Source organism: Arvicanthis niloticus, chromosome 3 (genome assembly GCF_011762505.2).
Source record: "Arvicanthis niloticus isolate mArvNil1 chromosome 3, mArvNil1.pat.X, whole genome shotgun sequence".
Taxonomy (NCBI): domain Eukaryota; kingdom Metazoa; phylum Chordata; class Mammalia; order Rodentia; family Muridae; genus Arvicanthis; species Arvicanthis niloticus.
The window spans coordinates 70,764,114-70,836,202 of record NC_047660.1 but is presented as its reverse complement, the minus strand read 5'-3'; the positions used below and the strand labels follow the sequence as shown (position 1 = coordinate 70,836,202).

The 72,089-nt window shown below is 42.3% G+C and overlaps 3 protein-coding genes across 5 annotated transcripts in view; 1 reads left to right on the top strand and 2 right to left on the bottom strand.

Annotated features, from left to right (window-relative positions):
* Positions 1-8,671, bottom strand: part of Cnih1 (cornichon family member 1) — a 13,297-nt gene extending 4,626 nt beyond the window's left edge. The window contains exons 1-3 of the mRNA XM_034498495.2: positions 8,472-8,671; positions 4,608-4,676; positions 518-630 (exon numbers count right to left, since the gene is read on the bottom strand). Of these exons, the coding sequence (XP_034354386.1) occupies positions 518-630; positions 4,608-4,676; positions 8,472-8,552 (263 nt within the window). The 5' untranslated portion in view covers positions 8,553-8,671. The remainder of the gene's footprint in view (positions 1-517; positions 631-4,607; positions 4,677-8,471) is intronic.
* Positions 8,672-23,275: 14,604 nt separating this feature from the next.
* Positions 23,276-37,168, bottom strand: Gmfb (glia maturation factor beta). Its single transcript, XM_034497415.2, is given in 8 exon segments — positions 23,276-26,876; positions 26,878-26,943; positions 29,178-29,251; positions 29,803-29,885; positions 30,487-30,536; positions 31,057-31,106; positions 32,307-32,403; positions 37,030-37,168. Coding segments are annotated over 8 exon segments (465 nt in total). The 5' UTR covers positions 37,033-37,168; the 3' UTR covers positions 23,276-26,834.
* Positions 37,169-37,242: 74 nt separating this feature from the next.
* Cgrrf1 (cell growth regulator with ring finger domain 1) lies at positions 37,243-64,572 on the top strand. 3 transcript variants are annotated; one of them, XM_076931172.1, is made up of 7 exons: positions 37,243-37,392; positions 43,264-43,496; positions 50,586-50,725; positions 56,085-56,259; positions 56,392-56,539; positions 63,755-63,862; positions 64,076-64,572. In XM_076931172.1, the coding sequence occupies exons 2-7, from the start codon at positions 43,393-43,395 to the stop codon at positions 64,394-64,396; spliced, it is 996 nt and encodes a 331-aa protein (XP_076787287.1). In that variant the 5' UTR covers positions 37,243-37,392; positions 43,264-43,392; the 3' UTR covers positions 64,397-64,572. The 3 variants fall into 3 exon arrangements, with proteins under 3 accessions (XP_076787287.1, XP_034353304.1, XP_076787288.1); XM_034497413.2 differs by having other exon boundaries at positions 56,082-56,259; XM_076931173.1 differs by lacking the exon at positions 37,243-37,392 and adding an exon at positions 46,534-46,599 and having other exon boundaries at positions 56,082-56,259.
* The last annotated feature ends 7,517 nt before the right edge of the window (positions 64,573-72,089 follow it).

Here is a 72,089-nt window from a genome sequence, read left to right as displayed (position 1 = left end):
TTATGGGGAGGGAGAGAAAAACTCTATGTGGGTCAGACATTAACTATATAAACCTATGTAATCTAGTTCTCTCTATGAAATAGTTAAATGCTTTAGAGTATAAAGTAAGCATGAAAAAGATATACATTGTACATCTTGATCTATATTAAGTTTAAAATGGGCATAAGGCCTGGGGGTAATAACTTGATACTTGGCTCAGGAAGTGTTCTGAGGGCTAGAAGTGCTATATCTTAATCTGTGTGAATTTATATGTACATGTGTGCATGAAAATTCACTTAGATGTAAATTCACTTGGCTGTACACATCAGACTTGTGTGTGGAACCATGACTAAGGTCCTTTGAGGAATAACGAAGTCCTGCAAGGGTACTGAGAGCTCCCTGCTTACTGACCTGGGCTGAGTCAGTGCTAAATAACTTTCAACCTTCATGTAGACACACAGTATCAATGATGACTATATCAATCACAGCAAAATTAAAATTTAATTAAGGATATATTTTAAATGTATTTAAATATTACCTCCAAATATGGTATGCCAAAAGGGGCATATTGAGGCCCAGGGTAAGCCACTCTGCTGCACAGAGAAACATGACACAGAAGAAAGCATGGATGAGGTACTCTGGAAGCACAAGCTGGAAGGAAACACAGGCCATTATCACAGTGCTCAGCCTGACAGCTGCTCATCTGCAAAGCAAGTGGCAACCAAGTTTCCACTTAAAAACATCACTATTTTCTTAGAATCAGAAATCAACGATGCTACTGAGTGTTATCTCCATATCTGGCTTTTTACCAAAGTATGATTATAAGCAAACTGGCCAGAGGATAAGAAGCTTTCACTAGAAAAGTAAGATGAGAAATTTAAAACTCAAATTCTTAGAGCAGCAAATTAAATTGCGATTACCATCCAGATTGTTTAATTACTTGTAGGTAAAGTAGAATGCTTTTATTTCCATCACTCAGTAATAATAATTCAAAAATGAAATAACCTGAGCACATGCAACATGATAAAAAAAATCTACAAAACAATCTCCCATTTTTAAGTTTATGTGTTTTTAAGCCTTTAACAAAACCAAGAATGCTACATGTACAATATTTAGCAAGTCATATCACTTTCCCCCAAGTTATTCAATGGAAAGCCAACCGCCAACATCTCAGCACAGCTGGGGAGGACACTGAGGCACACAATGCGAGAGACACACTTTCTGCAATGCAGGAGGGAAAAGTCACAACTCGTAACCATGAAAGGGATTGCCAGGTTCCAGAGTTCCCATTGTCACTCTGCCTTTGGGTTCCCCTCTACTTGCCTATCTACAAAACGCTTCATGGTAAAAGACCATGAACTCAAAACACAAAAGAAAACAAGCCTTTTGATAAGTAGTGAGGAAAAATTCATTCAAATGGCATACATGCATTTATAAAATGATGAAGACTTAATGACTTGTTTAAACATTTTTTATCCTAAATGGCTCAATCTAATCTAACGCATTATTAAATAAAACATCAAAACTGTTTGATGACAATTCTAGCCAAAATCCCTAAGTCACAGATGCAAAACCCTACTTATCAACTGGCTTCACAGCAAGTTAAAACAGTGTAAATCAGGTCCTTCCTGAGAGTAGGCCACACACAGATCCAGAAGTAGTCAAATCACCCTGCATGCTCAAGCCTCTTCTAAAAGTTCCCAAACTACTTTTCCAGTACAAAGCCATATGGCCAACTAATTTTCCCCGGCTCTGGAAATCAAACCCACAATCACATTCTAGCCAATCACTCTTCCACTGAGCTTATCCCCAACCCAGTATCAACATTTTAATGAACATTATTTTAAATAAAATCCTAGAAGAGCCAACTAAGTCACTAACCTGGTATTTTCTACAAATTTAAGCAATATGATAAATAATTAAGATAAGCTCCACATATGCATATGTAAGTATATATGATATAGACCTTTAATTTAAGGTCAAATGTTTATCTAAGACATCTTTAAAACTCTAAGTCCAACCACAATAGACAAGAAAACACACCCCACAACCTTCACGGGAACCACTTCCACAGGGTCAGCTTAAATGACAGTCCGCTGCTTTAAACTCCTACAAGCCTACCTCAGCTCTAAAGCCTGAGACCCAACAAAACTGACTGCTTTGCCATCAACTTAGACTGAGGTGAAGGGGGAAACTTGAGAATCACACTGCCAATGCTCCTAACTCGTCCTCAGGGAGCGCTACCACAGGCCCTGCAGCTTCTACCTGTCCGCTTCTCAAAAATGTCCAGAAACTTTCTTTATGTGCTTCTCACCAAAATCAGAACTTTTCTTTCTTTCTTTCCTTCTGTCTGTCTGTCTTTCCTCTCTCTCTCTCCTCTCTCTCTCTCTCTCTCTCTCTCTCTCTCTCTCTCTTTTTCTTTTTTTTTTGGGGGGGGTTGCAGATACAGGGTCCTTCAGAGTCTTGGCTGTTGGTTTTCCTAGAACTTTGCTTTGTGGACAAAACTGGCCTTGAACTCATAGCTGTCTCTGCCTCCCAAGTGCTAAGATTAAATAAAGGCATGCACCACCACCACCTGGCTAAAATCAGAGATTTTCAATCATTCAGTTACCACAAAACTCATTCTATTTACAACCCAAAGGTCATATAAAGCCTAGTATCCAGAAAAAAATAATTCATGCAAAACATGGCTGAAATAATGAGTACTGAACCATGAAAAACTATATTCCCTTCTTAAGTTTTCAGTTTTAAAAATACTTGTCTTCCCCCATACTTTGGCAGAACTGTAAAACAAATTTCAATAGGGAAAACTGTCAGATGCACTGCTCTTCAGCCAATCATCGGCACCCTATCCAAATCCAACTCACTGGGCTGGAACAATGGCCTCCCCTCCTGGAGCTCAAGCACTTGTCTTTTCTCAGTATGAATTGCTTTCCATTAAGAAAAGCCAGAAAACACACACTATCTGCTACAATAAAATGTCTCCCTTAAAGTTAAATAAATTAGGAAAACATCAGGCTGTGTAGTTTATAACTATGGTCTCTGCCTTAACCTCTCTGACATTATTAGCCATGGTCAGAGTACCTAGACCTCACAGAGAAACTCAACCTAGTGTCCCACTCATGAGAACTATTCAGGTACCTGAACCAAATGCTCCAGGGAAAACACTTCTGTGCAGAGCCTGGCGCCCAGAGAGGTGCTCACTTGACTTAGCTCTGACCTCATCACTTCAGTATTTGACATGACAAACTGCCAGAGAACACAGAATATTACTAACAACTTAAAATCCCAGTTTCCTGACTTCTTGACAACTGGTTTTAATGACCGGGGCAAAGATGTTCTAGAGTGCACACCTGCTACTTTCCAACCAAAAAGCATCTTCTCAGTTTTTCTTCCTACAAGCAGGGAAGCCAGTATATTGAAACTTGTAGATGTTCCTACATAGTCTTACTGTAAAAGGTCTCCATTTACCTGGAAAACAAAGATAAAGTAGCAAGCTAGCTTTGGGGGCTTGTCCAAGCCAGAGCCTTGGGATGCCAGGGCCATGGTCTCCTCACTGTCTTGCAGTAGCTTTCAGGGTCAGCTGCTGCTTCCTAATCTGTTGCTTTATCACAAGCAACTCTTTAGCTTCTGGCCAATCAGGCAAAATCAAACCTACGGACCAGAGAAGAATCTTCCTTCAGATACCAAAAATGAGTTTAAAAATCAACCCAAAACACAGTGGAGCCACATTATCAATAAATCTATCACAGGCCAACAACAAACCTGTTTTAGAAATTGAGGTAGATACAATATACTAGAAATAACCACATAGACACTTGTATACAAACTTCTAGCTACAAAATTCTGGCATCTTGAGACCAAAAGATACCAAAAGATAGCATCCCCACAAACAAGATTCTGAGATCCAAGCACAGAGCTGAAACGAAGGCTAAGCGAGCAGCTGCAAGCACAAACCAGTTTCCACTAAACATAACCAAAGCTGAAACTAGATATGGCAGGTAAGTCCACACTACAGTCCACGTGTCTAAGTCACAGGCTGAGAATAATTTCCCCACTATTAATGTCATTTTATATTGACCAACTTTTAAACATTGTGCTAAGTAATTTAATATAGATGTGCCTATGGCTGTAACATAAAAATGCATAAGCATTTAACAGCTTTCCCTACTTGACTGGGCCAGCAAGCAAACATTTGCATAAAATGTGAAGTTTCATGAAATCATAAACCTCAACAGGCATGTGAACAAGCACACTGAGCAGAACAATACAGAGACGAATGCCCTAGCCCTCCCCACCAGATGATGTGGCATTAAAACATTCAACTAAAAAGCAGTACACACCTTTAGTGCAATTTTGACTCTTTTAATCTTTTTGACCTTTTCAACTGTCTTTGGCCGACAATGTAAAAAGCAGATTGGAAGAATGTTAGTATGACAGCTGACAAGATCTCTGGCAGATTAATAACACAACAGTCAAGTGTAACACGAAAGAGAACTTTATTCTGCCTACTTCAAAACATTGAGATATATCATGCTACCAAGACTAATGGCCTTTTTAAAGTTATAACAAGTTAAAAGCAAGTAAGTTTTTAAAATCTAAAGATAAAAGCGGTATCATTAACTTACAGGGTTCAGGGTATTACACTGGTCTATAGGGTTCTTGTAATCAGTCTTCAGCTCATCAAATGCTATGATCTAAAACAGAATTACAACAGTTAGGACCACTCACTTTAATAGAAAGCAGCAACAAGCCTGGCCCAACCATAGAAACATCACTGAATAAACCAAAGTGTAACATTTCAGTACTGATCTACACAGTTACTCGAATGTGCTAAAAAGAATGAGAATCAAATTCAAGACCTGAAGACATGTCATCATGACCACACCATTGCCTACATCATGGCTACATCATGACCACACCAAGCATGACTACATGATCTGCACACACTGTGACCTTAACTGCTGTTTACCCAATGCTTCTAGGCAAGTTGCTTTCTCTATGTGACATGAGCTTTTCCTACTCATACAGCTATCTATGCAAAGTTTTCCTCATCCTGACCCCCGCTTCTGTAGCTGTTCCCCGTTTTCTTTGGGCAGAGATTACTGTATACTTGTCTGCATCTCTTCTCTTGTAACCCAGCAGCATGGCATCTTCCACTCTGAACACTATATGCGCATGCATGCCTGTCTGCCCCAGTGAAGTGTGTGGCTTCAGGGAGAAAGACCACTTGTCTGTGCAGCCTTCTCCCATGGCTCAGTACCCTGGGACTCTAGAGTGGACACAAACAATTCAATTTATGACCAACTGCACACACTGATGAAGCTGAGTTTGCCCATGCTTCTAGGAGAACATAATTGTAAGCCTGTGTCTCAATACCCTTACACAGACCTTCAAGGTTAAGATGACTTCAGACTCAAAGGTGGAGATCCGTACCACCTGCAGCATTAACTCAGGTGTCAGGAGTCAAGGCAGAGGGTTCGTGGGGACCCTTCCGTTGGTGCCGCCAGCCACACTGCCTCTCTTGTCTTTAGATGTGCACTGCTATTTCACTCCTAGCTTTCCTTGTGCTCACTTCTCAGTCCTTGGTTTCAGAAGAGCACAGGTCTCTCTTACTCTCTAGAAGTGTGTAAGATGCACATCTTCTACCCTTCTGTACTAAATCTCTAAACAGGAATAGGAGATAAAAATAGCTGAATATTAAAATATAACATCCAAGGAGACCAGGAAGTTGAGAGGGGGTGGCATGGGAGGAGACGGAGGAAGAAAAAGAAATGGAGGGAAATGATACAATTACATTTTAATTTTTAAAATGTAAATAAATAAATAAATAAATAAATAGATAAATAGTTACTTGAAAAACTAATATTTTAAAAATCAAAGCCCTCTTGCTCAACCAGAGGCTATGCTGGCTGTCAGCACTCGAGTGTCTGGTACCTGTAGAACTGAAGCTCTGAGGAAATCCCCAGGGATTCCACAACAGCACAAATGGGGCCTTAAACCAGGTGTGGAGTCAGCTAGACAATTTACACCATATCTTTTCACTTGCCTGAAAGTGATCTTTTACAGATGCCAGAGCTCACACATAGAGGAGGGGGAAGAGCAAGGAGTGCAGTAAGCACAGGAAAGCCCCAGTTTCCATGTGACTTTTAAGCATATCAGTCTATTATTTCTAGGATTGCAAAAATAAAATCATTTCAAGTTAAAAAAAAAAGATTAAAAAATCTAATATTCACAGCAGCAAAGACTTTATTCTGTACATTACTATGGCTCAGGGTCTAAAATATTAATTAATGTACAGCACATTACTGAACAAAAGGAAGCTTTTAAAAATAGAAAAAAACACTAGTCTAAAAAATTTTAATGTACAGAACTCAACAAAAAGGATTTTCTTTGTTACTGATTTCTAACACAAAAAAATGTTAAAAGTATAAATGTGTAGTTTGAAGGACATAAGCTTGATCAGTTATGAATATTAACAGGCAGCTACATCACACTGTACAGAATACTAAGTCTACTTTAGTAACAGAAATTCAAGACAAGAATCATAACTGCAATACTTGTATTTAGCAGGTAATTTCAAATACACAACAAATTAACACACAGCCATCTTTGAAGGCAGGACTTCATGTAACTCAGAATCAAATACAGAAGGAATTCAGGACTTCCAGAGATCCTGTCACCATGCCCCCCATGCTGGGCTTACATTTATACCCCATGCCCAGTTTATGTGGTGGGATTTATTCAGTACTAGGAAGTGTAGGTGTCTGTGCATGTTAGGCAGGTACTTTGCCAAGAGAGCACATCCCTAGTCAAAACTAACTTTTAAGATTGAACAGTTTCTTTCAATTGGTTTCTAGGGATCTTTTGAGTAAAAAGGTTGCTGAACAGGTTTCTAATAATGTACAACAGGTGTATCTTTAAAATTATTTCCCCAAAAGCATAGTAGTTCTCTGAACTAAGGAATCCCTAAACCTAAAAGTGCTCCACTCACCTGTGCTACAACTTTCTCTAACCCTGTAACAGGACTGAAAATTATCTATTTCATCTAGACACACTCCTTTCTAATAAAATTACCCATTTTTTTTTATTTGCAGGTGTTTCTTAAACCAAACCCAGAATGTGGAAAATGTGGGAAAGTGCCCAGCTCTCTCCCATTAATCTTCACCATCCCAGAGGACATTTATAAAAAGAGCAAATGACTTAAAGTTACATTTGCAGATGGAAAGGAGCCAGACACTTTAGCTTCATCTGAAACAACGGTGGGGCCGGCTCACATTCCTAAGCTACCCTAAGCTTCCTGTTCCACAAAGAGCAGAAGATGCTCTTCAATCTTTGGTTACAACTAATGAGCTTCCTGAAGTAGCAGCTATTTCTGCCACAGTGAACATCGGACCTCAGCATTCCCCAGCCACAGGCAGACAGGCTCTAAATACAATCACACTGCTTAGCAAAAGGGGCCCGTGGTGTCTATCACTCTACTTCTGAGACTTCTGCAACAGTTTAATCTGCTGCTGTTAAATCACGCACAGGATGATGATGAAACCTGACTTAGTATTCACAGGAGGTTGAACCCGCCCCATCATTCAAATTACGCTATTATTCCAGAAAGTACTGGGAGGGCACTAACAAATGAGTTCAACTTTTGAGGACTGCTGATCTCCAGAGCGCTCTCTCAGTGGTGCTAAGCGGTAGAGACACTCAAATTCTCTGTCTCAAATAGAACTGTCACCAGGGACAGAGCACAGTAAGAATGTATGTCCACCCTGCAAGGACATAGGAGGAGCCGAAGGTTTCTGAGTTTTTTCAAAATCAAATTAAAACTCCCTCTACTAAGTCAAGCAGCCCAGACCACAGAGGTGGCTTGGGAGGCTGTCTCCTGAAAAGCTCTCGCGATCCAAGTATGACTTAAAGGGAAAACTCGGAGATCTGGCCAACGAAGTAATCAATCCAAGCTGCCTCAAAGTTCACCAGGAACTCGTCTCCGAACCACGGTGTTCTACTAGAAATTTGCCCACTGAGTGCTGCAAAGCAGAGTTGGAAATGCAGCTAAAGTAGCTTATAACTATCCGATTTTGGCCGTGCTCCGAGGAAGCCTTAAAAGGCAATCGGTAATTCAGGGATAAAAATTAGGAAAACTTCACGCCGAGAGTCGCCGCTCGGTGCGCACTGGGCATCCTCCCCGATGGGGGACGCGGACAACCAGACTCCGCGGGCCCGGGGTCGACAGGGTGCCGCCCGCCCCGCCCAGCCCTGCTCCCGAATAGCGGAGCGCGGCCTGTTCCCGCACGCGGCGGCGTGGACACCGGGACCCCGCACGCCAGGCCCTCCGGTCACCTAGCCCGGGAGCGCGCAGCCCGGCGTCCACGGCCCTAGCAGCCCGGCCACGTCCTGGCGCGCGCCGGCAGCCAGGGCCCCGCGCAGACGCCGGCCCGGAGCTGCAAGAGGCTGCGCTGCCGCTCGCCCTCTTTCCCCCTGCCCCGGCTACTCACGTGCCAGATGGCGAAGAAGATGAGCGCGGCGGTGAGCAGCAGCGCCAGCATATAGCAGAAGGCCGCGAAAGTGAACGCCATGGCCGGGGAGGAGCTGCCGGGCGCGCCGGGGCCAGCGGAGAAAGGCGGCGCACGGCCCTCTGGGTAAAACCATTCACTTCCCCCGGCCTCAGCCTCCACCGCTGCCGCGGCCTCCGCCCGGCGCGCCTGCGCAGAGAGCCGCCTGCGCGAGCGCCTCCTGGTGGTCGGAGTTTGCGTGGCCCTTCTGTTGTCCGCACAGTTGATTTGTCCTTCATTCTGTAGTTTTACTCTTTGAATAGCCATTAAATGAATGTCTAGTTTGTTCCAGAGACTAGACTTCTGTTTGAAATGCAAAAGTAGATTTTAAAAGTGCCTGTATTGAAAGGATTTAATCTACTGCCAGAAACGAGCGACTAACTAATGCTGTTATAACCCTGTAAACTGGGACCTGTTCATGCTATGGTCAAAGGCACCCAGCCCAGGAAAAGAGAAGGGAGTGCTGGTAATACAGGAAATGGCTTGAATGAGCAAAGGCCAGAGGTGGAAAAGGGAAAAAGAAAAGGAAAACCATGTGTCTTAGATGCAACCAGCAACGGATCTGTTAGTGGAACTTTTGTGACCGAGCACTAAGACCTACATTCACAGACAGCAAAATACGCTCAGTTCAGGAGCTCAGGTTCACACCCAGACCCCTCCCCCAGCTTTTCAAACATTTGTGCTTATCACAAGATTTCAAAGATTTTGTTTTTCCCATTGCAACCCTGTAACATCATAAAGACCACAAATTAGAAAGGCAGTGGTGGGAAAAAAAAAAAAGAAAGAAAGAAAGAAAGAAAGAAACAAAATCAAAATAAAATTTCTACAAAACAGCACTTGTTTCATTTTTAATGCTGGCTGCAATCTACAAGACCAGGTCATCACCTACTAGCTGACAATAATGGAAGGAAAACTCTTCAAGGCTTTTAAGCAAAAAAGACACGATAAATTGGCATTGAAATGTGTTCACATGCGCAAACTGTGTAGAATGGTTTAGAGGGTTATGTCCAGTCTGTCTGAGACTTTCTGCAGTGGTAGACATCTGCTGTACTGGAATACATCCAACATAGCAGCCACTGGCTACTTGTGAATACAAAGTAGTTAAGATGGGTAAGGAATTGAACTTTAAATTCTGCATCACTTTAATGGTTTAACATTTATTTTAAAGTTGACATTCACTGTGTGAGCACACACCCACTGGTTTGTGGTGAGTAGAAGAAGCCCTGAGTCAATGAGATTCTGGGAGAATGTGTGCTTCTGGCATGGGCACTAAAGGCTCAGATCCCTGGGGAAATGGCAAATGCTGTTACACCCCAGGCTCAAAGAAATGGTGAAAACCTTTCTCTGGTCTGTGTGGATTTTAATTTCCACCATAGCCCCATCCCACCTCACCCTATTCACAGCCTGAAGAGACTACGCCTACTAAGATTTATTAAATCTGCCTCCTGGTTCAGCTATATGCAGTAACCCCTTCTCCCTGTTTCTGTACATAATACACACACCAAGCTTCCTGGATGCTGTACTTTCTCCATACAAAGCCCAGCCTACCTGACCCCAACTGTATGTGTATCTGTCTTTTATCCATTCAGTGGACACCCCAGCCATTCCTGGAGGCTGTGCAACCACAAGGCATAGGTCAGTGAACAAATTACAGGAATCAGTTCTACTGTTCCAGGGATGGAACTCAGAGGGCGGGGCTTAGCCCAGTGCCTCTGCCCACTGATCCGTCTCACCAGTCCTTAGCTGAACTTCAAATAGCTACATGTTACTAAGGTACTGGAGCGTGACATTCTGTATCACCAGGATCATATGGCATGTGAAAATTGTATTTTTCTGATAGGCAAGAGGACCACTTCAGGTCTGGGGAAATCTGGTGCCCTCTTCTGGCCCCCACGGGTACTGCACACATACAGTACAGGGAGGCAAAACACTCACACACATAAAATAAAAACTAGTCATATTCCTAGCACTCAATGTCCTCCTGTGATTCATATAACTGAGTTACTGTGCATACAAGATACTTCTACCATCACAAAAAGTTCTACTGGATAAACTGTGGAGAATACCATGAGGGCCAAGAGCAAATTAAATCAATCTACCATAAACAAGGCAGTAAAAAAAAACAATCAGTCTACTTGACGTTTTGGGGGCCATTACAAACAGTGAACAGTCTATGCCTCGTGTCCAAACAGCTCCCAGTATTATCTGGGCTTCACATTAACTCTCTCAAAACACAGGAGTGTTTGTAGTACACACCAGGTTCCTGCTTCTCCTTGTATGTAGAGATGAAGCTGAATGCTATGGGGAAAGGACTGACCAACGCACTCTCTTTTGATCTTGTCTCTCCATTCTCTATTCCTCCTTGGCTCAAAGGAGGAATCCATCATTTTGCCTCTATATCACCTATTGCTTCGCCCCCCCCCCCACCCCACCCCCAACCCATATAGCTACACACTACCAGCTAGGCACTGAGGACCTAGGAGGTAAACCCTACAAAGCCCCTAGTCTCAGAAAAAGTCCAAAAGCAGTTCACATACACACCAGAGAAATGTCTCTGCCCAGACTAGGTAATGCCAGTGTTAACGGATGAAGGGAAGGTTGTCCTAAGCAGTTTTAAAGGGCTGTACAAGACCTCGGCTGGAACTAGCCATCTCGCCAAAATCTAGGGAGTCTCTTAGTAGCCTGACTTGGTTTTTCTTTTGCTTTTTTTCTTCCTTGCCTGTCTGCAGCTACCACCGACCGACCAACAGGATACACTTCACTGTTCATCCAGGTGGGAGACTAGCTTGCCATTCTGGTCGGCACAAGTTCAGGCCATACCAAGAAGACAATCTGTATTTGGCCCAGAAGGCTCATAAGTCATTCCTCCACTGTCTGGAGAAGCAGGAGTAGGATGTTTAAAGATTGGGAGGTAACAGAAAAGGGCAAGTCTTGGACTGATATGAATCTACCCTCACTGAGCTCCAGGATGCCCATGGGGTAGAACAATAGTGGGGGCACGTCATCCCAATTACACAATGCTTTGGGAGGATGGGGAACTGCCCTTGAATAAGCATCCTCCTAACACAAAGAATATTGTAGGACAACAGTCCCCAATCTCTCATAAGAGCTTTGTGTATTTGGGGTAGTGATCTTACCTGGAAATTACAAGTGACTGTGGGTAACACAGGAATCTACACATATGCCCAAGTCATAAAATAGAATTGGAAAGAATAGCTATGAAACTGGGGGGACCAGGAAGGGTAACGGGTAGGGTGGGGTTGTCCCTAATCTCCTAGTTACAGTTTGGATATTAAATGTCCCCTAAAAGATTTCTGTGTTAAAGGCTTAGCTCCTGATCCAGCAGTGTTCAGAGGTAGGGCTTTGGGGAAAATAATTGTATCGGTGGATTCCCTTACTAGTGCAGTGGCCTTATTGGGAGGTGGCAAAAGGCAATATTCGTGGCTTAGTTAGATGAAGTAGGTCACACGTGGTGTATGGTGGTTTGAATGAGAATGGCCTGCACAGGCGCATGCGTTTGAATGCTTGGTTCCCTAGAGTGGAACTGTTTGGTAATGATTAGAAGCTGTAGCTTTGTCTGAGGATGTGTGTCACTGGGGTGGGTTCTGAGGTTTCAAAAACCTAGTCTCTCTCTCTGCCTGCCTACAACTTGCATATCTGATGTGAGCTCTTGGCTACTGCTCCAACGCCATGCCTACCTGCTGCCACACTCCAAGCCATGATGCTAAGAGACTAACCCTTTGAAACTGTAAATAAGACCCCCAACTAGATGTTTTCTTTTATAAGCTGCCTTCAGCTGCTGCTCCAGTGCCATGGCTGGGCCTGCCATGATGGTCACAGACTCACCCTCTGAAAGTGTGAGCTCAAATAAACTCTTCTGTTTGTCATTTGGTCATGGTGTCTCATCACAGCTATTTAAATGCAACCACAGGTTGTTTGTGCTGTTTTCTTGTGCTTTTTTTTTTTTTTTTTTTAACTTGACACAAGCTAGAGTCACCTGGGAAGAAGAAGCTCAATTGAGAATATATCCACATCAGATTGGCCTGTAGGCTGGGGCACTTTTTTGATTGATGACTGGTGTGAAAGAGCCACCCTTGAACAGGTAGATGGTCAGTTCCCAGGGTGTTTAAAAAAGCAAACTGAATAAGAGAGGTGAAGTGAGCCAGTACACAGGGCTCCTCTGTGGTCTCTGTAGAAGTTTCTGCTTCTAGGTTTCTGCTCTGGTTGAGTTCTCATCCTAACTTTCCTCAGTGCTAGACTAACTAGACCATGTAAGTCAAACAAACCCTTTCTTCCTCAGGTTGCTTTCAGTTTTATAACAGCAATGAAACCTAATACATTTCTATCCACTATTCACCCCTCTAAAACATAAGGCCAAGGGATCTACCCAGCAGGCTGTGATTTCTCAACATCAGATAGCCCTGCCATCTGCCTTGGCCTTTGCTCTAGGGCTGTCTGTTACACAACCATTATGAAAGCAATCAGTGTACAAACAGACAAATGTGACTCAGCCAACAATCTCATATGTGAAAAACTCGTATCTACCTGGTCCTTGTCTTAATTAGGGTTTCTATTGCTTCACTGAAACACCTGTTGACCTAAGGTAGAGGCTTCTTTCAAGCATACCTAAAAAAATGAGTCAAGTCAAGGCAGTCTAAAGGGCTGGCCTCTTTCCAGGTAGAAGGAGAGGGGAATTAGAAAGAAAGCATCAATAATCGGTTTGAGAATGATTTAGTCGTATTTTATTTAGCCTTCCTTCATGGAAGGAAGGAGACTAAACAGCTGTTAGAGAAGGTTCTGAGCTTTTTGCTTGGTTGGTTTTGCTTTTGTTTTTAACCAGTATACAAGTTAGGGTTTCTCTTGCTGTGATAAAACACCATGACCAAAAGTGAGTGTTTGTGAGCCAGACTGAGCCAAGACTTCAGAGGCCTGGATGAAAGCATAAAGGAACATTAGCTTTGGGTTCGTGTCCAGCAGCAGACATGGCAAGGTCCAGTCTAGGGCTGGAGCCAGGGTGTGCTGGTTAGTTTTATGTCAACTTAACATAAGCCGGAGTCACTGCAGAGGAGAGAGCCTCATTTGAGAAAATATCTCAATAAGTTTGGGCTACAACAGGCAGAACTGTAGGCTATTTTCTTAATTAGTAGTGTTTGCTGTGGGAGGATCCGGCTCATTGTGGGTGGAGCCACCCCTGAGGCAGCTGATGGTCCTGGGTTCTAAAAGAAAGCAGGCTGAGCAAGCCATGGAAAACGAGCCAGGAAGCAGCACCCCTCTGTGACCTCTGCATCAGCGCCTAACTCCAGGTTCTTGCTCTGACTTCCTTTGATGATGAACAGGGATATAGAAGTATAAGAAACTCTTTCCTCCTCAACTAGTTTTTTGATCATGGTGTTCCTTCACAGCAATAGGAACCCTAAGACATAGATCTTTAAAGGCATTAAGGTTGCAGTTCCTAGGAAACTGGCTTTGTCCCTGAAGGGCTATGGTTACTAGTCCTAAGGCAACTGTGTCTAAGGTACCCTGCATTCTCTGCCAACACTGTCTGATTTAGCTCGCTGCTGACACTGGCCCATTTTCCTTCTGCATATCGTATATAAAATGTTATACAACTTATTGGACTTGCTTGGCAGAAGCCATCAGCTTACAAATGTCCCCCGGCCCCAGCTCTTGTTTTTGCCCTCTGTGTTTCTCATCCTGGGCACTTCCACTCACAGCTCACCATTCAGGACCCTTACTCCTGCAGGGTAAGACAGTATTTATTTCAGCTTTCAATTCTCAGGTTGCAATCATATGCGCCATTGAGGACAGTCAAGTGCAGGGACCTAGAGGCAAGAACAGAAGTAGAGGGTAGTCTTGCTTGCTCTTCATGAGCTTGCTCAACCTACATTCTTATACGACTCAGGACCACTTGCCCAGGAACGGCACCACCCACTGTGGGCTGTGAGCTGGACCCAGTCACATCAACCATCAATTAAAAAAAAAAAAAAGACCCACAGACTTGCCTACAGGCAATCTGGCAGACATCATTTTCTCAACTGAGGTTCCTCATCCTAAATATGCCCAGGTTTGTATCACATTGACAAAAACCAAGCATCACAACCAGTACGATCTATGAGGGGGTTAGTCAGGCTCACTGGGGTTGTAAGAAGCCGAGTCCTGACCAGGTACCACAGTCCCATTGTGTACCAAAAGGATACACTGGGACACAGACTCAAAAGAAGGACTCTCGGTCTTTGCACAATTGTCCTCAAGGGCCTTTAAGAGATTATATGACAGCTCTATGGTAGTGGCACATTTAACCCCAGCAGAGGCAGGCAGATCTCTGTGAGTTCAAGGCCAGCCTAGTCTACAAAATGAGTTACAGGACAGCCAAGGTTACACAGAGAAACCCTGTGTCAAAAAACCAAACCAAAAGGGGGAGGGGAGGGATTCTATGACTTGAAGCATGTGGGTCCTCACCAGTGTCACAGCTTTATCTAACCGCATCATCTCCAGCCCAAGGTCACCTCTTAAGGGCCACATGAACCCTTCATCCCAACAAGCATCTAGACACACAATGGAAGACTCAAGGCCATACACCGCACTAAATCCCTGCACTTAACCACTTTACTGGCAGCTGGTAGCATACACAGGAGAGATGAAAAGATTTCTATAGCTTTGACTAACGAGTCTGAATTTTAACTAAGTAAAACCTTTAAAATACCAACTAATGAGTAAGAGAGACTCCTAATACCTAGGGAAGTTGCAGTAAGGGAGACTACATAAGACACTGGTAGATATCCAGTTGCTAGGAGTAGAAAAAAAAGTGAGCCACACCCTAAACCGTTGCCTTAGTTACACAGGCCGAGTTTCCACCAGTACCTGGCATCCATCTTGGGATCTAGTGTGACGGACCCTGGCCAAGTGGCTCAGAGGCTAACACTGGAATGTGAAGCTGTTCTGATGGTTCTGGCTCTGGTGTGGCCTTAGAAAAGCAACTGTGCCTCTCAAAGTTTTGTCATCTAAAAGAAATGTGGATGCTAACAAATGGCACCCACCCCATGAAGTTGTAAGGATTCAGCGCCGTGTGAGGCGTGGAATCATTATTTATGGTTTCAACTTCCTCTGGAGTTGTGCTTGAACCTAGGTTGTACTGCATGTTCTGAGTGTCCTTTGCCTTGTTCTCAGTTGCTGAATGTCCTTGTATGTCTCACATTTATGCACCTGGGGGACATAAAATCCATGTAATCTACTGGGGAATATTGTCATGGGGAGGGAGGCAGAAGCATCATCCAGTTAGACTCTACCATTGCTCCACTCCTTGGTAAATAGTTCCTGCCAGGTAAAGTCCCAGCACCGAGGAGGGTGGTGGGCATGAAGCCCCGCCCCTAGCCAGAGGCTATGTACAAGTGACAGCTGCTGGCAGAAAACAAATCAGTCTTCTTCAAAGGAGTGACTCTGAGTTTATGAACCGTGCTCCTGGGCAGCCCCCAGGCTCAGCAATAGTCAACAAACACAGACTGAACTCGGTGGCTCTTTCATTTGTTCTTTTGAGAGAAAAATAATAAAGTTAGGTAGGGGGGGAGGTGGGTTGGATAGGAGCTGAGAGGAGTTGGGGCAGGTGAAAGAACAAGATCAAGATATATAGGATTCTGAAAGAATAAATTTAATATTATTTTAAAAGAAAGAGACAGCCAGGTAGTGGTGGTGCACGCCTTTAATCCCAGCACTTGGGAGGCAGAGGCAGGCGGGTTTCTGAGTTCCAGGACAGCCTGGTCTACAGAGTGAGTTCCAGGACAGTCAGGGCTACACAGAAAAACCCTGTCTCAAAGAGAGAGAGAGAGAGAGAGAGAGAGAGAGAGAGAGAGAGAGAGAGAGAGAGAGAGAGAGAGAGAGAGAGAGAGCTATCAAGACAGCTCAGTTGGTAGGAGCTCTTGCCTTTCAAGCTGGACAACCTTCCATGGAACCTATGGGAGAGAAAGAGAAGCAACGCTACATATTGTCCTCTGACCTTCACATAAGTGCTGCGGTGGGGATCCACACACTAATACTAATAAACTTCTAAAAGATGAAAGAACACTGAAAGATCCAGCTGCTTATTCCAAGTTATAGACACTAGTCAGGTTTGGTCACTGCTTTAAGATCTGACTGAGAACTCACATCCTTCATGCTAAATTAATACCAAACTAGAAAAGTCGAAATAATGTGATATTACCATAAATATAAACATGAAGTGATATAAAATGAAAGAACCCTGAAGTGAACTCTCACTTCAATGGCCGATTAATTTTAAAAGGAGCACGCACTAAGTTCCTCTTAGAAAGACCAGTCTCCTACAAATGAACCCAAGGCTAGATGTCTGCATGTGAATGAGTGACCCAGTTCCTGGGCTCCTTCTTTATAAATCTAGTACTCGGCCAATTCCAGGTGGATCACAGACCTACACATAACAGCTCAGACTATGAATCTCCTTGTTTAAACATATTTTTCATTCATTTACGTGTGTGTGTGTGTGTGTGTGTGTGTGTGTGTGTGTGTATGTGTTTGTGTGTGTTTGAGTGATGTATGCTGTTGCCTATAGAGGCTAGAAGTATCAGATCCCCTAAAGCTGGAGTTAAAGGCAGTTGTATCTTCAGCTGGTGCTAGAAACTGAACTTTCAAATCCCCATTAAAACTCTTTAAAAAGCATAAGGATACTACAGTTCATGTAATACAAGTTAAAAATGGGGGAAAGCTCTACATACAAAGCATGCACGGACAGCCGCTCAGCATCATTAGTCTCCAGGGAAACGTGCATCCAAGCTGCAATCAGATGCTACCGCACAGCCCAGTGACATCGCTATATTAAAAAGGCAGACAGTGCTAAGTGTTGACAAGGATGGAGTGACTGGAGTTCTCATACACCACGAGTGTTAATGGAAAATATTGTGGCTAATCTGAACAACAGTCTGACAGCTCCTTAGGGAACTCACAAAACTGGAGTGTGAATCTTCATGGCAGCACTATCCACAACAGCCAAGGAGCGGAAGCAGCCAGGAATGAATAGCATCAAATTCCAAGCAATACAATGTCACGTGGCAATACAAAGAAATGAAGCACAGGTGCATCGCAATGAATCTTGAAAACTGGGGAAGAGGCTCATCACAAAGGCCAGGAAGCTGGTGTAAATGATATTATTCATATAAATCACCAAGAATAGGGAGAATGTATAAAGAAAGAAATTAGATGTTTGTTCTGTGTGCCAAGACTCTAGGGAAACAGGAAGTGACTGATGGCGGCAGACTTTCTTTGGGGTGATGAAATGGTCTAAAATTGATTCTGGCAGTAACTGCAGTTCTGCGACTCCACTAACGTCCTTGAATTGCTTTTAGTACAGAACATGTAAGTTTTATGGCTGTGTGCAATATTTTTTAAAAGATTTATTTAATTTTATGTGTATCAGTCATTTTGCCTGCATGCAGGGAAGTGCACCAAATGCACACCTGGTACCCTGAGGTCAGAAGAAGGTGTTGCATCCCCTGGAATTGGAGTTAGGTATAATTGTGAACCACAGTGTGGGTGCAGGGAACTGAATCCAGATCCTCTGCAAGAGGATCAAGTAAGTGCTCTTGACCCCTGAACCATCTCTCTAGCCGATGTGTATTATACTTCAATAGAGATATTTTTAAAGTCTTAGTATCATTGAGCATGGCAATGCCATTTCAACAGGGCAACAAAATCCGTCTACAAACATCTCTTTAAATGTGGAGGAGGAAGAAATACAGTCTTGTAATTCCTCCTCGGAGGCCTTTATAGACGTACAGAGCTAGAACAGGAGCAAGGGCAGCACTTCTGACCAGACAACAAACATGGGTAAACTCCTGGGGTCTCACATAGAGAGGTGCCATATCAAGAGACAGGAAATTGAAATGACTGGAGATGTAGCTCAGTGGTAGAACACAAGCATAGATGTGCGAGGTCAAAAAGACTCTGTGTGTGTGTGTGTGTGTGTGTGTGTGTGTGTGTGTGTGTGTGTGTGTGTGTTTTCACATCAAAGGAGAGGGGTAGTATGGTCCAAAGCTTTAACCTTGATATTTTTCTTTTTTGTTCTTTTATGACTTATGATTTTTATTTTATATGTGGACCTGAGGCCTCAGGTTCCCAGCACTAGACTTACAGGTTATGAGCTGCCCACGCTCAGTCTTGGGACCTGATTCTGAGTGCCCTGTAAAAGCAGAGCTCTTACCTACTGAGCCATCACTCCAGCCTCAGCCTTAATAGTATTACAGTCCAGAGACATTAACTCTATGTCAACTTGGCTGGCAGAAGCCATTTCCTTTAGACATTATGTGTCTGAAAGAGTGAGACTCACATTTGGATCTGATGCATTTTCCATTGTGGGCGGGTACCTATCTATCAGTCCACAGAAGGCCTGAACATAGCTTAAGGGAAATAAATGGAAATGTGTTGTTTCCTGTCTGCCTCTGCAGCTGGCATATCTATTTTCTCGGCTCTTGGGCTGGAATTTATACCACTGGCTTCCCTGTTCCTAGGCCACTGGACTGATGTGAGAATCAAACTTCCAGCTCTCCTGAGTCTCTCTCTAGCACACTATGGGAAGACCCCATGTCTTTTCAGATCTATACTCATTCAGGCCGATTCTTCATAGTAAATGAAACAGAATAGACTGATAGATACCTGACTCTCCATGCATTCCATAGCTATGGATTCAACCAACTACAGATTTAATAAATACATAGAAAAAGTTTCATCTATATTGAGCATGTATAGTCTTTTTCTTGCTATTATTCCCTAAAAAAAAAAAAAAATGCAGCATCACAATTACTTATGTAGGATTCACATTGCGTTAGGCACCACAAACAACCCACAGGTGGATGGACACAGAAGAATGCACACGGGTCATATATAAATGCTGTATCATCTTACATAGGGAAAATGAACAACCACAGACTCTGGTTCCTGGATCCTGGCACCAATCACATATCAATCCTAGGAGATAATGCTGTGTGTACATGCATATGTACTGCGTGAAAGTGTACATACATGTGTATGTGTGTGTTTTGCTGTATTGTCTGTCTGGAGAACTTGATAGGTACACTCCAGTTTAGCTGACTACAGAGCAAGGATACCATCGCATGACTATCAACACTTCCTGTCATACTTATATAAAATATTACAGACAGAATACATACAACTTAGATGCTGCTCTCTCTAGAAACTACACAAAGATCTATCACTGAAATTTAGTCAAGATTTTGTTTGAAAATTTCTTCTCTAAAAACAGGTTTAATGAGAAATATCTATGTGTATATAAATATTCATGGTACTATAGATCATGATTGGGTATTACTGTGAAAAATCAAGCCTGAATTCAGCTTATACCAAAAATGTGAAAAGAAATTTGGATAGGCATAAAGCCACAAGCAAGCACACCATTTGTTGAATAAGTTAAAACTTTCAAGATTATCCTGGTGTGAGCCCTCTGCCTGGGCATTTGTTAGAAATGCAAACTATCCTGTCCCCTTCTAGACCTACTCAACCAGAAATTGCAGGGCTAAAGCCAGCAATCTGTGGCATACCAAGTACTCCCGGTGAGAATTAAAATACAGAGGGGTATTGAAAAATAAGTAGCCGGGCAGTGGTGGCGCACGCCTTTAATCCCAGCACTTGGGAGGCTAAGGCAGGTGGATTTCTGAGTTCGAGGCCAGCCTGGTCTACAGAGTGAGTTCCAGGACAGTCAGGGCTACACAGAAAAACCCTGTCTCGAAAAACCAAAACAAACAAACAAACAAAAGTAAAAATTTAAAAATGTATCAAAGTGGGTCTGAGTTAGTTGTTTTAAAATTAACAACAAAAAGTTCTCATACTGAGAGCCCTCAAGCAGCCCAGTTATAAAACTTAGGAAAGATCTCATCAGATGGAAGGAAGTGGCAGGCAGAGAATCAAGACATGACAGGATGGTGATGCATGGCTGAAGATGTGAAGGGGTGGTGACATATGGCTGTGGTGGGATAGACAAGTGGGCACGGCCCCCGAGAGGCTCAGTTCAGAACAGAAAAGCCATAGGAGTATCTGGCTGGAGAAGGAGGTCATGCTGGGTTAGGGATGGGGCAAAATAAGTAAGAGAGATACGCAGGGGGCAGAGCTGAGAGGTAACTTATGACAGGGTGTGAGTAGGACTGGATGGAACCCAAGGCTGGAAAAGCAAGGATGGAAAAGATAGCATGGCCACCAGTGCTGGCAGGGGCAGCTAGAAGCAAGACCACTAGCAAGAGAGGCCATAACCTAAGTCACAGAACCTGCAGCCAAAACTAGGGAAGGGCTGCAGCAAACTACCCAAATACCTCAGAGGGGAAAGAACTGGCACGACACTGGGCCACTTCAGATGCTTGCTCTATCCAGCTGGTAAGGTTTCTCTTTTTGTCTCATTGCAGCATGGGCCCCCTCTGGTTGCAGAGGAACCAGAGACAACTAGTAGTAAAGGAGAAGGCAGGGTGCTCACGAGGGACTGGCCATGTCTGACCAACTACAGGCTTCTCAAGGCCATGCAGATGTGAAGGTGAGGAAGAGAGGTAGGAAGGACAAGAGAGGGAGTCTTAAAGAAAAAAAAAAAAAAGTATTGGCATTAGAATAGACCGAATCCTTATTACCTGAAAAAGCAAACACAATTCAAAATATGATGGTCACCAGAGAAGCTATGGGTACAGAGAATGAGAAAATGTCTTGTCCTCTTCTGTACACAAGCAAACATCTGCCCATGCTGAGTTCAGGGACCGAGGTTTCCCGTTAATAGACATGTAGAGGATCCAGGGAAAACTGACCAACCAGGCCTCAGGAAGAGGGGAAACTGATGAGAGGTCCGGGATCAAAGGAGGCTCTTGGAGTGGACATAACCCAGTGTGTGGCTCTTTAATATGGCTCCTTATTTAACAACGTTGAGACATTCTGCCTGCTGCTTTATTCTATGCTGCCCAAGCTGGAGCCATTCCCTCTGCTCTGGGGGTTGCATATGGCTTCTTTTCTCCCTAACAGCATCCTCACATGCACAGTTAACTGTCTCAAAAAGAATCATTGACCCAAATCATTATTTGCTACCTATTAGGAAATGCCATAGGAGATGACTGCCTTTGGGTTCAGCCAGCTGGAGCTGGAAGCAGTGTGTGTGTACTGGAGGTGGAAGAGGGCCAAGAATAGGGTGGGGCGGAGGTAGGAAGACACTAGAAGGGAGAGAAGCAGAGAGCTACACCCAGTTGCTGCTGTCATTTTACAGGGTCCCTAAAATTCCCGTTTTGAAAATATACACACCAAAGCAGCAGGCACCACTGTGGGGGAGGGGTGGGCTTCTGGGAAACCCTCATGAGTGAGCTAATGGTCAACATACAGAGGACTCCGAGAAGAGCTTGGGCCCTTCCTTCCTTTATCTGCTCTTCTTGTGGAGGGGCTGGCAATGCTAGGAGTTGCACCTAGGACCCTGTGCATGCTGGCCAAGCGCTCTCCCACTGAGCCATAGACTCTGGCCGGTTTTGGCTCGTCTACCATGTTAAGATGCAGCAAGTGGGCCCTTTCTTGGGAGTCAGTACCTTGATTTTGGATTTCCCAGCTTCCAAAAGTACAAAATAATAATCATCTGTACTTTGTATAAATTCCTTAGCCTCAGGGATTCTGGCACACCAATACAGAACAAACTAGGACAGATGTCCTGCACAGGTTAGGAACAGACTTCATGAAGCTCGGTAACAAGATCTTCCATCTAACTAGCTCTTGATATAGCCAAAATTTCACTGCACTGGGATGCAGTGTTCACTCAGGGAACACCTTTGTGTAAACCACTGTGGGCCCATGCTGGGACCTGAGGGCTTACAGATATTTTTTTCTTGCTGGAAACCATCAAGCATTTTTTTTTTTTTAAAAAAGTCTATTTTTTTTAAGTGAAGGTAAAAAAAAAAAAAAATTTAAAAACAGTTGAGTAGCTAAATGACCATATTTGAGAAATAAGAAAAATATGTTTCCTGGCTCTGGCCAGCTTTCCTTTTGAGGCTCTTACAGACAGGAAGGCATTAAGTACTCCTTTCATAGCCAAAATAAAATTTGACCATTAGCAGATTCAATCACGAGTAGTACACGATAAGCCCTAACATATCTGAGATTTGCGTTTATTCATTCTAATAGACATGTGGTATGTTCTCTGTAGTATAGCCCCAAAAAATCAGCAAGATGGGTTTTCAAGGCATGGTTAAGAACAATAATGCAATTTCTCATAATGTAACCTCTGCTTAGAGGCACAGACCTCCCTCCTACCTTGTAACTCTCCCTTTCAAGGCTGGATCTATCATCTGGGATCATTCTGCGTTAGCCGCATTTCGTATACACCCATCATTTCCACACTGAACTGAGTTTAGAGAGTTCGGTATTGTTGTGTTCTCTTTTCATCAAGTTGTCCAAGGATTCCTCTTTTTATTATTGTTGTTATTTGGTTTTCCCAAATAAAGTAAACTGTGAAATAGCCACGTGGCTTACAGAAATCGACGGGCAGGCATCAGTAGCCACAAAGGGGCAGTGAAGGCAGGTTAAAAATAAAACACTAGGCGGTGGTGGCGCACGCCTTTAATCCCAGCACTTGGGAGGCAGAGGCAGGCAGATTTCTGAGTTCAAGGTCAGCCTGGTCTACAGAGTGAGTTCTAGGACAGCCAGGGCTACACAGAGAAATCCTGTCTCAAAAAAAAAAAAATAATAATAATAATAATAAAATAAAAATAAAACACTAGAAGTCCTTTCATGTTAGCATTTTATTTAAACCAGTACAAGCACCATGCTTACCAAAAGACTCCAAAATAAACATGCGGAATGAACTAGCAGAGACTGAAACCACAGCTTAAGAAGTAGTGCCAGTTGTTCATTTTCTTAAACAATGACAGAGAACTGTTAAAATTCACAAGACTAAACCACCAATGTTTCAAGCCCCCGAATGAGATTACATTGGACCATCAAAATCAGTGGCCTTGTCCTGGCATGTTAGTGATTTCAAGTGGTATTCAAGTAATAATATCCCAAAAAGCAAGAAACTGTTTCTATCACAAGCGTAATATAATTGTTTTAACATTACAGGATATGATTCACTGATCTGAAGTGTCAAACGGCCTACCAAGAAACATTCAGCTTGGAACCATGAGCATGAGGAGGCCTAGGAGATGATTTACATTCTTCTAGAAATACAAAATAAGATTCGTCCAGAAATGTTTGCAACATTTCTTCACATAAGTTGTAAAGGCTCAAACTTTATGGATTCCAGTATTATCAGTCTACAGAACTAATATGGAGTACTACCAGATTAACACTCAACAGAACTGATAGGATATAAGTTACTCTCTACTTCCCAAATATTGGCATTTCAATTCTTATGAAAGTGTCTACTCACTACTTTACATACAGATTAATGTCGTCACTTGAGTTTTACAAGTGTCCAAACATTTCTTATGTGCAGTTTCTTTAGTTCCTAAGTGAGAAAAGAGCCAAGTTTAATTTGGCAATAAACTCCTCTAACTGGAAACCATGAGTGAAAGTGTCAGACCAGGATACAGTTTATGGCTAAGTTTGGCTCCTGAAAATAGGAGACAAAAAGGGAGGGAAAATGCTAACACACATTTTTGCTACAAATTATTTCATAATCACAAACAATCTAGCAACACCTCTCATACAAGAGAATGTTTCTCTAACAGGAGAGAATGTTTAACTGCACTAAGCATCCAATAAACTTCTTAGACAAATCAAACATAGTTTAGAAGTCAATTAGACAAAACAGTCAATCAGCTTTTTTCCCAACATAATTATATCACTATCAGAACAAATCACTGTTTAAAACTCAGACCTTTTGGAATTTCAGCACGGTAACCTGAGAATACTTCTCTTCTATGCCACTTATGTTGTTACCGAAACCATATGACATATACACTGTGATTCCTAGTTGGTTCTGACATTAGATGCTATGCACAACAAAAATTTCCAAAGCAATGCTTGCTTAAAAAACAAAAGAGGTTCCCGGGAAGAGTGGCTTCCAAAAAGGAAAGATTAAGATTAAGGCTGAGTGGGAATGGTTGTTCCTGAAAGACATGGAGTGTAAAGGACCTGGAATTATGAGATCTGGACATACTCTTTATGGAACAGCAGAAAAAGAAGATGAAAAACACTTTAAAAGAAGGTAAGTTTTAGCTAAAGGGAAACTTACATAAATATTTCACGAATACTTTAGGGCAAAGGACTTACAAACTTATCTAAGGACAAATAAAATAACCATGTTCTATTGATGCCAACTCAATGTGCTACCTTACAAAAGACCCATCTACTGGTAAAAGTTAGACAGGCTTGAAACAGAAAGCTCCTCACCATCCATGTTGCTGCCAGACCCAAAGACTGAGAGTCCTGTGTATGGCAGGTCAGGGCCATCGATCTGATGAAAGACTCAGAAATTTCAAACACTGACTTAAATGTGCAAGCCAAAATAAAGAGCTGAACTTAAAATGTACACTTGTAGAACTACTTTTGAAAGCATACTTATATAACCAGGTGAAACAAATCCTTATCTGCATCATTCAAAAACATTAAAGTCACTCTCTATTTTGATCTCATTTGCATTTCTGTAGAATTATAAGCAAGTTATTCTCTACCTCATATCAAAATACCTGTATAATGAACTCTTAAACTTCTTGGGTGAAGTTTTCTTGCTCTCTGGACTTTTCCATTCAAGAACCAACACGAACACCTCCTCTAACACTTGCAGTTGCTTCCTGACATACAGGCTAGTGAGCACACAGTTGGAACTACAACACACTCTCCACTGTGAAAGTTCCAATAAAGCTGGCACAAAGCCTTAAACCAGACAAATACTATGCAAGGAACACATGCCAACATAAATATACTTTTGCTAGTTTTTCTTTTTAGGAGAGCAGGTGTTCAAGACAGGGTTTCTCTGTATAGCCCTGACTATCCTGGAACTTGCTTCTGCAGACCAGGCTGGCCTCGAACTCAGAGATCTGGCTATCTCTGCCTCCCTAGAGCAAGGATGAAATGTATGTGCCATCACTGCCCAGATCAAAATCACTACCTTCTTAATATAAGAATTTGGTCAGCCTCTACAGTCTCTCTACTTTTCTCTTTAACTCAAATTACTATTCAGTACTTCTTACATTTTTTCTTAAATATAATAAATCCAAGTAGATTAGGAATCTTACTTCCTGATGATGGTGTCATCAAACCATGACTGGCTTAGTCCATATTAGAATTTCTTCTGACATTTAGGATAAAAGGTATGACATCTATTGATGTGTTATTATTAATTATGGCCAATGTTTAAATAATGCTTACATGTAGCACAAAACTAATAGGAAGTATACCCCAAATTATAACTCTTACCTACCATCACAACTCTGGGCAGATAGTTGGAATTTTAAAAATAACAAGTTGGTTTTATTACAAACTTCAATTATACATAATAAAAAATTGTTTTATTTGAACCCTTTAAAAAAGTATTAATTTCACCAAATCTAGAATAGTGGCAGTGTAGAAGTCGTAAGCTAATGTTAAAGCTGACAAATCAAAGGCACAGTGTTAACATACTCAGGACAGTGCTCACGAGACTTAGGAGGTGCTCTGTAGTGTTACTAAGCCACAGTCTAAGCCCCCTACCAGTGACATAACCAAGAACAAAGCCCTTGATTCTATAGCTCCCTGGTTTCTAAGACTAGGATGCTATTCTCCATAAGAAGAAAACCTAATAATCCCAACTCTACCATAAAACTGACCTTCCAGACCTTAAGGAGGAATGATTGATGAAGATTCTACACTTGATTGAAAAGATACAGGAACCCAAGAGAGGAGGAAAAGTGATGGAGAGTGCAACAGAGGTCCCACTACTCATGGCTCAGAATCAGTCACTTATGCTTCACCCCCAAATGAACCTCAATGACGGGACAGGTGATAAAACGCTCTGCACTTATAAACTGCCAGTACCCAGGAGTGGTCAGAGGAGGAACTGTTGTCTACCACAGTCTAATACCCACCTTCCTATAGTGTCTGCAAACAGTAACAAATTCTGAATCATAAATTATAGAAATTAGTCACAAGGGTGCAAACCATCCCTGGAGAAAAGTAATCCACCTAACAATGACAGATACAAGGAAATACTTCACAAAGTTTCATTACTATGAAGATGATTTCCCCTTTGTTCAAACTGCACAAATGAAGAATTTTTCTTTACTGCAGGAAACAAACTGTAAGTAACAGTGCATTTTTAGGCATAAATAACTATTTATGTCTGGTTCCAGTATGGTCAGGTTAATACATAAATACTTTAGAAACACAGAAGTTCACATTAGTGGAAAAATCCAAGTTTCTCACGTAACCATTCTTCAGTTAGGTCTTCAGTGTTTCTTATTTCAAATACCTTAAGGAAAGAAAGAACAAACAAACTGAAGTCATTCCATCACTCAGAAAAAAAAATCAATACATTGCACTGAGTCACATTATGACTGGCGGGCTTGGGGGTGGAGAGAAAGGACAGCGGAGCAAGCAGACCATACCACCAGACAGAGAGAAGAACTGGTAAGGTTGAAGCAGGTTCAAAACTCCCTGGTTAACTTCATAATTGAGAATGGCAAGTGTTGGAACCAGCTCCCGGCCAGGCTCTACCTGTCCTGGAACATATAGCCTTTGACAACCTATTGAGAGGACCATGACAACCAGTCAGGTAGCATAAAAACTTAGAGGTCTCCATGCTAATGAGGTATCTAGATAGGCCCCATGTGTTCAGCCAGTGAGCTTCCCTTCCTGACTATCCCTTCCTGCAAAAGATATTTAATCCCTGGTTCACTCTGAATAACATGTATGCATTCATATCTGCCCTAAAAATAAAGCATAGTTGTAAAGAGCATTGCCTAAATCTCCTGGAGAAGCTTTTCTTACTTTCAGCATCTCAGTAGTTTTGGCACTCACTCAGAACCAAACCAGATTCCACCCCAGTCCTGGGCTCAGCCATCCCTTCCCCTTCAGCACATAGGGGAAATGTAGGCCTCGGACCACTGTGCTCAACTCCTTGAGGTTCCCAGTGGTGTCTGGGTGCACAGGAGACTGAGAACCACAGCATCTGTCCCAGCCCTTGCTGTTTCTAACCAGGGGAAAAACAGACTGAGACCCCTATCTTGGACTGCATTCTGCCTTCCCTGAGCGGCATCCCAGCGGTGAGGCAGACAGAAAGACCTACAGAGGACCTCTGAGTTCAAAGCCAGCCTAGTCTACAGAGCATTCCAGGATAACCGGGGATACACAGAAAAACCCTGTCTCAGAAAATAAAACAACAACAAATCCACATTCTGTTTCCTTCATCTTGGTCATGCCTTAATCTATGGAAATTTGATGTGTCTTTTGACAGTATTACACTTCTTTTAGGTGCTAAATATTTAAGTTATCAAAATGTAGCAATCTAGATGAAATAAAACCTAGGCTCTTGTAAAATCACAAATTTTAAACTAGCACATACATGTTAAAGAGCAATTCTGTAAATCCTGCCCATTATAAACACAGCCAAGCACACAAATCTAAACTCAACCTAGCTAGGACCTGGAGAAACATGAGGTCAATCTTCTACAGTCTAAGTATCAGATGTTAACACCAGCTGTTGACGAATTTGATAAAACCACACACTACAGTCCACAGTTACAGTTCTCCAGCAGGAGTCTGAATTCACAGGCCAGAAAGCACAAGGACTAGAGAGAGATGAGGTATTACAGCAAACAGCTGGGACCTGGAGCCAAGTGAACATCTGAACCTTAGTTCTACCTAACAGACGGCCCTAAGCACATTCTCTCCTGAACCTGTTTTTCTTTATTTTCACTTTATAATTTCTCTTCTCTCTCTCTCTCTCTCTCTCTCTCTCTCTCTCTCTCTCTCTCTCTCTCCCTCCCTCCCTCCCCCCCCCCCTCTCTCTCTCTCTCTCTGTATGTGTGTGTGTGTGTGTGTGTGAGAGAGAGAACAACTTGCAGGAGTTAGTCCTCTGCTTCCACCATGTGTTTCTTAGGGATCACAACTTAAGAGTGTGAAGCTTGGTGGTAAGTCTCAATACCCAGTGAGTCATCTCACAACACCCTGAATCTGTTAGTTTCAGAAATATGGCTATCAACTTCAACATTTGTACAGAATGAGATTACAGAAGTTATAAAAGTAATGTGTAAATTGTAATGTAAGGTCTAGTATGTTAGAGTGCAGACAACATAAAGGACCTAATAGGCTTAGCAGTTACCATGACCTTTTTTTTCCTTTGAAGATAATCTCATTATGTGGCCCAGAGTGGCCTTGAACTCATGATCCTCCTGCCTCAGCTTCTCCAGTGCTGGGTTTATGGGCACTTGACACTGTGCATGGTTACAGTGGCTTTTCTGAAGCTGCTCACATTTTGATAAGTTCTTTTTTTTTCCCTAATTAAACTGTTTAAAAAAACACGTTGGTTCAAAGATTGTTCAAAGAAAACTATTGTTTTCTTTCCTACTAATACAAAGCTTTACTAATGTACTGTATTAGTCTACACGGCTTCAGCTGCAGGAAAACCCCTCTGTATGAGGCTGCTTAGCCCTCACGTTGTACTCTGAAGGAAAGCATCACTAAGCATGTCCCATGGAGACATACCTTGGTTAGCTCGGCGGTCTGGACTAGCTTGTTCTTACTCCCAGCATACATCATCTGCTGCTCAGGTTTGCATCCTGGAAGACACCAGCACAGACAGGGTCCTTTCCATTACTGTTAGCTCACAATCATCTATCAGATCATCAAAAATTGTCCTGCGTCTCTGTGATTCTTGTTTTCAGAGTCTTTACAAACACTTAAAAACTTTCTTCAGTATTAATTTAACTTTAATAGTACAGGGACCATCTTCAAAATTACAGGCATATCACTGGTAACTATGTTTAAAAAGATAAACACAAGCATATTACCATGGTCACACAAAGACCACATGCTTCAACAAGATTAAAATATATACTTCTGATTCAAAAAGATGAAATGACATTGTGTTTCAGAATCATTAAAATATAAGATTTAACTCAACAATTACACTTCTAGGAATTAACCAGCCACAGTAAATACATTTCAAGAGACAATGCTTTACTGTACCTGCTCTCCGAGAACACACATAAACTGACTTCAATTTAGGTTATTCAACAATTTCATCTTTATAAACAGCAAAAATTTGTCTAGAAAAAGATGATTCAATTGGATTAAACCCAAGTACAAATTATTAAAGAAATTAACTTACCAACAGGACTGGAGAAAATAAAGCACAGAGGGTAAGAGACTCTGCCATCATCATGCTGGTATTTATAACTATACACAATGAAGGTTTTTCTCAAGTTAAAGAAACTAAAGGCACTGCTCTAAGGCAGGCAGTCATCAGAACCTGGACTGGACTGAGTGAATGTGTCACTCATAAGACCATGCTTCTGATACAATTCTACAAAACAGGCCCCAAAAGCAAATTATAAAATCATGCAACCTCTCAAGAAGAAACTTGTTAAAAGTACAGATATAGTATGGACTTTTTTCTTTCTCAATGTTTACTGTATGCACATTATTAGAATGAAGACAATTTTCTTTTAAATCCAATCGGGACATCAACTTTCATATTTTTTGTCTAATACATGCATACATGTTTTAATTTGGTTGTGGTCAAGATGAGGAAGGACTACTTTTAAGGTATGTTTTTATTCTTTTATTAGCTTCTTAGTAGGCATAATGAAGTAATGGGTCTCATACATACACTCAATACTTTGCTCATATTCGTCCTTCCACACTCCCTTCACTGTTCCCTTCCTTCTCGCAAACAGTCCCCGAATTCTGTTTTCATGCCATATAAAATATATCTTTTGAAAGCTTAACAAATGGGTTCATACATAAAATCCTGATGACTAATGAAAATCTCCAAACCACTTAGAAAGGATATCGAGGTTGCCGCTCAGGTAGCTCATCTTTAAGTTCATCTGGAGAGACGCCCTGGCACCAGAGAAAAATCAACTTTGAAACATGTCCTTACCCAAGGTCCACTGCACACCTACTCTGCTGAGAGCTATGAGTTCATTATCACGTTACTTCTATTTTCAACAACATATGGATATGAAGGATCGTGTTCCTTCCATGCTCATGTTCCAAGTGTCACGAGATACGGAGTGACATAAGGAAAACCTCAGAGAGCACTATTAATTCCACTCCAGTTCTGCTCAAGTGGCCGGCTCGTCTTATTCCACTCTGTGTACTGCTCGCAAGTATGGAGCTGACTCAGCTTTGCTAGTGCTCTAACCCCTGCGTGCCACACTGGATCTCATTAATGCTTTAAGGAAGGCAGTTAAATCAGCAAGACAATGTGGAACCAATAATTAGCTCATGCTTTTCATGCATAATTAGTACGCATTTAAGAAGGTCCAGAACTTGTTTTAGTACTTGTAACTAACATAGCATTGTGTGGACAACAATAATTGCTTAACTATAAAAATTGTATTTAGCTCATTGAACAAACCTCAAGTTCTTCATCCAGCACCACCAGGCGTTTATCCTTGTCAATCTTCACTACAATGAAAATACAGTATAAGTAAAGTGTGATTTTATGTGACCTTGATGACCCAACCCAGTGTAGCTCTAGTCTAGGCGGAGGGAAGGGAACACCTGAAACTAAAGCACCAAGAAACAGCATAAAGCACATTTAGTATTCGCCTTTATATTTCTGGATATAATTCCCAGTATGTAACTTGCCTATTTATTATTTAGACTCTTATCATCTCCTCACTTGAACTACAAGTATGGAGAACTTTCTAACTCAAATGCAACTTTCTAAGTAAAAAGAGACTTGGAAGGATAACTCTGAGATTGGGCTTTGTGCAACATGCTTAGAACTGCAGAAGAAATGCTCACCAGGGGTCAAGAGAATCCCAAGACCTCCAGCTTCTCCAACATTACAGTTTCATGGCATATAGTCATTATTCTGAGAAAGTGATTACCAATTCCACCTCTATTCAAAGATACTCAAATATAAGTGACATAAACCAAACCCAAATCTACATGAAAATAAAGGTCAACTATGCCTTTATTCTTTTCTACCTGTCTAATGATTCAACCATGTTTGAGTTTGCACTAAATTCACATTAAATCCTATAGACACACAATGTGACTTCAAAAGGCCTCATCTTTGGTGGTAAGCACCACTATTCCACATTTTCCCTATTAAGAATCAAATGATCACATGATAGCATTTAGTTGCAACAGACACAAACTTCTTAAGGCACCACACCTGGTTTAATTCACACCTGCCTGACACATCTCTGTTAAGCAGCCTATAGTCTTTATGTCTTCACTGCCTCGGCCTTCTTTCCAAATAACTGCCCACAAAGTATTTCCTACAAAACCAAGTAAAGCTCTCCACAAAACTAAGTTTAGTGTAGAATTGGAATAAGGCCCAATGCTGATATACCATTTAGGTGTGGGCAAATGTTTGGTCTGGACTACTGTTAGCCCCCTGGGAAAGACAAAGATTCAAGGTCACTACAAATGGGAACCCTCACTCCTCAAGTGACTAAGACAATTGGTTGTTCCAGAGCTGAGGAGGCAGCTAACCCAGGATTATCTATGGCAACAGCACGAGCAGTTTCTTAACTTGCAGAGGTAACGGTGGCAAATGCAGCAGGCGGAGGCACCATTACTCTTGGCACATTCAAAGGAGCTTTAAGGGAAAACAAACTGGCACCATATAGTTTTGAGGCAACTTCAGCTTACTTATAATAGCAGCATTGTGGGTTTCTTTTCGAAAACGAAACTTTCTCAGCTTTTCCACTAAATCTTCAGCAACATCACAAACCACCAAAGACTCACTCTACAAAAGAGAGGGGAATACATACACTTAAAATGCCATACATTCAATATTCACGCATGTTCAACAGCTTTCAAATCCCCCAGCCTTGGATCCGCAGAGTTTACTCATAGCTCTCTGTTCATCTCAATACAAGCTTCACTTTAGCCTTCTCTGTGGCTGAGAAGTACTTCAAAAACCAAGCACATCTTAAGGAGCATTTATTTCATTAACAGTGGAGAGGAAGCTGGAAATGCAGAAGACAAGGGCCATCGTTGGTGTCCGATGAGCAAACACAGTATTCACACTGTGACAAGAAAGGCAAAATCATTTTACTGTTTTGGAGTTTCACAATTATAGAGAAAATAAAAATGACCATAACAGTAAAAGTGGGTCACAATTTATATCTTAATTGACTACAAAAGACATAAAAATGGCTATTAAGAATATATAAAAATAGTAAGGCATGGTAGTATTTAATCCCAGTACTGGGAGGCAGGGGCAGGAGGATCTCTGTGAGTTTGAGGCCAGCCTGGTCTACAGAGTGAGTTCCAGAACAGACAGAGTTATATAGAGAGACCCTACTCAAAGAAATTAAAAAAAAAAAAAAAAAAAAAAAAATCAAGAATACACAAAAGGCAAGCAACACTCTGGTTACTGTCCAGCCCACTGCCTCTCATAGTATACTCAATAAATCTGTTTCCTTGAAAAAGCAAAAGCAAATAAAGATTTGCAAACGTAAAAGCAGAAGAACTAATGTAGCGGCCAGGCCCTTGTGTTTGTACAGCAGTATCTTATATACTTACCCACCGCCCCAGCCCTCAACGCCTGGTTTTTGACAGAGGGTTTTTGTTATTACTCAAGCGGGCTCAAACTTGTGATCTTCTTTACTTTAGCCTCCCCAGTAGCCTAAATTGAACGTGTGTACCATCATGCCATGCTATGATATTTTTAGTAGATAAAACTTCGAAATCAAAGCAGGCATGAAGGTGCACACCTTTAATCACAGCTTTTGAGAGGAAGAGGCAGAAAGAGTTTGAGATCACCTGGGTCTACAGATATTGTCTCCAAAAATAATAATAATAATAAAATTAATTAAAAAAACAAAAAAACAAAAAACAAAACAAACAAACAAAAAAACCACCAACCTTCCAAAACAGTGACTCCTCTATGTCACTCACTCAGCTCAGGTCGCTCAGGACCATCTGCATTTCATCACCCACAGCACATCAACAGTACCCCAACGAACTCTTACCCTTACTCAAAGGCTACAAAGTGATTCACCTAGAAATACTGCACTGTGTAAGACAGCATGTGTCACAAAAATAAATAAAATAAACATAATGAAACTGTTCTACTTCAAAAACTCTACCAGAATTCTAGTCTCTAACACCTAATTTGTGTTCAGATCCCCTCACTGTTCTATACGTTTTACAGTTGGTTTTGTCAAGTTGCAAAAAAAATTCATCTTGGATTTTTCATATATAAGTTTCCTGTCTCCTTCAAGAAAATCTGGACTCTTCTCATCAGAACCTCAAAGTATTAAGGTTTCCAATATTAAGTTTAAAAATAAAAAGATGCAATGGAAGCCTAGGTGCTCAACTCCTGTGGGATTAAAGAGGGCATTTTCACTGCCTTGAGGATTCTGAACCCTGCTAATCAGTAAGATGTGACAAGTACAGAATGTGTTATTATACAATCAAGGCATTCGCCCCAGCCGATAGAAAACTTTACTTTAGAGAGACGCTAAATCATAGGAAACTGCCTAAAACACAGATTTATCTTCTTAGACCAAAGATAGAAGGAAACTAATAAAGACTTAAGATTTTTATTTAAGACAAAACCTATTTGATAACTGAGTCTTACCTTTCAGCTCTGATAATCAAAGCTACAAATATAAGTTTGACATCCTAGGGTCAGAAACCCTAGGCCCTATGTTCAGTGTGGAGCTCTGTTTGGAAGGCACAAGCCTCATGTGACCACAAGCATTGTGGAAAAGATGAAAACATGCATTGATTTCATGTGTATAATTCAGTTTGTGTCTTCTTCCTTCCCAATGCTACAAGAAAGGCAAAACTATCTTCCTACAAGGACTCAGAAACCAGGAGTGGTGGCACATGTCTGTAATTTCAGCATTTAGAGGCTGAGGCAGGAGGATCAATTGTCTCTTCTAAAAAGTCAGGGCCAGAGTGTGGTAGGGGAGAAGAGAATGAACTCAGGCTTGGATAATTCACATTTATTTACACTTGAAAGCATTTAAGAATGAGTTCAAAAGCTATAAAAACAATTCTAGGTGGCAAATGTTAAAGATGGTTGAGCTTAAACATTCATTTATTAGTGTACTCAATAATGAACAGTTAATGAGCACCAACACTATGCTAAGTGCTAGCTTACACTATCATCTAATACAGAAGAGACCTACATAAAAGACCAGACAAAAAACTGTAAGTTGACACCTGTGATAAAGGCTAAAGAAGAGAGCCACAGATGCTCTGAGGACTTAGAAGTGAAGAACATGGTGACAGCAAAAGCTATCTAAAGTGATCACGGCAAACACAGCAGCCAAAGTCATGAAACAACACACCCACGACAAGAGCCTGGGTCCAAGAGCAGGGAAGGGCCTAGTTAGGTACGCAGATTTCTATCCCATGGGCAAACATAAGCTATCAACATGTTTTAAGTATTGCAGGGAAGGCAAACATGACCATATTTGAATTTTGATAAGATCATATTATATGATATTCAGTAAGCAAGCAGAGAGCCAGGAAGAGCACAGCAGCCCTAGTTACCAGCAAGACTATTTCAGAGGTGACAAGTGGCTGAGAGGTTAAAGATCAGCATAAAAGAAGTGAGTAACATCAGTGAGTTACCAAGTATACAGCATGAGGCTGACTCCTGCTTCATGCTCCAAACCATCACACCTACACCAACACCATCCACACCATCATCACACCCACACCATCACATCCACACCATTACACCTACACCAACACCATCCACACCATCATTACACCTACACCAACACCATCCACACCATCATCACACCCACACCATCACATCCACACCATCACACCTACACCAACACCATCACACCCACACCATCACACTTACACCAACACCATCCACACCATCATCACACCTACACCAACACCATCACACCTACACCAACACCATCCACACCATCATCACACCTACACCAATACCATCCATACCATCATCACACCTACACCAACACCATCCACACCATCATCACACCTACACCAACCACATCATAATCACACCTATACCATCCACACCATCACACCTTCACCAACACCATCCACACCATCACACCTACACCAACACCACCCACACCATCACACCTACACCAACACCATCCACATTTGGCAGGACATTTAAGACTTCAGCTAGAAGCATCTTCCCCCAAATCTTAAGTCATACAGGTAGTGGACCCAGGAAGCAACCCAGAGATGCTGACCTCTAGAGCCACTACATAAGAATTGGGCTAGATTTGATATGAAGAAAATAAAGGCTTACAAAGATAACTTCTAGACTTCTGGCTTGTGTAAGGGACACAAACACCTTTAGCAAAGTTGCAGAATTCTGGCTGAATGATGATGTGTGGAGAAAAATATAAGTTCTTTTTGGACAAACTGCGGAGCCTCTGTGGCGTCTGTGTGATGAAATGCTTTCTACGTATATTAACCAAAAAGTGGAATGTAACTGCTGGTTGGATCTCAGTTAAGGTCAGAGATAGGAACTCACAAGTCAACTCAATGTAGGTGGTAACTAAAGCCAGTTCAGCAAAGAGAAAAACAATAGAAAATGAAGCCTCCGAACGGAGCCTAGGGCTCTCATGGGCACAGTCCAGGGAATGGAGAAAGGAATCCAAGGGGAACAGATGCATCAGCAGAAATAGGAGGAAAGCCAGGAGTTCTGAATCCCAGTAGCCAAGGGGGAGGAATAAGGAAAGAGATGCCTCAAACACCCGGAGTGCCAACACCCTGGAATGTAGCTGAAAGGTCACAATGACGAAAAGCCACGAGTTCACTGGGTTCAATGACCACGGTAAGATCTGCTAGACGGAAGTGGTCCCCAAGAGAGGAGTTATAGGTAACAACAGTGTCTTCCTGTGGTTGTTTCCATGGTACTTGATCGTACTTAAAAACAAAACAAAACAAAAACCACTTTTGGAAGGATCCAGAAGGTCCTTGATAGCAACTGACTTAATTCTCCACTTTATTTTTATGCTTAGGGTCCAGCACAACAGGAACCACGGCCCCAGACGCAGCAAAACTAAGTCTCTGACAGTGGCTTAAAGGCAAAAAACATAGAACCTTGGGTCACATGGGTTCCAACGGTCTGGACTGGAAGAATGTGGGTATCAGGAGCTATGCAGACGGAAACAAGGGGGCGCGGGTAGAAAGAAACCTGGGCGAGGCCGGAATGCAATCAGAACCCAGGCACTCGCCACCAACGCCGCCCCTCAGGCCCAGCCCGTTCCGTCGCGGGGACCACAAGGGCCAGACCCCGGTACACGCGGAGGCCACGTTCCAACCGTCCGCCCGCAGCGTGGGGATCTTCCGGGCCGCCGCTGGAAGTCGTGAATGGACGGCGAGCCCCGCGGTGCCACCCTGCACCGCCACTTACCATTTTCCTTCCGGTCGTCAGAGGTCCGTTGCCGAGTGATCTCTTGGGCCCCTTTAAGAATGGCTCGGCAGCCACCTCCCTTCCTGCTTCGGCTGGCGCACAGCTCAGGCTCCCCCACCTAACTACGCGGCCGCCGTGGCCCGCACGTGACGGCGGACGGCGGAAGGCGAGGCCCAAAATCCAGCGAAATGCGGACGCGGGCGCTTCTTCAGCCTGCTAAGGAAGGATGCTCCGCCCTCCGGGTTACCAAGGAATGAGCCAACCCGGCGGTGCGCAGATTCTTGGTGTCTGTAAATATTCTACAAGCCTTAACGGCAGGAATTTCGTGGTGACAAACCTGAGCCAATGACTTTAGCGGTAAATGTGAGTGTCGATTACAGTTTACTCTCAGATTTAATGCTTTTCAAAGGTAGACGCGGCTTCCATCCTTCCACCTGTCCCAGAGCGCCATCCTGACCCTGTCTACTTTCCAGAACTTGATGAATTCACTTATTTTTCCAAAGAGTGTTCATACTCACTAGTAAATGGTGATCAATGGCAATCAGGCATGCTCTCTTATTCTCAAGTCACAGCCGAATTGAGCTCTGAAACCCAGGTGCCATTATTATTTCAAAGTGTGACACTCAAAGTTACGACCTTTTAAATGTATTACTACTGGTATTCCAAAACTGAGATAAACTTGCCTTTCTAAGAAACAGTATGAGGTACAAAAAAGACGATGTGGATGAAAGGGTTGGCAACTTTAGGAAAAAAAAATATAAGAAAAATTTTAAAACATTTAAATATTTTTATATCCTTTTGGTACTTTCTCTTTGGCCATCCATAACTATTTTCCTCAAAAGATTAGTAGAGCTGTGGCATCAAAAATAAGAAAGGATAAGAGTTGGAGAGACTCAGGGGTGAAGAAGAGCACAGATAGTTCTCTCCACCCTGGCTGGATCTTCAGAACCCACCAAAATGGTAGTTCACAGTGTAACTCCAGCCCCAGGAAATCCAATGCTCTCTCTGGCCTTCAGGGACACTGCATGTGTGTGGTACAAGCAGGCAAACACACTCATACACATAAACTAATGATATAATTTTTAAGAATAAGAACAGAAGTCTGGAAAGGAGGGAGGGAGAAATGAAGAAAGAAATGCAAAGAGCAACTTGATTTCTAAAAATAAGAGTTTTGCATCTCCAAGACAGAATCACATTAAAACCCCAGAGATTTTCAGGGAGGGCGCCTTATACAGTTTTGAAGCTCTATTATCATTTGTTTAAAATCCAGATATTGGGTAATGGTAAATGGATTTCCTGTATACCACTCCATAGGGAAGGTGAGACAAAGTCAACAGTAGGAAGGAAAAGCTTTCTGCTTTGGATCTGTAGAAGCCTAGGAGGAAGGCTGGAACACCTGCAAGCCTTACTTTCCCACTCTGGCCTTTCCCTCCAGCCCGAAATGGCAGAGGGAAGGATATGGTCACCGGAGCATCCAAATAGGAGAGGTGTCAGAGAAAATCCTCTTCTCTAGGAAGAGGCCTGAAATTTGACTCTATTCCATCTTTAACACAATAGAGATATATTCAGAAGCAGAAGTGGCCTAATCTGTTTCCATAAGATAGCCCTGAAGCCACCATGTGACCTGCAGGAGAATCTACACGTTCATAAAACAGTCTCCCTCCCCTAGTAAAACCGAGATGAGCATCTAGCAGGCCCGTGGAGCTAAGAGGCTGCTTTACTGAAGATTTTACTGACACAAGTTCATGGCTGGCGCCTCAAATCTCAGCAGTGGGTACTCTCTAGAAGCAGACTCTCAGACAAAGCTGTCTTCAGCTTGGTGAGCACCTCATTTCCCCCGCCTCCCACCACGACATCCCATGAGCATCTGCTGTCATCAGATTATCCTTTTAGGAGAAGCAAGAGACAGGGGAAGAGAGAAAGGAGAAGACTATGAACTTTCTTCAAAGAGGCCAGATTCTTTTTTAAAAGTGTTAAACTCAAGAAGACCAATTCCTTTTTTAAAACACAATTGGATCACCAGAAGGTGACTCAGTACCTGAAAGGCCACCAACAGCTTACATTTATTCTCCTTGGTAGGGTAGATCTGAAGCTTGAAGTACTTTAAGCTTAAGTTTTGAGGGGAAATTTTGTCAAACCTTATACTCAATTTCCTCCTTGTAATTCCGTGTTCAGACTCTTAGAATGGATCTCCTGAATTGGCTTCATGAACCTGCATCTGTCAGCAGTGTATTTAAAAGACTGGTAATACATTCCATTTAAGGTTTGTGCTTAGATGGGAACAGAGGTGAATGGCAAGAGTGTAATGGTAGAGACGGCAGTTTCCCCTCTCTTCTCTCCTCTCTTCCCAGTCCCATCCCCCCCCCCATTCCTCCTTCCTTTCTCTTCCGAAAAGGGCGGGCCTCTGATGGATACCAACCAGCATCCATGTGCCTCTTCTAACAGAACTTGCCATTTTGCCTCTATTTTGTTGGAAGCTTGTTAGTTAATGTTTGCCCTTTTCAGTAGAATGTTTTGACAACATTCCTGATACAGACCAGAGTGAAGGTTTGTTTGGCTTTTGGTGTCAGGGGTTTTAGTGTGTAGCCAGTTGACTCGACTATTCCTAAGCCATGGTAAGACCAGGCCGTCCTGGCGGCAGGATATGAGAGCAAAGCTGCCCACGCTACGGCAGCCAGGAGAGACAGTGAACGGGGACAAGACAGGGTTTCATGGCTGTACCCCCAGTGGCCTGCTTCCTCCCACTGGGCCCTACCTCTCAAATCTGCCACCTCATAGTAATTCACAATTATGAACCCATCGATAGGGTTATTCTATTGGTTAGGTCAGGCCCCGACGACACAGTCATTTTTTTTTAATTAATTAGTTATTTCTTTGACACAGGGTTTTACTTTGCAGTTCTGCCTGGCCTGAAATTTGATGTGTGAGCCAGGGTGGCTTTGAACTCACAGAAACCCCCCCCCAGCCCCCCTAATTCTCCCTCCTATGTGCTGGGTGTATACATCACCCTGACCAGCCAGCCAATCCAGTCATCTTTAATGATTAGATCCACTAGTGGGGATCAATCCTTGAATGCATGAGCCTTTTAGAGGGTCAGCTGCTGAGCTACCTCTTCAGCCTCCATGGTTTTTTCTTAGACATAAGTGGGTGTATTAGTCCCTTTTCTCAGCTGCTGGACAGACTATCTGTCAACAGTTTAAGGGAGGCAAAGTTTATTTTGACTGGGGATTTCAGACTAGAATGTGTCATAGCAAGGAAGGTGTGGCCCCCTGAGCATGTGGTCCAGGCTCCTCATGATCATAGCAGATCAGGATGCAGTGGAAGCAGGGTCAGCTGACAATCTCCTAAGGCGCTCCCCTAGGTACCTACTGCCTTCATTTGGGCCTCACCTCCTGAAGATTCCCCAGACTCTCCAAACAGCCATACATCTGGAGACCAAATGTTCAAATATAGCTTATCAGAGACATTTCACATTCAAGTACTGATAGTCAAGACATGTAGGAGTGGGCATGCCAAACAAGACCTCAGGATCCTTGTTTTAAAGAGATATCATCCTATCTCCAACAAAGTGGAAAGTAAGGATTGTTCCCCGAGTCATCTGACCTTTACATATTCTCTCTCTCTGTTTCTCTGTCTCTCACACACACATGCACATGAGCGTATGTGTAAGCAAGAGCATACACAAAGAGGGGGGCGGGACTGAGGGGGGAGAGAATAAAACTATATTGTATTTGTGGAAAGAAAGAGGAGCAGAAGGAAGAGAGGAAGGACAAAGGAAGGTAACAGGATGAATGAAAGCAAAAAAACAATGACATACTTGAATAAAACAATACTCATTACTTTGTAAATTTACTTTAAAATTACTTTTAAAAAGAACAAGGAAAACATGGCATGCCAACTCAGGACTTTTACCAGTGGAATTAGACTTGTTCTATAGAAAAGTCATTTGTTGAGGCCCACACTCTGCCTCAACATTTTGGGGCTAAGTGCTCTGGTCAAGAGAGAGAGTGGGGCTGGAGGGGCAAGCGATGGGAAGAATGGAGACAAGACAGAGTGTGTGGTCAGGTCTTAATTCTCATCCCATCTCTCCCGTCTCTCTCCCATCTCTCTCTCGTCTCTCTTTATTGAAAGGAAATCTGGGGTATTTATAAACACAAGCAGGAGAACACAGGTGAAAACACTTTACCACGTGCACCATACAGCTGAGGTCACTAAACAGCAAAACAAGCTATGTGGGGTAAACAATATGTTTATCAGAGTGTGCTTCAGCTGTTATAGGCTTTTGACAACCAAGTCTTTCATCAGGGTATATGGTTCCAGATGGCTGCAAAGTTGATCTAGCCGCTTTCTACTAAAGTCGGCTCCCAACAGTCATTGGTGGTGGTGAAGAAGGTCACTGTGTGCAGAATACACAGGAGAGATTCTGTGTGTGTGCAGAATAGACAGGAGAGATTCTGTGGAGAGGGTCACTGTGTGCAGAATACACAGGAAAGATCCTGTGTCAGACACATATTTCAGTGGCTGTAGCATAGCCAAGTAGGAAATGGTAAAGGCTTTAGTTAAGTGTCTGTTCCTGTTTGTTTAGAGAGTTTCTCAGCATAAGCTAGGCTGGCTCCTCGTTTCTTTATTTCTGGTTTGGAGTCAGCTCTCATGGCTGGATTGGTAAATTGTTCTTATCTGATTTTCATCTTCCAAAACATTTTTTTGGTTCCCTCTATCCTTCTTTACATTATGGAAATGTTTACTTCTTTTCTTTCATTACACATAGTTACTATGTGTGTGCACATATATTTACATGCTTGCAGAGGTCTGAAGACAACTGTATTCTCTGAAGACAACCATATTCTCCTTCTACCATGTGGTTCTGGAAGCTCCAAGTCAGGTTGTCAGGCCTGGTAGCAAGCGCCTTTGGCTATCTTGTTGCCTCTTACATCTTAAATCTCTTTACTGTAGGTTCAATGGGGTTGAGTAGGAGCAAAATCATATCTATGTATTTAATGTTACTTTACCTACAACTTCCTACATTTTTGACTCATGATACTTTCTTTTGTTTTATTGTAATAAAATTGCCTTCAGATTGGCCACCTGGAATGGTGTGATTGTGCATCTGACACAGTATTTCTTGACTCTAGTCTCTAAAAAATTTTAAATATACATAAAGGCCTACCTCAGTGATTTAGCCTAAATAAGTAATTTAGCTTTATGGATACTCACTGCAGTGCTTGGTATGGTAATAAAAACATTTCCAACAACTGGGCATAGCTTAAATAAACATACTTTTACAACTCAATATCTACTAAGGAAAAAAATTACATAGAAACAAGCTTCTTAAATAGCAGTATGCCAGAAAATACATGGTTATTTGGTCAAGGTCACTGGACAAAGCTAACTGTCTTTTTAAAGCATACATTTCCTGGTGACTTGAGAGCATGGCAGGGAACCTTTAGTTAAGCGTCCTAATGCCCACACTCCTTTCTTCCTTCCAGGATCCTTTCCTGGATCGGATTTGCGGTGGGAGGTGTTTCTCCTGTCTGTGCTGTAACTAGGGATCACTTTAGAGTTTAAGTAAAAGAGATATAAATGTGGTTTTAGGAGAGACTTCCGGGAGGCTTCTTTGAGGCACCGATGACAAGGGTGAGGAAAGGAAGCAGCCATTAAGCTACTTCTTGCTAAATAAGATCTCTTAATAAACAAAAATTAGTTACTAAAACCTTCTAAGATCTGGCTAATTCTAATTCGAGAAGAAAATAGAGGGCCGAGGGAGAACAACCGCTTTATTTCTAAGAGAATTTTGAGTACGTATGCCGATTTTCCTTTGATTAAACTTATTTTTAAAAGGTTGATAAAGTTGCAAAAACTCGCTTGCGGTAGTGACCTCTTTTCGAGTTTTCCGCGACTATCGGCAAATCGAGATCATTTTGTAGACAGTCCCCCGCCCTGCCGAAGCCGGTCCTTGTCCCATTCCCAAATTTGCCTAGAGTTTGTAGGGCTTCCAGGCCACCTCGTGCATCTGAGAATCTGCATCAACTTAAATTTGGTCCTCCGATGGCCGCAAATTGCAGCTTGGAATTTGAGAACTGGGACGGGCTGGCGGAATTCTCGCAGGCCACCAATCCTGGGCGCAGGGCGGGGCGGAGCTGTCCCCTCCCCGTTACGTAGCCAGTAGTCGGGACGGGAAGCGGGAGGGGCGTGGCATACCTGCTATCAACCTTGTGATTGGCATTCTGTTTCTAGTGGCCGCGGCTGTTAGCTGCCCAGAAGCCTGGGCGAGTGAGGACCTACAAAGTTTGTCCGCTCCGGGGCGCCATACCAGCTTGGGTCCCGGCCGGCCGGGCTGGGCTGGGCTGAGCCCAGGAGACCCCGATGGCCGCAGTGTTCCTGGTAACGCTCTATGAATACTCTCCGCTCTTCTACATCGCTGTGGTCTTCACCTGTTTCATCGTCACCACCGGCCTGGTATTAGGATGGTGAGTGTCCAGGGCTGGGAGTGAGGGTGCAGGGACCGCCGGCCGGGTGAGGGGTCCGTGCAGAGGGTTCTGGTGGCTCCCGCAGAGCGGTCACCGCCACCGAACGCACTCGGCCCAGGCCAGGCTGCTGCCCCGGTAGGATGGGAACGCAGGGGAGAGCTTGGTCTTGGTGCTGGGGTCAGAGTGCGTGCCCCGAAGGCTTTGTCCCGGGCCCCGGCCTACTCTGTGCCCAGCAGGGACCGGTCACCAGCCCCTAAGCGCGCGGACGGGATCCGAAGGAGCTTGGCTGTGTTTCTGACCCGAACTGACCCTTGCTTGGTCCCAGATATTTCAGAGGGACTTTTACCCGAATTCTGTAGCTACCGTTTGGTAATTGAATGGCTTTTTGATGCAGTCTACTTTTTTGGAAGTGATCTTTAGTTGATAGGACGTTTTTAGAAAGGAGCGAGATTTTAGGAATAAGTTATTCTGTGGGGTGGAGGCATTTTGCTTCTAAGAGAGTTACATAACCCAGGAACAATTCTTTCAGTGTAGAGTCTCCGGTATCCCTCTTGAGGAGATGCGGTTTTACCATGTTTAGGCTTATAAACACAGCTGATTGAAACCATGGGACTAGCCTAGAGCGGTTGCTTTCTACACTGCAGCCTTCTACCCCTTGAAAAGACAGGTGAATCCAAATGTGTTGAACAGTGGTTCTAAATGGACAAGAACCATGGCCGAAAGAGGACCCTACAGAAAAGACATGAGCTACAGTTGGGGAACAAGTACTTTGGAAAATATGTGAGAACGGGAATGCATTCGAGAGCACACAGCGTGAACCGAGGCAGACAGGTTTGGGACTGACGTGGGCTTTGTAAATCAAGCTCAAAAATACCACTTGATTATATAGTCATTGTTACTTTAAAGACTTTAACAGGTCCCGGTCAGTTTCTGAAAATAAGACGCTTCTTTTGGAAAGAAGGAACATGTTAATATTTCCACTTGCCCCCACGGTTACAGCATAAAACTCCCATGATGTAGACAGGATAGGATGAAGCCCAATCTGAAATTGTTTTTTTTTTTTTTTTTTTTAAGACGGGTGGTTTCCCTGTAGCATATGCTTGCATTCCTGCCTCAGCATCCCAAGTGCTAGGAATATAGGAGTGTACCACCACACGTGGATCACTACGTGTTATTTATTAGTTATTTATTATTAACTCTTCAGGTTTTAATTACTGTCATTTACTTCAAGGAAGTTTGTAATTAGAATTAGGAAGGTGTTTCCCAGGTTTTTTTTAAAAAGTAGTCTTAATACACAGTTTTGAAAGGACTACAACCCTGCTGTTACTCTCGTCAACCTAATTTTCCTCTCTAAGGAAAATTGGTATCTAGTTGATAATTGCATTATATGCCTTGTTAAATAGGCCACTAAATTAGATCTTAGCATTGGGGAAGTGGGTGAAATTCATATTGCACATAATGCTGGCATCTAAGGGTAAAGGGAAGACAGGAGAGAAGAGAGAAAAAGAAAGGGAGGGAAGAAGGAAGGGAGAGAAGGAGGGAGGGAGGGGCAGAGAGACAGAGAGACACTAAGAGTCAGACAAACATAGGTTCAAGCCAGGTTTAAGGCTTGATTTGAATCTATAATGATTGTTTACTACCTCGTGTCAGTATGAGTTTTACAAGTGTTGTAATTTTCTATTGATGTGTTATTTCTTGAAGTCTGGGCTGAGCACTGCTGAGGCTGCAAGACCTTGTCAGTAAGTGCCAGTCACCTCTGTCCTTATTTGAACCTAACCAGTCATCGAGAACCTAACCGACCGTTCTTCCCACTCGGCTTAGCTTCACCTATGTAGATAAGTTTTTTATATTGTTATTTGCCAACTAAACCAAAGCCGGATTCATTTGCTAGAAATGATGATAACTTGGGCACCATTTAAATCTTATAGATATCTTTCTAATATCCCAACCAAGGCAACAAAAGTGAGCTAGTCAACCTGTTATACTTCTCAGTCTTGTCATTTTGTATCAGTAATATCTGCAATGTAATCTTTACTGCTTATGTTTCTGCACCCGTGGTTCTTACCCCACACAGCTGAATCCTTGCTTCTTGTTTCTCTCCACTGTCTTGCATCTACCTCTGTTGGTGAATATTGCTGGAAGAACAGGAACATCTTGTTATTAGATCTCAATAACAATCGCTAAGAAAAGAAAAAAAGTCACACAACAGGACATAAATGTCTTCCAGCCTCCATGGTGGCTTCTTTGATACTCAGCAGCATCAGTCAGTTGAATACTCTCAAAACCTTACCCAAATAATTCAGGATTTCCACTTGGCAGCGATTCCCTGCTTCCTCTGCACCACAGTTCAGTAAGGGATTGTCCATCAGCCTTACAGCACCCCTGTATACTCTGTTAGTGAGTCTCAGACAGAAAACCATATTTCTCCTTTGCTAGATGTCTACCCATATTGCTTCACTAAGAAAAGATACAGACTGAAGTTTAGACAGGATTCAGGGGCACACTGCTTCTGTTTAGTTGCTTTTCTTGTATGTCTTCCTGTAGTAACAGTGCTTCACCCTGGCAGTGTCTCTGGTCCCAGTTTATCGTTTTCAAGTCTCCTAGGTCAGCCTCATTTCATTATATTGGAGTTGCAGCCACATAGGGTCCCAACTCCACATGTTTCTTTGTTCTGTTACTTTGTCTTAGGGATGATAGCTTGTGGCAGAGTCTCCCACTCTAGGCAATCACTGAGTTACATCTCCAGTGCTGGTTAATAACTTTTAGTTAGTTTATTTCTGTCTGTTAAATAGTTGATGGGATTCTGGTCTTCTGGCTAGGCTATGACTGAGTGAATGTTCTTGGGCAAAATCCCATCAAAGACAGAGCTTGCAAGTTGGGTTGATTACAGCTTGGACACCTGGTTGTTATCGGGATATTCTTCAGCCCCTGTTAATGAGAAATGAGATCCCGAGTAACCCATTGCATGTAATGGCATTGGAATTAATTTAAATAAAGATGCCTTTGGTTGACTGTGATAAAATGGTTTTTGAATTAGGTGCCTGGGGGAGCAAGTCTTTACAGCACTTGGCTGTTGATGGCAGTCACGGCGATTCTGAGGACTGTGAGTATACACCAGAGTTATGGTGGCTGTTCCTGGGTTTGTTGGGGTATTTACAGGAAGAAAACAAACATGAAACTCTCAAACCAACTCTTAGAAAATCACAGAGTTTTGGAAGGCTCTAAACCACTTTGTTCTGTGTCCCATATTCAACCTTGCTGAAAGGTTGGGGGTCACCACAACAGGAGGAGCTGCATTTAAATGGTCGCAGCGTTAGGAAGGTTGAGAGCCACTGGTTTATAGGAACTGTGTATTCCATAGGAGACGGAGACAGGATTGTTAGGGTGGTAAGAGAAGCATAGGACGTTACAAGAGCAGATACCACGAGCGAGGATGTGTGCTCAAGGACTTCTGGAGCCAAAGTCTTAGCACATGTTTGATTGATGGAAACTTGGTTCAGTAAGGTTGACAGTTCAGGTATCTCTTTTTCTTTGGCTTCTAGGTTTTCCTTCTAAATATAGCTTTATCATCATCAAACAAAGTTTGATACATATGTTTTCACTTTTAGCCAGTTCAGAATTTTAGTTGTTTGTAACCTATAGCCCAGAGTATGGTCTGTCTTTAGTAAACATCCTAGTGCATTAGAGGGAGAGCCTCTCTGCTTGTTGGGTAATATACTCTGTACCAGGTCAGAGACGTTAATACTGCTGTTCAAGTCCTTGCTCTCCTTGCTGATTTTTCTCTCTTACTGCTACCTGTTATTGAGAGTATTGAAATCTCTGTGTATTTTTCTCCTTATTTTTAGAGTTGTGTCTCTTTTTTACCTTGTATTTTGAAGTACTATCTGTAGATGAATAAACATTTAAGATTATTGTGTCTGAATGGTAAATTATCTCCCTTCTGATTATGAAATAGCATTCTTTTTTCCTCTTATAATCTCTGCCCTACCTTCTGCTCTGTCTGTTATTCATGTAGCCACCACAGCTAGCTTGCTCATACCTTCTGCTCTGTCTGTTATTAATGTAGCCACCACAGCTAGCTTGCTCATTTTCTTCCTCTCCCATCCCTCTTCCTTCTGGTTTTCTTTCCTTTATTTCCAGGATTAAATTTAGTATCTCCTCTTTATGGTTATATTTTCTGCTTCTTTGCATTCCAGTTATAAACATTGGAAAACATGAATTTGCCTTAGAGCTTGCTGAGCCATTGTCTTACACATTCTTATACATATTCCTAAGCTTTGTCTTGAGTTACAGTGAATTTCCATGGAAACAGTTGGATCTATTAGAGGCTCACTTTTCCTCTTCCCTGGCTGGACCACAGCAGCCTTATTGAACTAAGCTCAGTCAAATTAGGTTCGTTAGGTCTATTCTCTTTGTAACTTTATTAGCTTTCTTTTATCAGTAGATTGATAGTTTGTTATGGAATTTTAGTTTGCTAACTCAATATTTGTGGACGGTATTTTTGTTTGTTTTATTTTTTTTCTTACCTTCACTGCTTTATTATTTTATAAAAATTGTTATCAGATGCTTAGATATCCAGCCTAGGATGAGGTATTGCAATGACACTTCTGTTGCAGATTGACACTGGCCCAACCAACTCTTTGTGTGAGCCTTGCCCTAACCATTGCATTTCCTGCATGCCCTACATTGGCCTTTGTGTAGGCTTAGTTGCCACTACCTGCTCCAGGCACAGAACCCATCAATCCATGCCAATAGCCTTTCTCAGTGTATTTTTTCTGAAAGTAGTTGACACTAAACCCAGCTATGTCTCCTTTCTCAAACATTTTATTATATAAATTTTCAAACATTCAGGACACAGGGAAGAATTACATAGGAACACACATTATCAATTGCTTAGGTTCTATCATCTACATTTATTACATCATGTCTGCCCGGTCATCCCTTCTTCTGTCCAACCACCTGTCCATCTTATTCCAGAATGTACTTTAAAGTTGTTCTCTTCACCCCGAGGAACTAGAGCATGACTATCAGGGTGTTTTGTTTATCTTTTTTTTTTTTTTTTTTTGAACGCCAAGGGCAGCCTTCTCAGTGTCAGTCCTCCCTTCTATCTTGTTTGAGACACAATCTCTTTGTTCACTGGATGGACCAGCCTAGCTGCCCCAAAAGCTCCTGGGGATTCTCCTGTCTCTGTCTCACATCTTGTGGTTGGAGCACCGCACAGACACACACTCCCGTGCCAGCTTTACATGGATTCTAACTCAGGTCCCCATGCCTGCTCAGCACATTACCCACTGAGCCAGCTCCCTGACCTCTCTGGCATTTTGTTTGCTTGTTTTGTTTTTGGTTGGTTGATTTTGTTTTGTTTGGAGACTGGGTTTCTCTGTGTAGAAACTGTCCCTTGCTGTCTTAAAATTCTGTAGATCAGGCTAGCCTTGAACTCACTGCTTTTTGCCTCCTAAGTGATAGGATTAAAGAATGCACTACCACACCTGGCCTGTTTTTCTTTTAAAGAGACATTTTCCTACAGTGGATGTGCAGATCTGGTATGCTGTCTGCCAGGTGTTATCAAATACATCTGTACAATATCAATTTGAGCACCACACACTGCTGGGCAATTCTTGGCTTTCCCAGGGATTCCTATGCTGTGCACTCAGAAACAGCCTTGCTTGTGCTCATTTCTACCCATAGGTTAGTTTTCCTCTTTTAGGATTTCATATTAGAAAATCATATAGCATTGTCTTAGTTAGGGTTTTACTGCTGGGAACAGACACCATGACCAAGGCATTTCGTATAAGGACAAAATTTAATTGGGGCTGGCTTACAGGTTTGGAGGTATTATCATCAATGCAGGACCATGGCAGGCATTGGTGCAGTAGGAGCTGAGAGTTCTATATTTTATTCTGAAGGCAAAGAGAAGACTGACTTCCAGGCCCTTGCCCACAGTGACACACCCACTCCAACAAGGCCACACCCACTCCAACAAGGCCACACCTCCTAATAGTGCCACTCTCTGGGCCAAGCATATACAAGCCATCACAAGTAACTACTTTTTGACATTTTTAAATTTTTTGTTTTGTTTTTGTGGGGGCTTTATGTACAAGTATGTCTGTGTACCACTTACATGCCTAGTACCCACAGAGCCCAGAAGAGAATATCAAATCCCCTGTTACAGACAATTATATATATCCACCATGTGATGCTAGGAATTGAATTCCAGATCATCTGGAAAAAGAGAGAGAGCACTTAACCATTGAGCTGTTTCTCCAGCCATTTTAGTTTTGAAAATTATCCATATGGTTATAGCAATAACCTTCCTGTTGCTGACTGTTAATACATTATCCCTGGAATATGCCAGTTTGTGAGCTTGTTTCTATAGACTCTTTTCTTTTCTGTTTCCTTTTCTTTCTTGTCTCTCAGTGCTGTGTGTCTGGAGAGAAGGAAGTGCACATAGCTGAAGTCCACTGACTCAACTGTGGGTTTATTTTAGGGTACTCTGTTTAGATTGACTAAACTTGCCTGGTTTGTAATTTTACTGGCTATTTTATTTAGTTTCTTTATCGCCAAGCTTGCTCTGTATGGATTGTCACAGTTCATGCTTTTGCATAGTTTATTCAACTTTTAAAAGTATATTATATAATGAAAATCTGTATTTGATACTTTGCTTTATTTTAAAAATTCCAAAAGACTATTTGATATTTTAACAGTTCCCAAGCCTCAGAAATCATAACAAATAGTCTGAATATTGGGTACAAATTTGTTTTTCATATCTTTTGAGGATAGTTCTATAATTGCCACGTTGCTTCTTCTAAGTATAATTTACCTATAATAACTGAGCTCTTATCTGGTTATCCACAATATAAAGGAAAGAGCAAGCTGATTCATTCAGCCGAATGATACATTGCAGTTCCGTGAGACCTCTGACCTCCCTTAAGTCTAGAGTGATTCTGCAAGACAATATAAATCAGTGACTGCACCGCTTTTCCTGATCCTTATTTTACAAAGGAATATGTAATAAAGCCTAACATATGTTTTATGTGACATAAAGTTTCAAATTTGTTGAAGTTATGTTTTATCTTTACCTTTCTTTAGGTTTGGTTGGGACGTTCCAGTAATTCTGAGAAATTCAGAAGAAACCCAGTTCAGCACAAGAGCGTTCAAGAAACAAATGAGACAAGTGAAGAATCCTTTTGGCTTAGAGATCACTAATTCATCCGCAGCTTCTCTAGCAAGTTGGTGGCTATTTCCAAACCTTTCCCTCGTCTAGCATCCCCTGTTCTTAGCCCTCCTGTTTTCTTTCTCTCTTGCTCTCTCCTCATTAAACTTAACCATTTATTGACCTGAATACTGCAGATGTGAAGATGAATGTTTTTACATTTAATTCTGGAAGACTTCATCAGTAGTTAACAGAGACAGATGTGCATGGAGAGAAAAGTGAAGTACGGCACATGTCAGTGGATAGTCTGTTAGGATGCTGACTGTGCCGCGTTCAGTGACTTATCCAGTAGTTACAGAGACATTGTTTATGGAGAGGAGAATGAAGTAGAGACGTGTTAGTGGACAGTCTGTGCCACATCCATTGTCCTCAGTAACATGATGGGCAAACATGTAAAACAGTGAGTTTAAGGAACCAATTTATAATCTGAAATTAGGATATTTTAGTGTACGTTATTTACGTATAATATTCTGGTTTTGGTGTGGTAATTATAGTTCACAGGCTGTAATTGTTTTCTGTGTCTGGAAAAGTAAATTGTTAGAAGGACTACTTAGGAGCCATGGAGGTGAATTGTGAAGAAAGGAAAGTTAAGTCTGCCACAGTAGAGACACTTTGGAAAGTCCTTGGAGAGAGCATGTGCTCATCCTGGTCCCTTGTAGATGTTTTCTAGTTGTCTCCATTGAAAGATAAGCGGGCATTTGGGGGGATGGGTGGAAGAAGTGGGAGCAAAGCACCCGGAGGTAAGAAGTGCAGAAAGGGGAGAACCAGGGAGTCTTTGTGGCTCAGACAGGGAGGGGCAGGTGTGATGTTAGCGTCAGCTGAACAGACCCTGGCTTTACTTGTTTGTGAGGGATTACCTTGATTGTGTTAACCCAGGTGAGAAGGCCTGCCCATTGTGCTTGGCACTGACCCTTGGCTGCACCCACGGACTATATACACAGAAAATGAGAAGTGAATGGCAGTGTACATTTGTGGTGTGAACTGAGTGTGAACAAAGTGTGAGCAGCTGCTTCAGGTCCAAGCCATCCTGAATCCTCACCATGATGGCCTGTGCACTTGAGCTGTAGCCAGAATAAACCTTTTCTCCTCAAAGTTGCCATTCCAGGACATTTTTATGACAGCAACAGGAAGAGAGACTAAGACAATAGGTTAGAGAGAAGAGTCCATGAAGAGTTGATTCTTTGCATGGGTTTCCATAGACAACGCTGATAACAGAGGTAAAATGGGAGACATATGGAATTTGGAAAAAAACACTGAATTCAGTTTTGTTTCTGTGAATTTTGAAATGCTTTTGTCACTGTTCAGTGCAGATGGAGATTTAGGAGCAGAGGTGCTCACCTTTGACACCTAACCTTTCATATCTTAACAACAAATGTAATCATTCTCAGCTTTTAGTTTATTCTTGCCACCACTTCTTTTTCTTTCCTTCAAAACTGTTTTAAAAAACAAACAAAGAAAGAAACTATACAAATTTGAGCCAGGGGCATGCTTAAAATGCAACTGTGAAGACTAGAGTTCAGATCCACACACAGACTTTCAGGAGGGTATAGAGGCCTGCTTCAGAAGGTGGAGATGGGATACCTGAGCAAGCTGGCTAGCAAGAGGAGACATCTCTGAGCTCTGGCTTGAGAGATCCTGCCTCAGTGAGAACATAAAGGTAATCAAGGAAGATTCTCAACATTAATCCAGAAAAGCCATGTCAGGGTGCAGGTGCACACATGCTGGTGTGCCCACACACATGCACACATGCACAGCACACACATGCACACATGCACAGTACAGACACATGCACAGCACACACGTGCACAGCACACACAGATGCACACGTGCACAGCACACATGCACAGTACAGACACATGCACATCACACACAGATGCACACGTGCATAGCACACACGTGCACAGCACACACATGCACACATGCACAGTACAGACACATGCACAGCACACATAGATGCACACGTGCATAGCACACATGCACAGCACACACAGATGTATACATGCACAGCACACGTGTACACATGTTGGCACACACATACACAGCACACGTGTACACATGCACAGCACACACATGCACACGTGCACAGCACACATACATGAAAATGAGAAAAGAACACATTTTTTTAATATTTGTTTCCTCTGTCTTCTATTTCTCCAAATGATGCTGACGTATCTCTACATCCCTCTACTGAAGTGGCTGTCCTGAAAGTCTCTGATTACCATTTCTGCATCCCACTGGTGGCCTCCAGTAGACAAATCCAGTGGGAGTTTTGGGCTGAAGTTAATGAACTCACCTCCAGAGCTGATGGTCTTTCCTCCTTCACATTCACTGTGACTTATGTGGACCATTCTTAGCTCATTGTCCTCCTGTGACTTCCAGAAGCTTATTACCTGACAAGAAAAGTTAGTCAACATGGGTCGTTGCCTAAGTCAGCCTTTCTTTCTTTCTTTGATGGAGTCCTCACACTGTAGCTCAGATTGGTCTGGAATTTATAATATAGCTCAATTTGACCTCAGCAAGTAAATCTTTTTTTTTTAAGTACAAAATTCCTTACTCTTTTTCCTTACTTATAAATAATACCATCCTATAAATTGAAGGAAACTATGATCATTTTCCCCAGAGTACATACTTATTCTGACATATTTTTCATTTTAGAAAAATAAATTTTAAGATGTGATGTAAAGAAACTACTTCTATTAAAAGAAGGCAGTGATGATTAAAATATACAATGGTGGCTCAACAACATCCCACCTTCCCCAGCATCTCCTCCCCCACCCCTAGGCTTTAGATTTCAATCTGCTACAGTGTCTTAGCTAGTTCTTGGGTAAGGACTGCCAATAGAAAAGTCAGCCATGAGTCTTCCTGCTGTCCAGTCCCACAAGACTGGAAGTACACTGAGAAGTGAGAAAAGCTGATCACGCTGTGAGAAAAACAGGAAATCTGGACTAGAACTGAGGCAGTCACCACTACCATTTAGGCAGAAGCAATCAATCACCACCACTGTTCAGACAGAAGCAATCACAAGCAGAGCCGACACTGCCTGTGTCTGAGGCAAATGAAAATAGTCAGTGGAGCTCTCGGCTATGCCAATGCTCTGACATACTTCACTAACAGAAAAGGCAAATGTTCACTAGGAGAGTGGTTACTGAAAGAACTCACTTAAAAAAACTACCGGTTGATAATATTGCTTACTTGTTTCTGTGGCACAAAAAGGAGGTTTGAGTGTAAGTTAAAAGAGTAAAGTTCATGGAAAGGTAGCTATCTGTAACAATGTCTACACAGATGTTGGCATTGTGAGCAGTTATACGGTTATTTTGTTTCAGGTGCAGATAGTTTAATAATCCAGGATGTTTTTCTCACCACTATATCCCAAGTTCCTAACGGATTGCACAGGAAGGAGAGCAAACATCCAGACGAGATGTGACTTGAGAACAAATCAGAGAATCATTATCTGTTTACTGACACACATTGCTGAGATTCCATTGTGTTTGTATTGTGTTCAGTTCATGCCCCAGTATAGAGCACTAATGACACCATAAGTTCGATGCTCAGTATGTATTAGTTGAATTGGATGAATTTGCTTCAGGAAGCCTGTTGTCATTTTGGAAGCTCCCCCTCCACTCCACCCTTCCCCCCATTTTAACAGATCCAGTAACAGTTCACATAAAGCAAAGGACTTCGGTAAAACACATTAGCATTTGGAGAGCAGTTTGCCAGCCTCCATTTCCTGATGGTTCCTCTCCAGGGGCCCTGACTGTCTCACCATCCTCACACATGGTCTGTGTTCATCGCTTCCTCACAGAGACAAGATGACTGTCCTGCTACCTGAGTTGTTCTTTTTAAATGTCTCAGTGCAAGGCTGTTTCAGGCACTTTGTGTTATTAGCCTCGAGTAGTTGTGTAGAGAAGGATGGGTTGAAGGAAGCCTTACCCCACTTGGTGTTAAACTTTCTGATTTACAACTGTGCCCAGGTTTGTTAATGATATTAATGTAAAACAGTTTTGTGTATGCAGTTTATAGTATGAAATTTAGAAGAACAACATGTAAAAGGGAGAAACTCCTTGCAGTCTCCAAAAATATTTACGTTATGCTTCATAACAGCAAAATCACAGTTATGAAGAAGCAACAGAAATGTTATGGTTGGGGGTCACCCCAACATGAGGAGCTGTAGTGCATCATGAAGGCTGAGAACACTAATCTAGAACCAGTTTCGGGACACATTAAAGCATGCTTGCTTACAATTGTCAGTGAACTAATACCTAGTTGAAATCCAAGAAGTATTTGAGATAGAATTTCATCTCAGGTGCCTATGCAGAGTTCCTGCTAGTTAACACTTGTGCCTGGTTAATTGTGTGTGGTCTTGTGTCACTGCCCTCCGCATACCACCGAAGTGGAAGAAAAGTAGGACACCCTCTTGTCGTCCTGTGAAGCATTTGCTTGAATTCATTTATCTTCTCACTGCAGTTTCTCTTGATTGATATTTAAAGTCAGGAATCAATCACAGTTCCTGTTACTGAGGCCTGCAGATTGCTGGTGGGCCTGGAGCCGGGTGCAGAGGCCAGGCTGTTGTGCCAGGAACCGTGACCCAGACTACATTTAGTTCTAGTCAAACAAACCCTGCCTCTGTGCTCTAACTGTGACAGCTTCTTCTCCCAACCACAGGAAACACTAGATGTCTCTCCCCTTGAGCTCGGTATGCTCCAACTGCTACTAGGAAGGAGAAAAAAAATCATGTTGGTAGCAGTTAAAATACTATGTAAGCATAGAATCCATAAGTAAGACGACACATACAATTTGTATGTTCTCATAGTCATCTACTTATCCAGTCTACTGGAGTTGTAACCTCCTTTTGTTGAAAGCAGGGAGAGAATTATTAAACCTTCCATAGTTGGTATCTTCAGCCGTTCCTCGGGCTGTGGAATACTAACTGTGTGACGGACAGTGACACTGTCGTTGTGTGTATTAATAAGCAATGGTGGTCAAGCTCAGCTCGTCTCAGTGTGTTCTAACTTGAGTGATCACCATCTGGCCCCCCTGGGTTGTGAACACCCACTTTGGATGGCTCTGCTCTGCTCCACTGACCCTTGTCATTTGGATTGCGTATGTTCTTGGAAAGGGGTGGTTACACTTTCCAAAAAGGAAAACTGAGCCAATCATTTTAAAGATAAATTATAATGATAAAACTTTGCTGACGTTGCTCAAACTCTGCATAGCTGTTGGTGTTTTTATATTTGCAGACATACAGCAACCTTTAAAAAGTGCCATGAGGTTGGCCAGCATCCAGAACAAAATCCATATGTGTTTCTTATCCTGTTATTTTATTGTTTGATTGTTGGGTGACTCCCATTCTCTTTCTGGTTTGTTTCCTGTAGCAGGCATGACCTTGACGACAGACTGCCTGGAAGATAGTCGTCTCACATGCTACTGGGGGTGCAGTGTTCAAAAACTGTACGAAGCTCTTCAGAAGCACGTGTACTGCTTCAGGATAAGCACTCCGCAAGCATTAGAAGAAGCGCTGTACAGTGACTATCTCCACCGAGAACAGTATTTGTATCCTTTTCCCCCATACACTCACTGGCACAGACAAAACGAGACTCTGTGGATACAGTCAGATGTTGCCAAGTTATTGACTTATTAATATATTTTTGTTCTTTTGGCAATTTGCCTTTACATACTCAAAAGTATTAAAAAGCACAGCAAAGAAGAAATATATTGCCAATTACCAAGCGATACTGAAATTGAAGACTTTGGTCCAGTGCCCAGATCTCGCTATCCCTTGGTAGCTCTGTTGACTCTCGCTGATGAGGATGACAGGGAAGTTTATGATATCGTAAGTACTGAAGCATCTGTAGTTCCTTACCTTTATACAACTTGGGGATTCCTAATTACTTTTGAAATAGGAAAAATTAATTTCTGAAAATATATATTTGGTCTTGAACTAATGTGCCTTGAAAAATCAAAACATGGATTATATCCCTGTTTAATTTTTATACCTGTAACACACCTTCAGAATATGATGCCCCCCCCCGTGGATGACAACAACATGGCTTTATTAGAAAATTAAAGGTGGATTACTGTTGAGTGAATTTTATCCTTCTGTGATAGGTGATATTTGCTTTAGAGAAAATAACCTTTGGTATGTGTACTTTTTCTTTACATTTTTATTACTGAATTGATCAGCATCATATTGACTTGAAATGCTTGACTTTGAGACCAGTTCTGGTTTTGGGGGGGCACAGTTATAGTTACTTTGTTTCCACTGGAGTCCCTGCTACACCTGTGTTTTCCACGTGGGATCCCTATGTTCAGCCATTTTAGGAACTGTTTTTTTTTTTCTCACTGTGTACTGATTGTTTTGTTGTTTATTTTTGTTTTTATTTTGTGCTGGAGGGGCTCTGGGGGGTGGGCAAAACAGGGTTTCTCTGTGTACCCCTGGCTGTCCTGGAACTCACTCTGTAGACCAGGCTGGCCTCAAACTTAGAGATCCACCTGCCTCTGCTCCCTGAGTGCTGCTATTAAAGGCATGTGCCACCACTGCCCAATTTGTGTACATTTTCTTTAGACTGGTAGTGTTCTATTCGGGACATAAAAGCATCTAAGTCTGTGGTTCTCAACCTATGGGTTGCAACTCCCTTTGGTTTCAAATGACCCTTTTACCAGAATGGCTTAAGACCATCAGAAAGCCGGGCGGTGGTGGCGCACGCCTTTAATCCCAGCACTTGGGAGGCAGAGGCAGGCGGATTTCTGAGTTCGAGGCCAGCCTGGTCTACAGAGTGAGTTCCAGGACAGCCAGGACTACACAGAGAAACCCTGTCTCGGAAAAACCAAAAAAAAAAAAAACCAAAAAAAAAAAAAACATCAGAAAACACAGATATTTACATTATAATTCATAATGGTAGTAAAATTACAGTTATAAAGTAGCAACAAAAATACTGTTATGTTTGGAGGTCCCCACAGCATAGGGTCCTTGCTGCATTAGGAAGGTTGAGAAGCACTCACTGATTAGTGAGGTGGAACCGTACACAGGTTGAACATGCCAGTCACTGATGTGCCACGTGTGGGAAATTCTGACCCGCCCTCATTGACCAGTCACAGTTAAGTTCATGTGCAGTCAACATGCTTTTGAAAACTATTGTCAGGCGATGTTTTTAAGATGTTCTTAAAACTCAGATGAATTTCCTGGTTAGACTTTGGGCTCATCTCTGACTCCAGGATAGTTCATTGTATATATGCCAATCTACCCAAGTCTGAAAAATCTAAGCTCTGAACCACTTCTGCTTCTGAGCGTTTCTGAAAAGAGATACTTAACTCATATATTTAGCAACCCTTGGTGGAACTCACAGGAAGAGCCAGCATGGTGGCACACTCTTTAGTTCCAGCATCCAGGAGGCAGAGGCAAGCAGATTCTGAGTTCAAGGTTGGCCTGGTCTACAGAGCTAGTTCTAGGATAGCCAGGGCTACACAGAGAATCCCTGTCTCCAAAAACAGAACAACAACAAAAGCAAAGAAACAAAAGCAATCTTGTGGCAAAGAGTGTCTTTTTCTGTGTCTGATATGCTCGCTAGTAATGATACAGGGGCATTTTAATGGTAGTTTTGTGTGATATACAAAATATATTCACTAGCATTAGCCTATAATTTTCTTTCAGCAACATCCTAGGGAGTTACAATAAATGCTCTTACACAGACTAAAACAGAGTGGACAGCCATGCTAGCCACATGTTCTACCATTGAGCTGTGTCCCCTTCTACCATTTTGTAAAAAGCAGAATATCTTTATGAAATAAATGTGTGTTGAATTTTGAAAGGTACAAACTCTTACTGAAAAATGTAACTTGTTATTTGCAAATAAGAATTTAAAGTTTTATTTGTTTGGTTTTTTTTGATAGGGTCTCACTATGTAGCTGTAGCTATCCTGGAACTGTGTAGACCAGGCTGGCCTCAAGCACAGAGATCTGCCTCCTGAGTACTGGGACCAAAGATGTGTATCACCACTGTCCGGCCTTGCTTGCTTTTTATGACAGCAGGTTTTAGACAACACATAGACACACACACACACAGACACACACACACACACAGACACACACACACACACACACCATTTTTGTAAGCAGAAGTTTTTCTCATGATTGGGTCAGAATTAGGCCTTGGCAGCCAGTGAGCCCTGAAGGATAATGGATGTCCTTTGAGGTGCTACCTTGGAACTGCACAGTGCTCTTTTCTGGCATTGGCAATAGACATTTTGACCTTTTGGTCTGCTGTTTCTACCTTCTGCTTACTTTGGGTTCCTCTCTCTTGGTCTCTAATAAGGCACTGTAGCTTCATTAGTTTGATCTCCACTCCCCTCTTGTCCCAGTGACCTCAGGGATTCCTTCTTCTTTTCCTCAGTAGTTTTATATCAGTTTTTGAATTGAACTATTCTGGCACTCAAATTGCTGTCTCAGCACTTCCTACCAAGGCTGAGCATTTAGAGTCGAACTGTGCTTGTAAATTACTTGGATTCATTCTCTCAAGATGAAGAAAGCCACATAAGAGGCCTTCAGGAGTCTCCCACATGCCTCAGTGCCGTGAACGATCCTGTCCATTGTTGTATTTTCTTTTCTCTTACATGAAGGTAGGACACGGCAGGTGCCATGAACCCTCTGTGTACTTTCTTCATGTCACAGTATCATGAAGAGATCACTTGCAAATAGGTTAACAGATTTTCTCTTTTTTTTTTTCAAAAAATTTTTAAAGAATTATTTGTTTATTTTATTTATATGAGTACACTGTAGCTGTCTTCAGACACACCAGAAGAGGGCATCGGATCCCATTACAGATGGTTGTGAGCCATCATGTGGTTGCTGGAAATTGAACTCAGGACCTCTGGAAGAGCAATCAGTGCTCTTAACCTCTGAGCCATCTCTCAACCCCTGGTTTTAGTTTTTAATAGTTGCATAGCATTTCATTTGGTTTGAATGAAAAGTCATAATCCGGAACATTGAAATCCTGAAACACCAAAATCTCAAAATATAATTCTGGGGAACACAATTTAAAACCTTTAGTTAAAAGACATATATTTACATTTCTTCAAAGGAATTTAGGGCCTACAAGATGGCCCACTGGGTAAATGCATTTGCCACACAAGCCTGGTGACCTGAATTCAATCACTAGAGCCCATGTAAAAGTGGAAGGAGACAACAGACCCCACAAAATTGTTTCCTGAAAGTGCACCACATAACACATATTAATAACATTAAAATAAAGCTGAATGTGTACCATGTACCCACATAATTTAATAGTAATAAATAGAATTTATTTGAGAGACATATACACATGTTAGAATACTTGATAGGCTACTTTACAAAATAAAATAGACAATAATGTCCTGTGTGTTTTTACAAGTATACATGTTCTGATGTGCCAGTGATGTCCTACAAGCCTTGCAGTTATAAGGAGACAAACTGTGTTTACAAAAGATAAGCCAAAAAGCAGAAGTTTTAAACATGGCACTAGGTGTATAGTGGTTTGATAAGCTTGACCCAGAGAGTGGCACTATTGGGAGGTGTGGCCTTGTTGGAGAAAGTGTGTCACTGTGGGGATGGGCTTAAAGACCTTCCTCCTAGCTGCCTGGAAGACAGTAGTCTTCTAACAATCAAGATGTAGAACTCTTGGCTCCTCCAGCACCATGCCTGCCTAGACACTGCCATGCTTTCTGCCTTGATGATAATGGACTGAACCTCTGAAATTATAAGCCAGTCCCAGTGAAGTGTTCTTTTTAAGAGTTGCCTTGGTCATGGTGTATTTTCACAGCAACAAAACCCTATGTAAGATATGGTGGTAATTTGTACTCCAACTTTATAACTGATTGTAGAGATACCAAGACATAGCTTAATTTTTGATGAGATTGATTAAAAAGTCATGACCATGATGAAACAGAGTAGTCAGCCAGAGCAGAAATCTCTGGAAATGTCTTCTTTTGTAAGTACAGATATACAGGAAGGACCCTCTTCATTTTGTGAGGACATTTCAGTGGTTTTGTGTATACACCCACAGGTTAGCACCAGTTGTTTTTCATCTTATTTTTCTGAGACAGAGTCTCTCTCTGAACCTGGAGCTTATCAGTTCAGCTAGACTGGCCACCAATCCTGTAGGGAGCCACCTGTCTCCCTTTCCCTTACTACCCTCCAGCAGTGTGATTATAGGAACCTGCCTCTGCTGTGCCCAGCTTTTATGTGGGTACTGGGAATCAAACTCAGGTCTTTGCTCTTGTATGACAGCACTTTACTGACTGAACCATCTCCCTAGTCCCTTGTGTTTTTATAGTGTGCACAGTATTCACATAGCAAGTCAGTATTTTGATTACACTTTTGTGCAATCAAATTTGCAAAAAATAATAAAACAATTTAAGTCTATAAAATTCTTTACATAATTGAAATAGAAGTGATTCAGAATTGAAATACATAACATTCCTAATTGCAAATTAATAATGCTGGCAATTTAAAATAACAGAAAGAAAAATTTTAAAGAAAAACAAGAAAATTTAATACAGAGACAACATCATGGGGCTTGGTCATGGGCGTGAAGACAGTCTGCAAGAGCTCCAGACATCCACAATCCTAACTCTATTTTTATTTTATTTTATTTATGTGTGCACATATCTGTGTGTGCCAATGACTGTAGGTCAGTAGAAGGAGTTGGCTCTCCTTGGAGCTGGAGTTATGAGCAGTTGTGAGCCATGTAGCATGGCTAGGATGGAAGACTCCAGTCCCCATGATTGTACACAACTCCTCTTGACCATTGAGCCATCTCTCTAGCTCCAGTTAACTGAATTTTGAAGTCATGTACAATGGCTGTCTTCAGAGAATATACTCATGTTCTACGCAGCACATCGCTTAAATTCTATGATTCCATATAAATCATGCCCATTTTCATTGAATATCCTGCCTTCTATGCTGTGATCTTATGGAGTTCCAGGCTACCCAGATCTCGTGCAGATGGCACATTTGGTGAAAACAAAACTGGTCATCTGGGTAGCAGTGCTGTTTGTCTCCTCCTGCTGAGCTGGGGACTGTTTTCAGAGCAGTTCCTCACCTCCCTGTTTGGCAAGTGGGGCGTCAATTCATTGAAAGCTCCTGGAATTTCACCACCTGGAAGGAGTGCCCAGCAGACAATGATGCTTCTAACCTGCAATTTGCATCCTGTCTGTATAGTTGGCAAATGTTCTTGTCTGCTTTTCACCAAATGCATTGGTTGAGTGGAAAATAAAACAAGTTTTATTGGTAACACTTTTCACTTCACTTTGAGAAGCTTGAGCATGTCTGGTTCCAAATGCCATTATTATGTGGCAATTCAGTTGAGTTCCATTGTAGTTTTGTAAAGGCCACTACATCTTCCGATAATGCATTTATAAATGCATTTTGCTTTTTCCAGGCAATAACCCATAAATGGCTGAGTTTCTAAAATTTCTGATGCTTCCAGGCATATATTTAATAAATCAAACAGAACAGCGGCGACCACGTTGAAGGCACCATTGTTAATCAAAGCCAGCCACCCACTAGTCTCCTATGCTCGACTGTGGTAAATATCTACCACTAGTTGACACTCTACTATTTTGTGACACTGGAGTGATCTCCGTGTGAGCAAGTGTCCTTGCTTTAGAAGATCCCTAAGCTTACTCCGTGGTGAGAGACCTAGTGCTGTGCAGGAGCAGGAGGAATACGTGGTGGTTTTAGAAGCTTGGCAATGGACTGTGGACAAGTGAGCGCACACTAACACATCCCCAAGATTTAGTTCTCTACCCCTCCAGCCCCCCCCCCCCCATGTAGTCTTCCATCCATTACTAGAAATTATGTTGTTCATGGTTTTTAACCTGTTGGCTTATAATTTGTAGGTTTCCAACTCTGGGAGCTTTAGACTCTAGGGGCTTTGAGTTTTCAGGGTTTCAGCAATTGGTGGTCTTGAAGATTCTGGCTAGCCTCACACACATCATATGTGGTGTGTGTGTGTGTGCGCATCGTAATTACTTAGCCTCCTTGCTTGGATGATATAGGGAGTTCCCAGTGTAACTGTCTTATACTGAATAACCTATGCAAGTGTGCTTTATGCAGGGGTGGAGCTGAGCTGCAAATGCATACTCTTTTGTTATCAGTAGTGCCAGTTCCCTTCATTGAATTCTCCCACCCCTCTTTCTCATAAGAGTCTCTATGGGAGTGCAAAGTTTTGCATATATGTCAGTCCTGTGTGTGAGAAGCAAGTTTGGTTTTGTTTATCTTGTATTTTGTGTGTGTGGGGAAGCAGGGCAGGAATCAGCATTGAATGTCATTTTCAGTCACCTACTTTATTTATGTTCACATGTGTATATGTATGTGGGTGTGCCATGTGGAGCCAGAGGTAAGCATCAGGTGTCATCCTCAGCTGCTCTTCACCCTATTTTTTTGAGGCAGAGTTGCCCTGAACTAAGAGCTCACTGATTGGCTAGACTGGCCAGTGAGCTCCAGGGAGCTGCCTTTCTCTGCCTCCCAGCACTGATGTTACACATGTGCTGTATGAGGCAGGTGTCCAGTTTTATATTTTTCCAAATTGTTATCCAGATGTCCCCAAACTATATATTTAATGAAAAAAAAAAAAAAAAAAACAGACAACAACAAGGCCCTTCTCTGTGTCTGTGCCTTGTTGTGATATTTTCCCTCTGGATTGTTTCTTCTGTGTCGTCCATTCCTCTATCAGTACCATACAATTTAATATTTGATGAGGTTAGGGAACCTTGAGCTGTTGAGTGCTTTCCTACCTATTCTTATATGTTCCTTTTTCTGTGTGAGAATCAGTGTATGTAGCTCTGTAATAAAGCACATTGGTATTTTTATCACATTATTACACAGTGAATGTGTACATTTCAGTAGAATTAAAATGTGTCAGAAATCTGTCAATAACTGGTTCCTTCTCAGTGCTGTGAGTTATACAAATTTGTGTAAATGTTCTAATATCTCTTATCTGATATATGAAGCATTTTTTCAGTTATCTGTGAAAGAGTGGTAAGTACTGACTCATGTCCAATTTTTATTTCAGATTTCCATGGTGTCTGTAATTCATATTCCTGATAAGACTTACAAACTTCCCTGCAGAATATTGTATCAATATTTAATCCTGGCTCAAGGTCAATTTTATGATCTTAAGGTAAGTCATATAATGTAATATTTGTTATTTATAGAGATCAAAGAATGGCTGTTTTTAAAGAGAATTATAGTTTATACTTAGTTATAGAAGTTACCTAATCTTGCCTCTTGGATTTGCTAGTCATAAATTTTCAGGAGCTTTTGTGACGCCCCCAGGTTCAGAGAGTAACTATTGTTCACAATCGCCTTTACACTGGTTTCTTTGATTTTTCAGCAACTTTTCATGTCTGCAAATAATAGTCCTACTCCTTCCAGCGACCCATCCCCAGCAGATAGAAATGTGGAGCAGAGCTTGTTGGAGAAGGCAGGACTGGCTGGGAGTGAAGTGGACCCCATGGAAGAGAGCAGCAAGGACTGTGTGGTGTGCCAGAACGGGGGCGTGAACTGGGTGCTCCTGCCTTGCCGGCACGCCTGCCTGTGCGACAGCTGTGTGTGCTACTTCAAGCAGTGTCCCATGTGCCGGCAGTTTGTGCAGGAATCCTTTGCACTTTGTGGTCAGAAAGAGCCAGACAAGGATGTACTAGAAACTTCCTGAAGACATCACAGCCAGAGAGTGTACTTTCTACACGAGGTCAGAGCCTTGTGTCCTTAGAGGCAATCCTAACCCAGAATCTACAGTCTTACCTGTTGGAGAGAGTTCTATTTTCACTTCATATTTGTACAGTACTCGGATGATGAAAATAAAGTCTTCCTGCGCAGTGTGGCAAGCAATGGATGCTGTCTTTGTCGATACCTAAAACTGGGCTCTGCTTGTGAGAAGAATGTAAACATTTGCTTGTTTGTCTGTCTATCTGTTTGTTTGTTTGTTTGTTTTACCAGCTAGAAGATTTCATGTAGTGTGGATGAGAACAGTCACTCTGAAAATCAGTCCACCTGAAATTCCAGGAGGTACAAATTTCAGGGTAGTTGACGGCTTTTCCTTTTAATGTAATTCGGAGCAGAATTGGAAGACTGAATTCTTAAAGTAATTACATGTTTACAAAGTAGTTGGAAGGGCCTTTTTACCTCCCACCATCTCTGAAACATGTTTTTATAAATATCCATTTGGTTTCAAATTTTTCTTATCAGAATTATGTAAATTCATGTTTTAACTTTTCTATATAGGTTTTTAAGTCAGACATAATGCACAGCTCCGAAACTTCCCACGTATCTTAGATTAGATGGCATTCGTCTATAGGAGGCACCTGGTGAGTGAAGCTCATGGATAATTAAATTTGTGTCAGATGTGATTAGATTAGCAAAACGTGCACTCCGATCAGGAAGGTCAGTAGGCTCCCACTACCTTGCCTTATATTTCTTTTTCTTTTTTTTTTTTTTTTTTTTTTTTATTTTTTTGCAGCAAGTCTACCTAGAGGTTGGGGGCTAGAAGGACACACACACACACATTAAAAGGAACAAATAACTTTGTTTTCTTTTCCTACCATTTTCTATCTCAAATAAACCTAGTATCCCCTATCCTTCTTTGTTGTTGGTGTTGAGCTGGCCGGACACCAGCACTCCGCCCCACCCAACCCCGCTGCCACTCTTTAGAAGGTGGCTAAGAACAGAAAGCTTCCATCAGAATTGCCATCAGCTCACCTGGAAAGTGGGTCACACCAAATAAGCCAAGCCTTCAGGGGGAGGCTGAGCTCTGTTCCAGTGTCTGTGTGACAAAAGTGATGCTTGTGTGTCATGTTTAAATGTCATTTTCTCCTGCTCAGATACAGAGCAGTTGTTTGTTTTATAAACAATGTAAGCTTTCTCAGCATTCAGTAGCCATGTAATAAATACCTCCTAGAGTCAGGCATGGTGGTGCATTCCCTTAATCCCAGCACTTGGGAGGCAGAGGCAGGCGGATCTCTGGGAATTCCTGCTCATCCTGGTCTTCATAACGAGTTCTAGGCCAGCCAGAGATACGATATGAGAGCCTATCTCAAAGCAAAACCACTGTACCTTCTGGCTCTGGCCTGCAATGGAGCAGACAGAGCTACTGACATCAGTATTGTGTGTCCAAAAGGACATGGAGGGTTGGGTAGAAGCAGTCCCCATGCCTAGAAGAGGCTTTAGTCTGTCAGTGGAGCAAGATTGTCCAAAGTGCATTCTGTGCTGCAGCTGGCAGCATAGTCGGGACACCCAAATCTCCCTCCACCCCGTCATCTGAGAGCATCCTCAGTGTTAGCCTCCATCCTAGCCTGAGGTCCTTTCCATGTCTTTGTAGAATTTCCTATTTTAAGCATCTGTAAGTTCAGTGGCATTGGTATATTTGTACTGTTGTGTAGTCGTCAACACTATCCGTTTCCAGAACTCTCCATCCCAAGCTCTAAGTCGTGCCCACTTAGCACTAGTCCCACTCTCCTTCAGTGTCACACTGTTTACTGTGACAGCCATGGACTGAGCTATCCTGGCAACGTTACACAGCCAGAACCACCTGATGTTTTCGAGGTTTGTGCTTGCTGCAGGCCACATTACACTTCGCAGTCCTTTTAAAGGCCAAATCATAGTTCACATCTCGATACCCATTTCTGGATTATTTTTAATGAATTTTAAATATAATTTGCCTTAGTTCCCTCTCTGCAGCTTAAGTAATTGTTTTTCCTGCCCTCGATAGTATTAGTATGAAGAACTCAGTGACATAATTTAGTAAAGCAGCATAAATGGCCTCATTAGCACTTTTTTTTTTTTTTTTTTTTTTTTAAACAGGACTCTGTAAAGTTCTGGCTAGCCTGAAATTCAGTTTGTAGGCTAGGCTGACCTCAAACTCAGAGATCTGCCTGCCTCTGCCTGTGGAGTACTGCGATTAAAGGTGTGCACCACAACGTCCAATTACTTTTTTATTTTAAAATTTATTTATTTTATGTATATGAGTACACAGTCACTGTCTTCAGAGATACCAGAAGAGGACATCAGATCCCATTACACATGGTTGTGAGCCACCATGTGGTTGCTGGGAATTGAACTCAGGACCTCTAGAAGAACAGTCAGTGCCTGCTGAGCTATCTCTCCGGCCCCCAAGGCAACCTTTTATAATGCTACCGCTTGGGGAGTTTTGGGTTACAATGTTGCAAAGGTGATGTGCGTTCAACAGAAGGCTTACTCCAAATATTAGGTGGTCTGTTTTCCTGGGTTAGGGATTCGCAACATGACCCACCACAGGGCATCTGCAGGAGGCACAACCCTCAGCCACACAGTCATCCATGGGAACTGCATGGAAGAACTGCACTCAATGCACGTTCTGTGTGCGGTGTTCCCTTTTGTTGATCAAGATAGAACTCCTAGAAGGAGCATCGTGGGTAGTAACCTTGTATTGCTAGTTTGTTTGTCATAACTTCATTGTAGTAAAATATATGTTACATAAAGTTTACTATTTTAAGCATTTTTAAATGTAAAATTCAGTGGTATTAAGTATTATTTATGGACTCCTTAGAGGCTTATGTCAGAATTTGCAATGAACAATGACACTGTATGAAAACATCTGTAAAAGCACTGGGTACATTATTAGAAAGAAAACATTTGTTTCTTTGTTTCTGTGAAACCCCAAGCCAGGGCTGTATGTGGGCAGACTTCACAGGTGAGAGCCACTTTCTCCTTCAGTGACTCCGTTCTCAATGTGGTGCCCATTGAGAGTTCCTAATGTCTGAACAAACTCTAAGGAAGAACCAGAACTGTCTCTTAAGCACTACACACAACCTTTGAATTCTCCCTCATGGCGCACGCCTGTTTTGTTAATGCCTTTGTATTAGTTTGAGAATTTAGAGCGTTGTTGAAGCTTGTCCTTGAAGCTCGTTTGGGCAAGGTGGGAAGAAATTATGTCAATCTCCTGCTCTTGAAGTAACTCAGGCTGGGCCCTGCCCCGCTCTCAATAGCATCCTAAAGCCATTTTCCAGGTCCGGAACACTGCATTCCCTCCCCAGTGACCACGTCTCTGTCTCTCTATGTTTTTCTTCTATACTGTGTTCATCTTAAATCTTTGTCACCATGGCCTTGACTTCCTAGGCTCCCAAATAATCTCATAATTCATTACCTTGCTCCTGAGTTCTCTGTTCAGCTGTCTTCAAATGCATTTTCATCTTTTGTTTTCCTGGCCTCTCCACATTCTCTGTCCCCAAATCCACAAACTTGGCCGAACTCAACTGTGGTTGGTATGTATGTGTGTGTGTGCATGCATACATGCGTGTGTGCATGTGAAATGGTGTTTTACTTTGTAGCCCCGACTGACCTAGAACTAACTATATAGCTCTGCCTTTCCAAGACTTGCAGCAGGCCTCCTCCTTTGCTTCCTGGGTGCTGTCTGTCACCATGTATGACTTGTATGTATGACATGTATGACCATGTATGACTTGAGCTGTGCTGACCAGTTTCTGGAGTCCGCCATGAAGCCACTTAATCCCTACCAAATTCTCCACTGCTTCTCAGACCTCTTCTGCTTTTCTCAGCAGCTGGGTCTCATAGCTCCAACCATTTCCAGCAAAGAACCCACCCAAACTTAGGTCTGTTAGGGTTCGGGACCAATTCTGCTATTATCCCTCCTGTATAAAATGGTACTAGATCTACCCACAGGCTGTTGAGAGGCTTACGCCAGTTAGTGTGAAATGTGTAGGCCTAGGCATGCTGCAGAGCAAGCTCTGTGTGTCAGTGGCTTTCTTGGCATTATTTTGCTTAGCTAATCAAAGCATGCAGACATCCTCTTCTTTCCCCCAGACAAGGGTGCATTCTATCTCCTTTAAGGTTAACTTTCTACTTGCATTCTTGATCGCGTCTGCACATGTTCCTAACATCTCACAGATACTCTGCCTTGTTTGGACATTGGCCATGTAAGCAATGAGTATGGCCGATGAAAGCCTGGCCTTATAGCCTACGTTCTAATAAAGAGAGGCAAGTCAGTAGACGCTGCAGTGGACCAGCTGGAGGCAGTGCCGTGAAGAAGACAAAGTAGATGTGTAGAGGATGGCAAAGTGGAGGGCGGAGGTGGGGTCAAAATGTCAAACTCACCATTGAGGGGGGTCTTTTTGGACCTTTTAGAAGGTACCTGTGGGTGGCTTGGAGCCATGTGATAGTATAGGTGAGAGTTTATCGTGGTGACTAGGCTGAGAGCTGCAGATAGGGACAACTAGAAAAACAGCAGGTTCGGAGGGAAAGGATTTTGGTTCTGTTTAGGCTTACATGGCATCTAAGTGAAGATGCCAAACAGGTTAATATTATTATTACTCTATTGAGTGTAGAGGCATGGTCCATCTGCTGACAGAAAATTAGGGACATTAGCATGGTGTTTGGAGCTTCTGGGAGCATAGACCTGTGGAGCACTGACCTGTGGACTGGGGTGTTGGGCATCCTAATTAGAGAGATTAAGGAGGAGCCAGAAGATTAAGGAAGAGTGGAGAGAGGAGAACATAGGAGAGGTCTATGGTTAACTTATTAGTACTCTGCCACCCAGAGAACTGTCTAAGGCCTTCATTCTGCTGCCCTTGCAGGTTCTGTGGCAGGAATTAGGCATGTTATGCTGCAGATTACCTTGCTTGGGACATCTTTTGAGAAGACTTGAGAGGTCAGGGCTGATTTAAAGGCCCCTGGGGGCTAAAATCTTGTCCTGTGATGACTCAAACTGAGCTAGAAAGTATGGCCTCTCCATGCAATTTGGGCTCTGTCATGCCTGGTGGCTTCAGGGAAGTCAGCTCTCTAAACTGGGACCCAGGGCCCTAAGAACAAGTGTCGGCAATGATTATTCCTGAAGTTGTATGACTCTGTTTTGTTCATTAAAAAATTATGGAGTTCTGGGCACACGCGCGCGCGCACACACACACACACACACAATTTGATTATCATCAGGTATAATAGTAGCTTGGCATGCTCATAATGTTGTGCACCCATTAACAATCAACTTCAGAGCATTTTTCATTACTCAATAAAGGAAGCCATTTGTCTTTCAGGTCAATTCCCATTCCTCTATCTTCTCCTAGCCCTAGGCAAGCACTAATCTGCTTTCTGCCTTTATACATTTGCCTATTCCAATAATTTCATGAATAGAATCATATGCAAAACAAATGGCAGCATTTGTGGTCTTTTATGGCCAGCTCCCATCTTGTCACATGTATTCGAGGTTCATTCATGTCATGACATGAATCACTCCTACCAAGGTTCTTCCATGTCATAGCATGAATCGCTCCTATTCATTGCCGAAGTGTATGCCATTGTGTTCATTCTATCCTTTGTGTTCATCCACCCACCACTGGGCGAGCAAACTGAAATTCAGTTTGTAGACTAGGCTGACCGCAAACTCAGAGATCTGCCTGCCTCTGCCTGTGGAGTACTGCGATTAAAGGCATGCACCACAACGTCCAATTACTTTTTTATTTTAAGATTTATTTGTTTTATGTATATGAGTACCCAGTCACTGTCTTCGGACACACCAGAAGAGGGCATCGGATCCCATTACACATGGTTGTGAGCCACCATGTGGTTGCTGGGAATTGAACTCAGGACCTCTAGAAGAGCAGTCAGTGCCTGCTGAGCTATCTCTCCAGCCCCCAAAGACAACTTTTTATAATGCTACTGCTTGGGGAATTTGGGGTTACAATGTTGCAAAGGTGGTGTGTATTATGATGGGCATTACCTCTTATACATCAAGAGTAATGCTGCAGAGAGTGTTCAGACACACATTTGTATGTACACATGAGTTTTTATTCTCTTTTATATATACTGTGGGGAAGGCAAGGCAACTCTTTTAGGTTTAGTGTTTAGGGTCTGAATGAAAGACAAATGACAGATTAACGGGAAAGAAGACATTTTTAATAGTATACATATTGAAGTTCACAAAGAAATGTGATCCAGGGCTGGAGAGATGGCTCAGTGGTTAGAAATATTGGCTGCTCTTCCAGAGGACCTGGGTTCAATCCCCAGCACCTACACGGTGGCTTACAAACACCTGTTACTCCACTTTCAAGGGATCCTAGGTCCTCTTTTGGCCTTTGAAAGTTCTGTATACATATAGTGCAGATATATGTGCAAGCAATACATATAAAAAAGAAAGAAATGTGACCCACAGAAGTGATTTAAAAAGTTGATGTCGTGGGGCTGGAACGACATCTTACCAGTAAGAGTGAGTACTCTCTGAGGCTGAGGACTGAGGACCTGAGGCTGGTTCCCAGCACCCATGTCAGGGCTGACTCCATGCCCATGACTCCAGTTGTAGTTGATCTGACACTTTGGTCTCTAAGGGAACCTGCACTCATGTGCACATACCTACACACCAACACATAAGCATAACTATAATTATAAAAAAAAAAAAAACAAACTATCTCTTCGGGTATGGTACTGGAGACTCCAACTTCCAGTGAGAAGTCGCTTTCCTTGAGATGGGAAGGGACTTACTGCAGTTGAATTTTTTTTTAGAAGGTTCTGTTTTTATGCAGGAGAAAGACCAGTAACTCATCGTTTCAAGTACTTTTAGTGCCACATGGTCAGGACACCTCAATAGTGCCAAAGATGCTGGTCATATGGTAATGTGAAACACCTTCTGAGGTCTTGGTGACTTCACACAGCAACACAGGTGGGGGATGGAGAGTGTTTCAGTCTCTCTACATCTTCACAATGTTCATTGTTATCATTCCACACCGTGACTAGCGTTATGCTCATGGGTGTTAAGTGGCATAACTGTACTTTTTTAACTCTAGTGAAAACAACGTGTAACAGAATTTGCTACTGTAACTACTCGTAGTGTGAAGTGTATTCACACTCACAACGGCAGGTCGCCAGTACAGTTTTCATCTCCAGAAACCAAAAATCTACGCTTGTAAGCACAGTCCTCTACACACAGCTCCCGACGACCAGTGTTCTGAGGCACAGGCATGGCTTTCCTATCTGCAGATGAGCAGATGCCTCTTAGTCCCTGGTGAGCAGCTGCCAAGGATCTTTTCTTTTGTTTTTTTAGCCATGTATATCCAGGCTTTAAAAAACAATTGATTTTGTTACTATCGTGTGTGTGTGTGTGTGTGTGTGTGTGTATTTGTGTGTGTGTGATGTGTGTGAGGGAGGGACACGTGTGCTGGACACTTGTGTGGAGGTCAGAGGACAGCTTTAGGAATTGCTTCTCCTTCTGAGGTCATGCTCCTGTCTTGCTCAGCAAGCACTTTTACCTACAGAGCCATCTTTGGCTGTTTGTTATTAAATTGTAAGAAATTTTGATTATTTCTGAATAAAGGCGTGTGCCACCACCATCCGGCTTTTTTTTTTTTTTTTTTTTTTTTTCCATTTTC

Coding starts and splice junctions, on each gene's coding strand:
- Cgrrf1 (XM_034497413.2), top strand. CDS start 43,393: ATGGCCGCAGTGTTCCTGGTAACGCTCTATGAATACTCTCCGCTCTTC. Junction 50,726..56,081: donor ATCCGCAGCTTCTCTAGCAA/GTTGGTGGCTAT, acceptor TGTTTCCTGTAG/CAGGCATGACCTTGACGACA. Junction 56,260..56,391: donor CTCCACCGAGAACAGTATTT/GTATCCTTTTCC, acceptor CATACTCAAAAG/TATTAAAAAGCACAGCAAAG.